Source organism: Rhinolophus hipposideros (assembly GCF_964194185.1).
Source record: "Rhinolophus hipposideros genome assembly, chromosome: 24".
NCBI lineage: Eukaryota > Metazoa > Chordata > Mammalia > Chiroptera > Rhinolophidae > Rhinolophus > Rhinolophus hipposideros.
The window spans coordinates 13,171,648-13,235,713 of NC_138070.1; the positions used below are offsets into that span (position 1 = coordinate 13,171,648).

Sequence of the window (64,066 nt, forward strand, 5' to 3'; positions counted from 1 at the left end):
GCTCTTAATTTCTAGAAAGCTTTAAGTTGTGTTTCTCTTTACCTTTGATCTGAAGTTTTACCGTAACTGCCCAGAGGTGGGAGTGCCCAAAGGCACTCAATGAGCCTTGTCTTTACCTTTCTTTAATTTTGCAACATTCTTGGATATTATTTCTTGAAATATGTTTGCTTTTTTGTGTGTATTTTTTCCTTCCAGACACTATTGTATGGATGTTGACATTCAACTTTTGGCTGCCATATGTCTTACTTTTCTGTTTCCAATCTTTTTGTTTCCCAGTGCCTTCTGGGAGACTTTCTCAACCTGAATCTTCTATTTTACTATTTTTTTCCCCTTCAGTTGTCCTGTTACACTATTTATTCTATCTATTGCGTTATTCCGACTATTGTAGCTTCCCAAATTCTGTTTTTTCACCTCGTTCTTCACTCTAATTGCCATGTGACCACCATCCTTTCTTATTTCTTTGTGGACATTTGTAATGTGTATTTTGAGTTCTTGATGTTTCATTAATACAGGGTCATCCTATATCTCTTGTTCTGCTTGTTGTCTCTCTTTTTTGTGGACCCACTCACATGTCTGGTTATAAAAGCCCATAAACCCATTTTTTTCCAGAGGGTATCAGTGATTGTGAGGAGGGTATATTGCTCCTGCTGGGTTTAAAAAAGAGAGGTTCCCTACAAGGGATAACATGAGCTCAGAGGCAACATAACCTGACTTGAACAGCTTCAGCCACAACAGACAGCTTGTTTCAGAGCAGAGCTTCAGTTTCTGCCTTCCAACCAAGTGACGCTCTCTGTACCTCACGTTAGCAGAAAGATTTCCTCCCTACATCCCCCATCCAAGAGTACCCAACATTAGAGAGGAGAGATTGCTTGTGGGCCAGCAGTCTTTCTACACAGATTCCTCATTTTTCAAAGATTGTGGTAAAATATGCATGACATGAAATTGATCATTTTCACCATTTTTAAGTGTACAGTTCAGTGACATTAAGGACATTCACATGGTTGAGCAACCATACCACTTACCCATCTCCAGAACTTTCTCTTCTTCCCAAACTGAAACTCTCTACCCATTTAACGGGAGCCCCCCATTCCTTCCTCTCCCTAGGTTTTGGAAACCACCACCCTACTTTCGATCTCTATGAACTTGGAAACTTTGGAAACTTCATGTAAGTGAATCTTACAATATTTGTCCTTTTGTGGCTGACTCATTTCACTTAGTATAATAACTATAATAACTTCAAAGTTTATTCATGTTGTTGCATGTGTCAGAACTTCCATTTTTTAGGGCTGAATAATATTTCATTATATGTATACACCACATTTTGTTTATTCAACCATTGATGCGTTTTTGGATTGTTTCTACGTTTTGGCTGTTGTGAATAATGCTGCTATGAACATGGGTGTACAAATATCTGTTTGAATCCCTGCTTTCAATTCTTTTGTATATATACCCAGAAGTGAAATAGTGCAATTGCTGGATCATATAGTAATTCTATTTTTAATATATTTTTTAAAGATTTTGTTGGGGAGGGGGAATAGGACTTTATTGGGGAAGTGAAATAGTGAAATTGCTGGATCATATAGTAATTCTATTTTTAATATATTTTTTAAAGATTTTATTGGGGAGGGGGAATAGGACTTTATTTAGTGTGTACTTCCAGGACTTTTTCCAAGGCAAGTTGTTGTCCCTTCAGTCTTAGTTGTGGAGGGTGCAGTTCAGCTCCAGATCCAGTTGCCCATTGCTAGTTGCAGGGGGCACAGCCCACACCATCCCTTGCGGGCGTTGAACTGGCAGCCTTGTGGTTGAGAGGACGTGCTCCAACCAACTGAGCCATCCGGGAGCTCAGCGGCAGCTCAGCTCAAGGTGCCGTGTTCAATCTTAGTTGCAGGGGGAGCTGCCTACCATCCCTTGCAGGACTCGAGGAATTGAACTGGCAACCTTCTGGTTGAGAGCCCACTGGCCCATGTGGGAATCGAACTGGCAGCCTTCGGGGTTAGGAGCATGGAGCTCTAACTGCCTAAGCCACTGGGCCGGCCCCTATTTTTAATTTTTTAAGGAATCACCATACTATTTTCCATAGTGACCGCACTATTTTACATTCCTACCAGCAATGCTCAAGGGTTGCAATTTTTCTATGTCCTTGCCAACATTTGTTATTTTCTGTTTTTCTTCTTCTTTTAAAATGATAGCCATCTTAATGGGTATGAAGTAGTATCTCGTTGTGGTTTTGATTTGCATTTTCCTTAATGACTAAGAATGTTGAGCATCTTTTCATGTGCTTTTTGGTCATTTGTATCTGTTTGAAGAACTGTCTATTCAAGTTCTTTGCATATTTTTTAATTGGGTTGCTTGGGTTTTGGTTTTTTAATTGAGTTGTAGGAGTTCTTTATATATTCTGGGTATTAATCCCTTATCAGATATGTGATTTGTAAATATTTTCTTGCATTCTGTAGGTTGCCTTTTTGCTCTGTTGATAATGTCCTTTGGTATACAAAAGTTTTAAATTTTGATGAAGTCCAGTTTATCTATATTTTCTTTGGTGGCCTGTGCTTTTGGTGTCATATCCAAGAAATCATTGCCAAATCCATGAAGCTTTCCCCCTATGTTTTCTTAGAAGGACTTTGATCCATATTGAGTTAATTTTTGTATCCAGTGTAAGGTAAGGATCTAATACCACTCTTTTTTTTTTTAAAGATTTTATTGGGGAAGGGGAACAGGACTTTATTGGGGAACAGTGTGTACTTCCAGGACTTTTTTCCAAGTCAAGTTGTTGTCCTTTCAGTCTTAGTTGTGGAGGGCGCAGCTCAGCCCCAGGTCCAGTTGCCGTTTCTAGTTGCAGGGGGCACAGCACACCATCCTCTGCGGGAGTCGAACCGGCAACCTTGTGGTTGAGAGGACGCGCTCCAACCAACTGAGCCATCCAGGAGCTCAGTGGCAGCTCAGCTCAAGGTGCCGTGTTCAATCTTAGTTGCAGGGGGCACTGCCCACCATCCCTGGGACTCGAGGAATTGAACTGGCAACCTTGTGGTTGAGAGCCCACTGGCCCATGTGGGAATTGAACCGGCAGCCTTCAGAGTTAGGAGCATGGAGCTCCAACCGCCTGCGCCACCGGGCCAGCCCCTCTAATACCACTCTTGCCTGTGGATATTTAGTTTTACCAATACCATCTGTTGAGAAGACTGTCCTCTCCCCATTGGGCGGCCTTAGCACCGTTGTTCTACACCTATTCTTATCTAGTCTTCACACAGATGTTCCCTGAGCTTGGTGCTGGGCTGCCCCTTCTGTTTTTCTGTCCTCTAAGCAGCTCATCACCCACCTAGAGCAATATGACAGAGGGATAAGGACAAAGCCCAAGGTATTCCCTTAGTCTGTGTTTCTGCTCCTGGAGCCGTGGTACTTGATGGACCTTGGGACAAGCTCTGAGAACTAAACTCTAGGAATATTCACACTGTTACTGATTAAGGATGTTATTTGGTAGGTCTAGAGCATTGGCGTATGACGTAACAGATTATCTAATGTATAAAGTAAACATTAAGATTTATGATGTGCATCTGGCATTTGTTTGGAGTCCTAAGTTTTCATTACCATGGCTGGTCATGGAGCAGGAATGTGCCTTGTGGACCATGTTCTTATAAAAGTTGTGGGTCCCAAGACCTGAGTGGCTTTCTCTGGGCAGAGACATCTCACATCTCTATGGTTTCCTCTGTAAACCACAGAGAGCCCCTTGGAAAACTGTTCCAAAAAGTGTGATCAGCAGGATGCTGAGGAAGGATGATTGACTCATCTCTCGGGCACAGCCATCTTCCCGTTACCTCCTAACTGGATCGGGCTTTCCCTGGAGGCTGCCGCCGTGGAGAGCTGGCATGTTGAACGGGCCTGCTGTGCTCAGTCTGTCCCAGTGTCGGCATCAGGGCCCTTCCGCCTCTGGCTGCCTTGACCTGCCCTCTTGCCCTCACAGACCCAGAGTGACTGCAGGCGAGGGAAGTAGTAAGGACCCTTCCCCCGCCACTTTCCCTGCTGGGTGGATGCTGTTGTGATTGCAATTTGTATAGTAAAGGGGTTTTATACTAAAGATGTTTGGCTGGTCTAAAAATACAAAGAACTTCATCTAAAAAAGTATTTGTGCAACCCTTGCAGAGATGCTGCTTTTGACCTTTCTGGACGTTGCCTCTGCATATCTTTTTTCCTGCTGCTCCTGTATCGTATGCTTTGCTTAATAAACCTTAGCTGTGATGTAATTTGATATCAGATGGTGTGAGTCTTTCAAGTGAAGCACCAAAGTAGACAATGGTCATCAGACCCCTGATACATCTGCTATGGTTCCCTCCACATTTGGTCACACCGCCTCTCTCCCTACAATTTTCTTACAATCATCACTTTAGTTCTTTAAATCTACATGTTGTTTTTTTACCTCTATAACATTGAAAGTTTGACTGAGGAAGTGAACTAGCAACCTGTGGGAAACCAGAAGTCATCCGTTATTTTTTGAAAAATTATTTGTTGCTGATATGGTTGATATTTTTTATTTCTGTATGTTTATCTGGTTATATTGAAGAACTTTGTTAGTTCTTTCAATAGAGTGTCTACTCAGAAAAGCTAAGACAATCATCACTTCAAATCATTTCTATATTATTCCTCTTCTTTCTTTCTCTTGTCATATTGCATTGGCACTGATAGTAACCACCGTTGCTTTACTGAGAATGCTTCAAAAATTTCTGTTAATTTCTGTTAAAAAATACTGTTAAGTATGGTATTTATTTGTTATATGTTTCTGGCATATACCCTTTAGGAAGTTAAGAAAATTTCTATCTGTTCCTAGTTTATTAAGAAATTTTTCTTTTTATTGAGGAATGAATGGATTGCAAATTTTAAAAATGTGTTTTGAAGGGATGGGTTTTGTCTAATCTGCAAATGTGTGGAATTACATTAATACTTTTCTAATGTTTAGTATTCATGTTATGGGATAAAATTTAATTGGTCGTGGTTTATTATTTAATATAATGTAACATTTAATTTGTTAATATTAGGGTTTTTGCTTATGAATTCTTAAGTAAGATTGGTCTATAAAGTTTTTTTCTTAATTCTGTTCTAGTGTCAGGGTTATGCCAACCTTGAAGAGTTAGGCTATTTCTAACTTTTTCTGCACTCTGGAATAGTTTGTTTAGTAATAAAAGTGGTTGGGTTTTTTTTTTTTTTTAGAACTCTCAATAAAACCATCTGGGCCTGATACTGTATTTTTCCATAAAACAATGAGCTGTAACCAGTAAGGTCTACACATTTGAAGTGTACCGCTTCGTGAATTTTTTCACATGACTATGCTTGGATAACCGTCACCTAGTTAAGGATATAGAACATTTCCAGCACCCCACAAGCTCCCCTTGTGTTTCCTGATCAGTCAGTAGCCCCCAAGCTAACCACTATTCTCATTTCTACCACAAGAGATTAGCTTTTCCTGCATTCAAACTTTATATAATACGATATAATATGAACTCTTTTGAGTCACTTTTTTTACTCAACATGTCTGTGAGATTCATCCATGATTTTGAATTATGGTCAGTAGTTCATTCTTTCTTTATAGCTGTATATTCATATTATGAATATGCCACCATTTATTTTCCCGTTCTCCTGTTGATGGATTTGGGGGCTGTTTCCAGTTTTTGCCTATTACAAATCAACTTGATAGGAACATTGTTGCCCATGTCTTTGGGTGAACATAAGCACTGGATTCTGTTGGCTGTATGCCAGGGGAGGGGATTGCTGGTCACAGGATATACATTTGCTTAATAGCTACTGCCCAACATTTCTCCACAGCGTTTGTACCAATTTACCCTCCCACCCACAGTGAGAGACGAGTTCCAGTTGCTCCACATTCTCACTGACATTTGTTATAAGATGTCTTTTTTAAGGACAGGAGGCAGATAATCGGTTGTAAGGCTATTTTTTTTTTTTTTAGAGTGCTTTTAGATTCATAGTAAAATGGGGAAGAAAACACAGAGCTAGCCCACATACCCCCTGCCTCCAGACAGGCGTAACCGCCTGCATTATCTATTTCTCCCACCAGAGGGTACATTTGTTACAATGGATGAACCTACACTGACACATCTTTGTCACCCAAAGTCCATAATTTACATTAGGGGATCACTCTTGGTGGTGTCCATTCTGTGGGTTTGGACAAATGTGTAATGCCGTGTACACACCTTTATAGTATACAGAGTATTTTCACTCGGCAGATTTTTAACTTCTTTTTCAATTTTTTCTAACTTACTGGTTCATTCCGGTGTTTTTTTTTTTCCCACCTGCCTCCTCTAGGATCAGTATTGTTAATGTATGTTAGCCAGAAAACAGATGATGTATGTAGATTTTAAATTTCATCAGCACAACTATGATAGGTTTTGGTATGTAATGTTTTCATTTTACATTAATTTTTTTCCTTCAAGTACAATGTTCAAAGATTAAATAGTATTTCCAGGCTGTAACAAAACCCTCAGTTTCTTGCCTCACCCTTCTCATTTCCCCAGACTCTTCCAGTATTGACACATTTGTGCTTTTAAAATAATAAATGAATGCTGATGTTTATTTACACTGTTTATTCTATTTCTTGATCTATAATTTTTGGATTTCATATGTTCATGTCCCAGTTATAAAGATTGAAATTGTAGCATTCTTCCCTAATTGACCCTCCCACTTTCCCTCCCTCCACATTCTCCATCTAATTGTGTCTCCATTTGTGGCTCTGTCAATATTCTGCATTGACCTTATCATGACTGTGTCACTATTATCACAGCTGAGCCAAGTAGTGATTTCTTTTTTTTTTCCTTTTTAAAATATTGGTTTTTTTTCTGGAGTTAGTAATTGCCTCATTTTCTGCTTGCTCAGTTCTATGTATCTATCACTAATTTTTCCAATCTTTCCACAAGAGTGAAAAAAAAAAAACCTTCTGATTATATTTTCTACATGTTCACACACATCACATGTCCTGTACGTTCCCCGTTTTTCTTGGTGCCATCCCTTCGTAAGGCTCCCTGTGTTGGTCCAGGACTGTCAAGAAGCAACATCCCAAGATGGGATTAAATGTCCAAGGGTTTTTGCAGGGAAATAACCTGTGTGAGAGAAAATGAGGGAGCTGGTCCAGGCTGGGAGAGCCTTCCACTGAGATATAATTATACCAGTGGAGGAGAGCGGAAGACAACGTTGGCTGGGAGCAACCTAGGTTGCCGTGCTGCCTAAGGAAATCTCTGCAATGCTGTCCGGGTTCCTCCGGGCCGTGCTGGCTGGCAGGAGTCCGGGTCTCCCAGGAAGCAGCTGCCTCGGTGTTCCTGTTGTCCTGTGTCCTTGGCTGGGAGAGGCCCATGGGAGGCATGGCCTCAGCTCAAAACGGAGGGTGGGTTTCCAAGCTCAGCAGCTGGGGCTGTCCGTCAGTTATACAGTTATAGCTGGAGGTCAGTGAGGCACGTTTTCAGTTCTGCTTCTCTGCACACGTTTGGGGAGCAGCAATTCTGTGGTTTCTGTGGGCCTTTCTTAGGGGAAACGCAGAAGGAGGAAGTCTGTGGTGAGGTGAACTATGGCTCCCTTTGCTGCCGTTGACGTTGGGATTGAAAATTGTGCTCATCTACGCGCGCCTTCCCGGTCCGTTCTACATTCATAGTAGCCCCAGCAATCACCTTGCCATGTGTCGGTGGCCTGCCTGGTGGAGTGGCCCAAACCTTCATTTCTGAAGGCTCAGAACATGTACTGAGAGTCAGACCCTTTTCAGCCTGGGCTTGCTGCACACGACCGGTCACAGTTGCAGGGGCGAAGGATACCTGAAGTGTCCAAGTGGATCACCTGGGTCCATACACATTGTTCCGGTCCCCAGTGTGTAAAAACAGCCTCCTCCTGCTGAGCAGTTCCTTCTACCGACACGGCGATTCCCTTCTTCTCCTGCTGGTCCTTGGGCAGAAGGAGCCCACACTGTCCTGGCAGCAGCTGGAACTTGCACTGCAGTAGGAATCTTCCCGGTCACCCCTTTGGTGACCGGGACCTCTAACCCTGTAGAGCCCAGAGCTGGGGCATGGCAAGCACAAAATGGCAAGGGGCGCAACTCCTGTTGCCAGTCGTTGTTTCCGTCAGGAGCCATGTATCCTTCCTATGAGGACTCAGAACTAGACAGAAGTCTCTGATTTAATAGTAACAGCGTCCTGATGGATAGCACCTCTCTTTTGAGAGTCTCCTCAGCTGGAATTTCAGCTGTGCCTTTAGAAGGCCAGTCCAGCTTTCTGGGCGGCTGCTTCCGGTGGCATGGTACCCGCCGCGGCCAGTGGTTCCCACGATGACGGATGCACTTGCACCTCCTCCGCGGCCACATGCTAAGCTGTGCGGGACTCCAGGCCTGGTACCATGCACTCTGTGAGCCCCTGGGAGGGGGTGCTGGTGGAGGCTCTGTCGGCATCTGTCCCCATGAGGAAGACCCACTGGACATTCGAGGGTGGGAAGGGATCCATGCTGGTCTTCTGAGGGGCCAGTGCTAGACTGGGAGCCCAGTAGTGGTCTCCGTTGCTGACCAGTTGGACAGTCAGCGGCAGCTAGATTGGTCCTGATAAGTGGGCATCTGTTCTGTTGGGGCATATGTGTGCTCCGCCACTATGGCCGTTTCGTTCATCTACCTGTTGTGCCAGTTCTAGGGTGGCCGATGTGAATGCTGGCTAGTGTTGACGTGCTGAGTCCATTTGTCTGCTTGTTGTTCAGGGCCTGTGCCTCGGTGGATGGCCTGTGTGTGTGCGTGCGTGTGCGTGTGTGTGTGTGTGTGTGTGTTTCAGAGGTTCCGTTTGGTCTTCCCACCATGATAGCACTTATTCCACACCCAGGGACCCAACGTGGGGGGCACTTCAACTGCCAAGTATATCGACACCGATTACACATGCAGTGACTGGAGCAGTGACCTTTAGGGGACTTCACAGACCCAGTGCACCTACTGTGAGCTGGGCTTCGTGGGGGCTCCGTGTGGTGCCTGAACCTGTGAGCCCCGCTTGAACAAGGGTTACTGTGATGACACAGGAGGCCCCCGGATATCACTGTCAACTCAGACCCTGTATCCTGTGGTCCTTGAAATGTCGGCTTATTTCCCTCTTCCCCAGGGTACAGTCACCCAAGTAACTGGCGAGGCTTCCTCTGGGGAGGGACTGGGGAGAATTCGCGTAGTTTGCATATCTGCCGTGATGTTATACAGGGGCTTCCTCCTGGGGACCCGGCCCCTTTTCCAACCAGTGTGGGTCCCAGGTCTGAAAATTGGCTCAGGTCAGAGTAGTCATCACATAAAAGTCTCTTTGAAGAGATTAAATGTGTGGCTCAGCTCCCTTCAGTCATCTCAGCAGAAGCTAAAAATAGAGACGTGATTATCTAGGAAAGGACTGTCTGTGGATGAGCCGCCTCTCCTGGCTGGCGTCCCTGTGACTTACATGGTGACCCACTGCTAGCTGGACCGAAACGGGCAGAGTACAAAGTGAAGCGAGCACTGGACCCCCTTCCAAAAGTCTGCAGGCAGGAAACAGACGGACAAAATTGCTTAGCCGCAAACTCGCTACAGTTCAGAAAAGGGGAAGGATGACGTGGGGTGTGGAGTGGTGAGCCCGGCGGGTGGAGGCTTATTCCCAGGCCTTGAAACCTAAGGGAATCGGCCCAGCTGGATTTCAGAATTGCTTGGGACCGTGACTCCTTTTCCCTTTCCACTTTCTTCCCTATTGAATGTCTCTACTTGTCATCCTACACCTGTCCTACCATTATATTTTGAGAGAAGATAAACTGTTTTTCTAGTTTCACAGCTCCACCCTTGGAGAGAAATCGTGCCCCAGGACAGAACCTCCTAAGAGCCTGACTCATGTGAATGTTGGAGATGATGAGATTTGGGACTTTTAAGTTGGCCAAGATTTAGTTGCGATTCTGGACTTTGGAGTTGATGCCGTAATGGGTTGAGACCTGTGGGGACCTTCATATGGGTGGATGTATTTTGCATGTGGATGGGCGTGAATCTTTTGGGGCCAGGGGTGATTATGGCAGAGCAGCATAATGGCTCCCCAAAGATGTCCACCTCCTAATTCCTGGAACCCGTGGCTATGTGTGTACCTTACATGGACAAATGGACTTGGCAAGTGTGATTAAGGGTGTGGACCTGGAGAATGGGGGCATGTCCTGGATTACCCGGGTGGACCCAAACTAACCCATAAATCCTTAAAAGTAGAGTGACTTTCCGTGCTGTGGTCAGAGAGAGGGAGATGTGACTTTGGAAGAATGGTCAGAGTTGTAACCTTACTAGCGGTGAGGATGGTGGAAGGGGCCAGTGTGGGCAGCGTCTACGAGTCAGAAAGACAAGAACTAGATTCTCCCTTCGAGCTTCCAGAAAGGAACCCAGCACTGCTGACACCATGCTTTTAGTCCAATGATGCTAGTGTTGCACTCTGACCTCCAGAAATGGAAAATAATAGATTTGTATTGTCTTAAGCTGCTGATTTTATGGTCATTCGTTGTAGCAGAAATAGAAACAAAATGGAGGCATGGTATTCTCTTAGCTGCCTCACAACTCCAAGCTCCCCTGACGCCCTCTCGGACCTGGCTGGTCTTAAGCAACTATGCTGCCCTGGGTCTTGCAGTCGGGTGCCACCCCCAGATGACACGACAGGTAACAAGTCCAGCTCTGGGACCACCTCTCCTTCTGTCAGCCCTGGCCCAGCCCTGGCCTGCAGAGGACAGCCACCACTGAACTTTTTAGCAGTGCTTGTCCTTCTCTTCAGGGCATTCCTGATGACCATGGAGAGTGAGGTGTCCTCTGGGTCCCCCTGGAGCACAGAAGGTTCTGGTGGGTCTTCTGGCCTTACACAAAATAGCCAATTCAGCATGCCTGCTTCACTCAGCCTCTTTATTCTTCTACTCGATCCCTTCTAGTTTTTCCAGGTTCGAAGAACTACTGGAACAATAGGGTTGCCATGTCCTGGGTCCTTTCTTGGTTGTTAAGCCCCATGTCCCCAGAAAGTGCTCCTAAGTCAATGAATTATTGCGTATCTGACCTTACAGCCCAGTCTCCTTGATCCAGAACTTTCAAAGTCCCCTCCAGTGTCCCTCCCCTGGCTCCTGCTGGTACGTGCCAGCTGGTTCTCGTTTTAGGAGGTATAATGCTAAAACGGTCCCCAAGATTCCTGCCCCCGGTGCACATGCTCTGTATAGCCCCCTTGACTGTGGCCAGGACCTATGAATGTGATCAGATAGCGCTTCACAATTAGGTTACAGTATCTGGCAAAGGTAAAGGATTCTGCAGATGTAACTACAGCCCCAAGCCAGTTCATTTTGGATTAATCAGAAGGGAGTTTATCCTGGTTGGCTCTTAACCTAATCAGGTGAGCCCTTTTAAACACGCTCTGGAGTTCTCAGACACTTGTTTTGTGCCTTTGAAGAATTAAGCTGCCAAGCTGTGAGGGGAGAGCTTGTGAAAAGGCGAAATGTCAAGGAGCAGACATTAATCAAATAATAGCCCAAATGGCATAAATACTATGCAGGGAAGGAATGGGGTTCTCTGAGAGCATGGAATAGAGGAATCTGAGCTAAAGCAGTGGGTCACAGAAAGCTTCCCTGACAGGGTGCCAGTTGAGCAGAGTTGGCATTAATGAGACAGAGAGCCTGGAGGTGAATAGTCCAGGTCTAGGAAATACCTTGCGCAAATGCCCTGTGGTGGGAGAAGAGTATGGTTTTTAAAGATTGGAGTAACGTCTGGAGGACAGAGAGAAAGAGATGGTGTGAGACAATCTGGAGAGGCAGGGAGGGCCATGTGGGAATGGCCCTGAGGGTCACATAACGGATTTCTGCCTTATCCGGAGAGCAACAGGAAGCCTTGGTCCCCTCTATTCAGAGGGGGTGGTACAAGAATATTTCTATACCTGTGATGTGCAGAGCAGGTGATGAGAGGTGGAAGGGGAAGGTTGGTTCGAGTGAGTTAGGAGGCTCCTGCAATAATCTAGGGGCGAGCTGGTAGTATCTTTTTTATTTTTTTAAGGAGGGCGCAGCTCACAGTGGCCCATGTGGGGATCGAACAGGCAACCTTGGTGTTAATCAGCACCACGCTCTAACCAACTGCCAGCCCACGATGGTAGTTATCTTGGATCAGGGTGGAGACCGAGGTGATGGAGAGAAATGGATGGATCCTGAGGGTATTTAGGTTAAAAGGACAGGAGCCAGTGATGAAGGTAGCGGGTCTGGTCCACTGGACAGATGGTGGCTTCGTTGCTGCAGAAGAGACTGGTGTTGGGAAAGCGCAAGATCTATGTTGGCCTTTCTCTCTCCACGTGTTTTTTCCTGCTTGCATTGTCAAAGACGGAAAGAGATGATGGAGTTCTGCAACTACATTTTTATTTCTATCAATTCTTGTCTTGAGTTTTTGCTTATATGGTTTGATATGTTTGACAGTAAAGGTTCATAACTTTACTTTGAATTATTGAAATGGTAACTGAAAACACTCGTCAAGCATTCACAATTATGGACAGTCCCTGTGTAGGCCCCCCCACCACGTTCCCCTCTCTAAAAGTAACCCCGATTCACGGCTTGGGTTGGATAATGAAATATTCAGTGTGGATGATGGGATTCACCTTTTTGAAACACTTTTGTTGTGCTTAATGCTTTTTACCAAAATTTGGCTTGGTTGGATGTGAATATCATGCCCCTGCTTTCTCTTCATGCGTATTTTCTTGGTCCATCTTTGTTCGAACTTTACTTTGGAACTTTGTGAGTCACTTACGCGTATAAGTGGTTGTTGGATTTATCTTTTTGGTCAAATATTATTTTTTTTCTTCTAATTAAATTTATTCCACTTACATTAATTCCAGATTCTTTTTTTTTTTTTTAATTCCAGATTCTTGATCTTAACTTTCGCCTTTTTCATATTATCCCCTTTCTTATGCTTCAATCTTGTTTTCTTTGCTTTTCATTTTTTGCTATAATGTCTTCCCCTGGGTAATTTGGAAAATTAAGGCATTTTTAGTTCTTCTAGTTGCAATCTTCAGCTTTAACTAATAGACTTAGGCCTGTATTTCCAGTTTCTTGCCTTCAAAAATGTTATTTTGGATATTGACAGGATATTGACTTCTCCCAGAAGGAAATAACCGTGCATTTCTGCTTCCTCCTTTGCCTTCCACCTCACACGTTTGCTAGTGCAGCCCTGGGTCTTTGCCCCAGTCGATTTTACCACATCATATGTTATCTACTTCAGGAATGATGACAAATGACATTTTTTTACCTTAATTTCCTTCCGCGGAAAAAAGGGGGAGGTAGGTCTGTCTTCACAGGAGTAGGACTGGCCTGAGGCACCTTTGCCCCGAGAGGAGGGTGTCTGGGACGAGTTGGGCAGCCTCGTCCAGCCCCCGGTAAGCACCGGCCAAGAGCCTGGCCTGTGGCCTGGAGTTTGTGGTCAACAGCAGGGCTTTCTTGGGGACATGGACCCCACCTGGTGTATACTCGCTCTTTCCTGCCTCCAGGCCTTGCACTGAATATTCCCACTGCCTGGCAAAATTTTCTTGTAATACAGATTTTTATTACTTGATGCAGGCATGACTTTAAAAACAATGAAAGCGCCCACAGTGAAGTCTGTCTCTTTCCTACCCGCTTCCCCGCTAGCAGTGTCTATTACCCATCCTTATAGCTTCCCCGAGACATCTGAGCAAGGATGAGGCTTCTGTCCGTATCACTTTCAGAAACAGGCCCACAGTGGCCTGCACCTTGCTTTTTCCAGTGAACAATGTATCTTGAAGATCCCCAGATGTTAGCATTTGTTAGATCTGCCTTGTGCTTTGTAGTAGCTTCCTCGTATTCATTTTTATGGATGTACCATGATTTCAGTCTACTGACTTGAGGACATTTTTATCAGTTCTTATATACCACAGCAATGACCGTACAGAGCATTCTTGGCACATGGTGACATTACGTGTTAGCTTTTATCCTCCTTCTCTTCTAATGCTCAGAGCAAGCCTCGGTGGCAGGCGCTGTTATTTCCATCTGGAATTCCTAGTAGCTGCAACCCAGACCTTCACATTCTGTCTTCTCTGTTTCTTAATCTCTTTTCATACTTCCATCTCTGTGCTACAATCTGGATAATTTCCTCAGCTCTCTGTAGGTTTAGTAATTCAGTCTGTTTATTTAGTCCATCCGTTATATTTTGTTGTGGTTACTTTAGAATTTGGACATGTATTTTCATATCTAAAGGATTTTAAGGATACTTACAAGCATAAGCATATACAAGATAAAAAAAATCTGACAATGTCAGTGATAGTTGATTAAAACAATACTTAGGGGGATCATGAGCAAAATTCATCCCTGCACAACCCAAAATATGGATTTCTGAAGAAACATTTTTTTTCTCACCCTCCTATCTTATGCTGATTTCTTTCTTTCAATATTAAGTATGATGTTGGTTTTAAGTCAGTTTTGTAGGTGCCCTTTATCCAATTGAGTTAGTTCTTTTCTATTGCTCATTTGCTGAAGGTTTTTATGATGAATGAATGTCAGATTTTGTTAAATGTTTTTTTTGTTGTTTTTGTTTTCAATTGAAGAATATTGGGGAACAGTGTGTTGTTTCTCCAGGCCTCATCAGCTCCAAGTCGTTGTCCTAGGTTGTGGAGGGCGCAGCTCAGCTCCAAGTCCAGTCGCTGGGTTCAATCTTAGTTGCAGGGGACGCAGCCCATCATCCCATGCGGGAATTGAACCGGCAACCTTGTTGTTAAGAGCTTCGCTCTAACCAACAGAGCCATCTGGCTGCCCCGTTAGATGCTTTTTCTGCATCTTTTTTCCCCCTTTTCAGTCTGTTGATGTGAATGACACTGATTATTCTTTGAAAGCTAAGCCAATCTTGAAATCATGGAATAAATCCCACTTGGTTGTGATATCTTTTTTTTTTAATATGTTGTTGGGTTCAATTTGCTAAAATTTTGTTAAGAATTCTTATGTCTAAGTTCATGAGGGCTACTGGTCTGTAGTTTTCTTATAATGTCTTTCTAGTTTTAGTATCAGAGAAATGCCCCCATAGAGGCAGTATTTTATTCTCTTCATCTTTCTGCCAGAATTTTGTAGAATTAGTAGTATTTCCTTAAATATTTGGTAGAATTCACCATTGAAGACATCTAGGCCTGGAGTTTGCGTTGTGGGAAGATTTTAAACTATAAATTCAATTTAATAGATATAGGGCTATTCAGGTTATCTATTACCTCTTCACTGAGCTTTGTAGTTATTGTCTTTCAAAGCATTTTTCCATTTCAATTAAATTCTCAAATGTATTGGCATATACTTGTTTGTAATATTATACTAATATCCTTTTAATATCTGTAGAATCAGTAGGGATATGCCCACTCTCATTCCTGATATTGATAATTTGTGTCTCTCCCCTTCTAATCAGTATGGTTAAGTGTTTATGGATTTTATTGCTCTTCTCAAAGAATCAGCTTTTGGTGTAATTAACTTTTCTCTATTATATTTCTATATTTGATTTCAGTGATATTGCTCCTTTTATCTTTATTATTTCCTCTTGTGCTTACTTTGAGTTTAATTTGGTCTTCTATTTGTTAAGGTAGAAACTTAGGTAATTTATTTGAGACTTGTCTTCACTTCACATATGAGCATTTAATGTTATAAATTCCCTCCAGGCAGTGCTTTGGCAGTGCCCCACAAGTGTGACACGTCATGTTTTCATTTTCTTTCCATTCAAAATGTTTTTTTCTAGTTTCTCCTGTTATTGTTTTCCCCTTTCTGAATCCATGGGTTATTTAGAAGTGAGTTATGGTGCAGTGAACGTGAGCGTGCAGAGATCTTTTTAAGTTAGTGTTTTTGCTTTGGATAAATACCCATAAGTGGAATTGCTTGATCATATGGTAGTTTTGCTTTGTTTTGAAGGTTTTGAGGAATCTCTGTACTGTTTTCTAGAGTGGCTGCATCAATTTACATTCCCACCTAATGTGCACAAGGTTTCCCTTTTGTCCACATCCTCACCAACACTTGTTATTTCTAGTCTTTTTGGTGATAGCCCTTCTAACCGGTGTAAGGTGATACCTCATTGTAGTTTTGATTTGCGTTTCCCTGTTGAGTAATTATGTAGAGCATCTTTTCATGTACCTGTTGGCCATCTGTTTTGTCTTCTTTGGAAAAATGTGTAATTTAGGTCTTCTGCCTATTTTAAAAATCAGATTGTTTGACTTTTTGCTATTGAGTTGTATGAATTCTTTATATATTTTGATATTCCTTATCAGATATGATTTTGCAAATATTTCTCCCATTGAATAGGTTGCCTTTTCCTTTGATTGGTAGTTTCCTTTGCTGTGCAAAGCTTTTTAGTTTGATGTGGTCCCCCTTGTTTGTTTTTACTTTTGTTGCTTTTGGTGTCACGGTCCAAAATCATTAAGACCTATGTCGAGGAGCCTGTATTTTCTTCTAGGAGTTTTATGGTTTCGGGTCCTACATTTAAGTCTTTAATTTTGAATTAATTTTTCGTGTGTGGTGTAAGATAGTGGTCCAGTTTCATTCTTTTGCATGTGGCTGCCCAGTTTTCCCAACACCATCTATTGAAAAGACTGTCCTTTCCCACATTGTTTATTCTTGGCTCCTTTGTTTTAAGTTGGCTATACATGTATGGGTTTATTTCTGGACTCTCTATTCTTTTCCATAGCTCTATGTGTTTGTTTTTATGCAAATACCATATTGTTTTAATGTAGTGTGAAATCAGGGAGTATGATGCCTCCGGGTTTATTCTTGTTTCTCAAGATTGCTCTGTCTATTTGAGATCTTTTATGGTTCCATACGAATTTTAGGATTGTTTGTTCTATTTCTATGATAAATACCATTGGAATTTTGATAGGGATTGCATGGAATCTGTATAGTGCTTTGGGTACTATGGACATTTTAACAACATTAATTCTTTCCATCTGTGAGCACAGAATATCTTTCCTTCTATTTCTGTCATCTTTCTTTGATTAATGTTACATAGGGTTCAATCTACAGGTCTTTTACCTCCTTGGTTAAATTTTATTCCTATGTATTTTATTCTTTCTGATGTAATTATAAATGGGATTTTCTTAATTTCTCCTGATAGTTCATTATTAGTGTATAGAAATGCAACAGATTTTTCTGTATTGATTTTGTCTTGCAACTTTACTGAATTGATTAGTTCTAACAGTTTTTTTGGAGTTTTTAGGGGTTTTGTATATATATCATGGCATCTGCAAATAGTGAGTTTTACTTCTTTTCCAGTTCAGATGCCTTGAATTTCTTTAGTTTCGTCTGATCGCTGTGGCCAGGACTTCCAATACCATGTTGAATAAAAGTGGCCAGAACGAGCATCCTTGTCTTGTTCCTGATAGCAGAGGGAAAGCTTGCAGCTTTTCACCATTCGGTGTGATGTTAAGCTATGGGCTTGTCATAGATCACCTCCATTATGTTGAGGTACATTCCTTCTATACCTGCTTTGTTGAGTGTTTCTATTACTGTGTTTCCCGGAAAATAAGACCCTAGCTGGACCATCAGCTCTAATGCGACTTTCGGAGCAAAAATTACTGTCAGAGCCGGTCATACAGTGTAAGTAGATGTTGAACTTTGTCAAGTGTTTGTTTTGCATTTACTGCGGGGATTATATGATCCCCCATCCCTTTTATTAATGCGGTGGCGCACACTGACTGATTTGCAGGTGTTGACTCATCCTTGTATCCTTGGAATGAATCCCACTTGATCATGGTGTATGAGCCCTTTAATAATGTATTGTTGAATTCTGTTTGCTAATATTTTGTTGAGGATTTTTCCATCTGTGTTCATCAGGGATAGTAGGCTCTAATTTTCTTGTGGCATCGTCGTCTGATTTCGGTATCAGGGTAGTGCTGACCTTGTAAAATGAGTTTGTTAAGAGTTCCCTCCTGGCTACATATATATATATATATATATATATATATATATATATATATATATATATATATATAATCATCTATTTGATCAACAATTTGATTAAAATGTACCTTAGTGTGGTTTTCCTTATATTTATTATACTTGGAATTCTTTGAACTTCTTGGATTTTGGGGTTTATATTTTTCTCAAAAATTGAAAAACAGTTTTGGAGAAAAATTTGGTCATTATTTCTTTAAATACTTTTTCTATCCCCGCTTTCCTCTGACACTCTAATTACATATGTTAAGCTACTCAATATTGACTTACAGCTCATTGATGCTGTCTTTATTTTTTCCCCGAGTCTCTTTTTCCTCCGTGTTTCATTTTGTATAGTTTCTGTTGCTGTGTCTTCAAGTTCACTGACCTTTTTTTCTGCAATGTCCACTGTGCTGTTCATCCCATTCACTGTATTTTTCATCTCACAGTATTTTTAATTTCTATAATTTTGACTTAGGTATTCTTTATATATCTTCCATTTTTTTCTCTCCTCAATGTGCTCATTTTTAAAACCTTTCTCGACTATATTTGTAATCTTTAAACATTCTTATCTACTAATTCTATCATCTGAATCATTTTGGGAACTGTTTCTATTAATGGATTTTCCTCTCACTTATGGGAGATATTTTCCTGCTTCTTTTCATGCCTGGTAGTTTTTGATTGGATACCAGACATTGTGAATTTTACATTGTTGGATGTTTTATATCACTTATATTGCTTTAAATATTTTTCAGCTTTGCTCTGTGACAGTTACTTGGAAATGGAGTTTTTTTCAAGGATTACTTTTAAGCTTTATTAGATGGCTCCAGAACATCGTTTCATTTATGACTAATTGGCTCCCACCGTTGAAGCCATACCTTTCCGAGAACTCTACTTGTGCCAGGAGGTCTTTTTATTGTGATGTTGGGAGTATGAAATATTCCTGGCCATGTCCGAGCTCGGTGGCTTGTTCAGCCTACTCCTTTCTGCCATTTCTTTCCTTGGCCTTGATGGTTTCTCTCGCACATGCGCTAAAGACAAACTTTTTCAGATCTCTGATGATCTCTCTCTGTCTTTCTCTCTCTCTGAAATTCTCTTTTCTCTTTTATCTTTTCCCATAATTTAGGCATCTTGGCCTCACTGAACTCTGCATTCTCTTTTCCTCAATCCAAAGAAACTTCTGGGTTCTGTGTTGGATTGTCTCCTCTGTTCAATGGGTTGGAAACCCTCTACACATATTAAGTTGGGACAGTTGTAGGGTTTACTTTATTAGCTTCTCTTTTCTGTCCTGTGGTGCCTGCTGTTTGTCTGAAACCTGTTGTTTTACATATTTTGTGTTTTCACTGTTTAAGGTGGAAGGGTAAATATGACCCCTTTTACTCCATTTTGGTCAGAAATGGGTTATCAATCCATTAATATTTAATTATTTATCTGGTTGGATTTACATTGGTTATTTTGCTATGTTTCCTATTTATCCACCTGTGTTTTTGCTTCTCTGTTTCTCTTTTCCTGGCTTCTTTTAATAAAATACTTTTTAGTATTTCATGTAAATTCCTCTATTGGCTTTTTTAGCTATACATTTTGCATTGTATATATTTAAAGTATTTGCCCTAGGGATTAAAATATACATTCTTAACTTTTCACAACCTACTTAGAGTTAACATTTTATTACTTCACAAAAATACAAAAACATTGCAACCGTATGGGTCCATTTGCCCAACAATATATTACGTAGTTGTTGTTATAGGTATTACAGCTTCATACATTATAAACCCCACTGTACAATGTTAAATTATATGTATATTAAAGAAATTAAGAGAAAAATATTTTCTATTTAATCTACATATTTACCATTGCCAGTTGTGTCAGTTATCTATTTCTACATAACAAACTAGCCCATGCATACCTAACTCAGTTTCTTAAAAGACTGATAAACATTTATTACTTTCCACAGTTTCTGTGAGTCAGCAATTGGAATTGTAAGCTTAGCTGGGTGATCCTGGCTTGTGGTTTCTTATGAGATTAAGTCAAAATATTGGCCAGGGTTCCAGTCATTTGAAGGCTTGACCTGGGGGATCTGCTTCCAAGAACTCACATTGCAGCAATTTGATACTGGCTGTTGGCAAGAGACCTATTTCTCACCACGTGGACCTCTCCATACAGCAGCTTGAGTGTCTTCATGACATCTGACTTCTCCCAGTGTGAATGATCCAATAAATTAAGATGGAAATGGCTTTTCTTCTTGTAAATTGAGATATAATTCACATATAAAAATCACCCTTTTAAAGTGTACAGTTCAGTGGTTTTTAGTATATTCACAAATTTGTGGAAACAATACTATGATCTAATCCCAGAATACTTTCATCACCCCCCCTCCAAGGAAATGGTGTACCGTAACTGACATTTTACCCTTCCCATTGCTTCTGGCAACCACTAACCTGTCTCTATGGATCTGCCTGTTTTTGACATTTCATATAAAGGAAATATTTCACATGGTCATTTGTGTCTAGCATCTTATCATGTTTTCAAGGTTCATCCATGTTGCATGTGTCAGTAGTGTATTCCTTTTTATGGCTGAGTAATATTCCATTGATGGACACTCACCATTTTATAATCCCACTAGCAATATGTGAGAGTTCCATTTTCTCCACTTCCTTGCTAATCCTTATTACTGTCTTTTTAAAAAAAATTAGTCATCCTAGTGGGTGTGAAGTAGTATCTCATTGTGGTTTTGATTTGCATTTCCCTGGTGACTAATGGTATTAGTATGTTTTCATGTATTTATGGACCATTTACGTATCTTTGGGAAAATGTCTATTCAAATCTTTTGCCTATTTAATTGAATTATAGTTGAGTTATAAGAGTTCTTTATATATTCTGGATACTAAATCCTTACCAGATATATGATTTATGAGTAATTTCTCCTATTCTTTGGGCTGTCTTTTTACTTTGTTGATTGTATCGTTTAAATCACAAATGGTTTCAATTTTGATGAAGCCTAGTTACCTGTTTTTTTCTGTGGTTGTTTGTGCTTTAGGTGTTACATCTCAGAAACTTTTGCATAGTCCATGGTTATGAAGATTTATACCGATGGCAATGTCTTTTATAACCTAGTCTTGGAAATCACACACTATCACTTCATATTCTGGTGGTCACACAGATCAATGTGGCAGGGGACAATATACAGAACATAAATATCAGGAGGGAACACTGGGGACCACTTTGAAATTACTTGACTGGTTGTCTTATTACTTCCTGTAAGTCTGAATTTCCACCTGGTGTCATTTCCCTTGAGCCTCAAAAACTTGTTTCAGTAATTCTTGTCCTGCAGGTCTGTGGGCAATAATCTTTTAATTATAGTTTATCTGAAAATGTCAATATTTCACCATTTTTGAAGAATGTTTTCACTGGATATAGAATTCTGTCTTGACGTGTTTTACTTTCATAGCTTTAAAGATTTCATTACATTATCTTCTAATCTTTCTTTCTGATGAGAAGTTTGCAGTATTTCATACAATTGTATTTTCATTATCCTATGTCATGTGTCATTTTTATCTTGCTGCTTTCAAGGTTTTCTATTTTCAGTTTCCAGCAGTTTGACTATGAAATTACCGGTGTGGTTTTCTTTGTATTTATTCTGCTTGGGGTCTGCTGTGATTCTTGAACTTTTCCCAAATTTGGCCATTACTTTTTTTTTTTTTTTTAAGTTTTTTTCCCTGCTTAATTCTTTCTCTCTCTTCATTCTGGGATTTCAATTACATATATGTTAGACTGTTTGATGTTGTCTCACATGTTTTCAATCTTTTTTCCCCCCTCTCTATTTTTCAGATTGCATGTCTACTGCTCTATTTTAGGACTTAAAAAACTATGGACAGCCCCAGGTCCAATCTGTTTATCCCCATGAATTTTCTATGGCTGCTTTCACACTGTAATGGCAGAGATGAATTGTAATGGAGACCATAGACCCATAAAGTCTGATCCTTTACAGAAAAGGCTTATAAACCCTGCTTCTTTTTTTTTTTTTTTTTAAAGATTTTATTGGGGAAGGGGAACAGGACTTTATTGGGGAACAGTGTGTACTTCCAGGACTTTTTTTTTTCCAAGTCAAGTTGTTGTCAGTCTTAGTTGTGGAGGGCACAGCTCAGCTCCAGGTCCAGTTGCCATTGCTAGTTGCAGGGGGCGATGCCCACCATCCCTTGTGGGACTCGAGGAATTGAACTGGCAACCTTGTGGTTGAGAGCCCACTGGCCCATGTGGGAATCGAACCGGCAGCCTTCAGAGCCCTAAACCCTGCTTGTTCAAGCTTCATGATTCATCTTCAATGTGCTATTAATCCCATCAACTTAATTTACTTCAGGTGTTATGTACTTTTCAGTTCTAGAATGTTTACTTGGTTCTTTTTGTTACTATTTCTGTGCTGACAATTTTTTTAAAAAATTTTATTGGGGAATATTGGTGAACAGTATGTTTTATCCAGAACCAATCAGCTCCATGTCAAGTTGTTGTTTTCAGTCTAGTTGTGGAGGGTGCGGCTCACTGGCCCATGTGGGAATCGAACTGGCGACGTTGGTTGTTATGAGCACTGTGCTCCAAGCACTAAGCCAACCGGCCACCTGACAATTCTTATTTGTTCATTCATTATAAGCATTTTTCCTTTACATTCTTGGATATGGTTATAATAGTTGCTTTAAAAATCTTGAATTCTGGGCCGGCCCGGTGGCTCAGGCGGTTGGAGCTCTGTGCTCCTAACTCCGAAGGCTGCCGGTTCGATTCCCACATGGGCCAGTGGGCTCTCAACAACAAGGTTGCCAGTTCAACTCCCTCCAAGGGATGGTGGGCTGTGCCCCCTGTAACTAACAATAACAACTGGGCCTGGAGCTGAGCTGTGCCCTCCACATCTAAGATTGAAAGGACAACAACTTGACTTGGAAAAAGTCCTGGAAGTTCACACTGTTCCCCAATAAAGTCCTGTTCCCCTTCCCCAATAAAATATTTAAAAAAAAAAAAAAAATCTTGAATTCTAACATCTGGGTCATTTCAAAGTCTGTTTCCATTAATTGCCTTTTCTTTTGAGTATGGATCACATTTTAGTTTTTATATGTATAGTAACTTTGAAGTATATCCTGGATATTATGAATAATACATTGTGAAAACTCTGAAGAATTTTTTTAAAGCAAGCAGTTAATTTGGCTGAACTCAGACTTAAAACATTGAATTCCCTGTGGTGGGCGGTAGCTGAAATTTTTCAGTTCTTTTAAATGGCTGGAGTCTGCCGTATGAGTGTGTATTCAGGGATCACGGATTTGGGCAGGCTTATACACAGGTGGAGCCCCCCCACCCTCATCTCCTTTCTGGGATTTATTCCTTCACTTTTTCGGTGCTAGGGTCATTCTGAACTCTTTCCTTTGGTTACTGAAGCCACTAAGATTGCAGGTTTCTGTCAGTTTTAAGTATGTCACGTGGTTCCAAATGGGGCCTGTCCTCGGGCAAAAAGCTGTGACTGGGGACACCCAGTGCCATTCCCTTCCATCAGCTCCCCTCGTTTCTCCCCAGTTTGGCTGCTCTTTCAAAATAGTTGTTTTCTGTATTTTGTTGAGAATTTATAGTAGGCATTTGTGGGAGGGTTGGGCGAATAGGAGTTCCTCTACCATTAGCAGAAGAACCCTCTCCACTGCTTTTCAAAAAGCTACTTCATCTATATTTTAAAAAGTTATTTTTAGCAGGAGGATTGGTTTGATTTACAGCCCACCATTACTGGAGCTCAGGACAGCAGGTGACAGTTGTTTTCATGGTTTGTTGTTTTAATGACAGCCGTGGGGGACGTCATCATTTTAATATTGAAAGCTGGTTGCTTTGAATTCCTTGGAGGGATTGTTTGGTCCTGGCTTGCTAGGAGGCATGTGTCCTGGTCCCTCCATCCTGATTAGTGTGAGGCAGTGTCCTGTTAGTGGGAAGTCCACGTTGCTGCAGCATTACTGGGAGGAAAGTCTCTGCACGACCCCTCTGGGCCAGCACAGGGTGCAGGCAGCCAAACTCCAGCTCTTCCCTGCCTCTTAATAGGGTTGGTAACCTCCCACTTCCAAGGACGTTGTTTACACAGTCCGTCCCTGTTGACACAAACTCCCTCACTTTTGTTTAAGCCAAACAAGTCGTGTCTACAAAACCGGGGTGTGATTACCTGGACAATGAGCTCAGGCTCTGGAGGCAGGAAGACTTGAACCAACTTAGCTGACCTTGAAACTGTTTTCTGGTCTGTAAAATGGGGTGATAAATCTGCCCTGCCTATATCATGTCATGAGGTTTTACTAAAAATCTGAAATGATGGACCACCATTTTGGCCCACAAGGTGGAATATACAGCCAGACTGCAGCTATCTTGATTTGCTGTGGGCAGTGGCTGGATTTAAAATGTTCTGGCGCTAGTAGGGATTGATCCATCCTGGAGTGTTTAATGCCTTATCTGTGTTTTCTGACGGTGAGCTCTATCTGCAATTCTGTGATGGGAGGAAGTACAATGGTTAAGGGTTTTGGCCTGTGTTCAGAGCTTATTCTCCCACCTACCTGTTGGTGATCTCAGGGGCTTGTGAGTTCTGTAAAACTGGTGACGGCGTCGCACCTCCCTTGAAGGACTCTTGTGAGGGGTTACTGATGTCTGGCTATCATTTGCTGAGGCCCTGCGTCCAGTTTCCCCATGTTTGATGTGACTCCCTGTCCTAGCCGTCTCAGCTCTCTATGGATCATGGTTCCGTTTCTTCTCCTGGCTTCATGTCCTCCTCCAGTCTGCTAAGCCTGGGGGTTACGTCCTCAGCCACATTATCAAGAGAGGGTCAGGCTGAGGACCCGTCCCAGTTACTGCCAGCCCATTTCCCTGCTCATCGAGACAGGGTCATTCAAGCAGTGACTCAGCTACTTCATCAGTGACACTGCAGCCCTCGTTTCCCCGCCTTGGCCCAGCCGATGGACAATCTCGGAATGCTGTGCTCGTCTGCTCTTGCCCTTTGCCTGGTCTGGCTCCTATCCCTCTCCTGTCTGGGGACTGAGCGGGCCAAGTAGCTTAAACGACACTGCTCTTTATTTAAAAACAGGCTGGGAGTTTGGCCCATCGAGTCTTTTGATCCAAGAGACTGAACAATAAAATAGGCCCTCAAATGACTGACAGGGTAGGCCCTCAAATGACTTCAGCGTCACAGTGTAGTTATCTTTTCCCTCAAAACAAGCAGCAGAGCTCTCAAGTATGCTGAAGTAAAAGAGGGCAGAGGTAGTAACATTTATCATGAAAAAAAAAATCAAAAGTATAGGAAAAAATGTCATCGTTTGCAGAATCGGGTTAGAGGTTGATACTTTGGCATTAAGCAACCAAAATGTTAAGTATCCATTAGGTGGAAGCTATTCCAGTTGAGTAACCTCAAGAGCAAGTTCAGGGCCTCTTGTAGGCCCATGTGCCCTGCACTGGGGACACTTCAAGTTTCTGTTACGAGCATTCTGCTCAGTGTGGGTTGCAAAACCGCCCTAACTGGCCGAAGGTGACCTGTTAAGAATGGCTCCAAGAAGGCCCTAAGGGCTCTGGGAGGTCACCACGGTGAGGCACCCTGGCTGGGTCCTCCCTCAGAGGAACTGTGGCAGTGGAGGGGCTGCCCAGACATCCTCGGACACACAGACGTGGGAACCTCTACATGGACTTCCCCCTCATCCCCCCTTTGTAGCAAGTGCGTCCGCGTGTAGAGGAAAATGTCAGGACACTGGACTGGTCTAGGCTTATGGTAAAGAGCCTGCTCTTGGGGAAGTCACTTGGTATGAGAGCTTAGACTAGGATTAAAATGTCAACACACCTGTCACCCCTCCAAGATGGAAAGCTAACCAGTTTCCTCAGTGATCAAGAGACACTAGGTCGTTTGAATAATGCAAGTGTATATATCTGTTTAAATCGGATTATTTTAATTGTATTCTAACACCATGAAGACTGGTAAATAGTGTATGGAGTACATGAAAACTCAATAGACCAGAATAGTACCTAATATTCATTTAACATTTTATATAAGGCACCTTTATCCCCCTTCCGGATTAAGAAGCAGGCTCAGAGAGGCCCTGTCACTGACCGAAGGTCACATGAGGCTATGTGAGGGGTAAGTGCTGACAGGTACTTTCTCACACACGTGATGGGAGCCATTTTCCTACCTCTCCCTGTTGAGACCTTGTACATTCCCCATGGCTTTAAATACCATTTCTATGCCCAAGACTTCCATTTCGTTTCCTCTTAGTTTTAGCTGCTCTACTGGCTAAGACAGAAGTCTTCTCCTTTCCTATCTTTCTCAGTTTTGGCAATTCATTGTTCTGGTTAAAAGCCGTGGAGTGTCTTCGTCCCCACCCTCTGCATCCAATGTGGCAGCAAGTTCTGTCAATTCTTCCCATGCCCCTGGCCTAGGCCACCTCTCACCTGTAGGACCACATCAGCAAGGGAGAGACCATGGTGAGAGCTGGATGGCAGCAGGGAGACCCACTAAGTGACACCCAGTGGCAGTTGGGGACCAGGGCAGTGGAAGGTGGTGGCGGTGGCAAAGGGTGTTTCTCCCCCCACAGAGCTGCTGGGTGGGCCAGGGCTCCTGGCCCCACCTACTGACAGCCTTGGGGAGGGCATTGTGTTTCTGCCACCTTCACGCTGGCAATGACCATGACTCATCCTGAGAATGCTGGCACCTCAGAGGCCAGGGGTGCACTTCCCTGGACTAGCAAGTCCTCACCTTCTTTTGAAATCAGGTTTCTGCTTCAACTATGAAGGCTGGAACTTAGGTGCACATGGTACACCGCAGGAAATCCAGGGGGCTGAGAGAGCTGTCATTAGAAGGCTGATGGGTAGCTTGCCTGAAGCAAGTCTGTAGGCAAGGCAGAGGAATTGGCACCCAGAGTCTGAGGCTAGAATGCTGGCAAGTGGCCACCTTGCTGCCCTCTCTCCATCGCTTTGTTTTCTGGACACCCACTTCCCATCTTGCATTCCTCACAAGGCAGAAGCCCACGGCCCACAGCTTGGCAGATTTCCCGACTCCCAGTCTCAAGTCTTGCTTCCTTTCCCTAACTGCTTCCCATCCCTTTGTCTTCGTGGGTCAGGGGAAGAATCCCAGGACACGGTGGGGGCTGCAGCAAGCTCTCAGGTGTGTCTGTTTCAGGACCCCTTAGGCCTCCGTCCTCCTGCAGTGGCAACTTTTACAGATTCTACTCAACAGGGGACAGACTTCTTAGAACTTAAGAAACTGACTAGGAAAACTCCAAATGAAAGGAACCATGAACTAAGGCTGAGTGTGCCACACGAGCTTGTAAAACTCGAGTGTCTGAGAGCTCGACAGCACACTGCCATGTGAAGGCCGCTAGAAAGCGCCTGCTAGCTCTGACTTCCCAACCACGTCAGGTCAGTGCGCCTGGGGCTTCTTTCAGTTGTTAGCCATGCATCTGATCAAGTGCTGGCCCGTGTCATTCTGGAGCACCGGGCATCTCCTGTAGCAACGGTCCTGGGAAAAGGAGCCTTTGTGACCCTGCTTTCCAACTTCTCTTAGTTGGACGCACCAGTCAGTCCTGAGAAACTGCTCCCAGCACTGCGACTTACAGCAAGGCCCAGAGTCATACACAGGAAGCTCTGGATGACACTCTCGAGCTCAGTGCTTCGTCGCTGAATAACATGGTGTGTGGGGACAACTGCCACCTGACTCTTCCCACGTCGAGGTGCTGAAGCCCCCCTGCATAAGATCTCTAGAGCAGGGGTCAGGATAGTTGATTTTGTTTCCTGGAGCACCCAGCTCAAGCTGAAACATGACTGACTTAACCTCAAATGGATAGGAAAGGGCTTTGAATTCCACAGGAAAGGTTGAGGAGAAAAATTATGGCCGACACAGTCAAAAAAAATGGGAAATGTGCGGTTCTGGGAGAGGCTCCACACACAAGGAGTCATGCAAATAGAAAGCATCTATAAATTGCATAGAAATGGAAATTTCTAGATTAAAAATGCTCTTACCTGGCATGTCCCTCCCGGAAGAGAGAAAAGGCCCAAGTTCCGTTACCAGACTTGCAGCACTTCAGAAACCTGTGCCAAGGTGTGTTGGGAGCCACTGTCTGGAAGTGAGTTCACTGTTGGAAACTGCCAAAGAAAGGTGACTTTGTGAAGGGACAGGTTGTCCAGGCCAGGATGCGTGGGAAGGCCAGGAAGATGGGCGGGTTTCCTTCAGAGCCTGTACTGTCTGCCCTGCTTCTATGGAGGAGAAATGCAGCTGCCATTCTTGACGAGTGTATTGCATGTATATACAAAAGTGCTACATTCCGAGGCTCTGACGTAAATGTTAGGCTTTACAAAACACAAGTGTCCACATACAACACTGGAGCTGGCTGGCAGTGACCTCAGAGCTGCTATGCAGACACAGCAGATTCTATTTTTAACACTTCACTGGCAAACCACAACTCCCTTCCCTCCACCTGTACAGAGAACCAGTCCTTTTGTTTGTCACGTGGCTAACATAGCTTACCCGTTTAACCAAGGCCTGTGCTGGCAGGCTACAAAGGCAATTCAGATAGTAGCTTCCACTCCCACCCTCCACAAAGGCCCCCAGTTCTAGTTCGGACTGTTCCTACACAGGGAGGTGTGTAGCTGTCTAACCCAGAAAAGGCATCAACTGTAATAATAATAATGGAACATGCTAGGCTTTGGATAAACTTCGCTGTCCTATCTTCATTCGCTCAGATTAGAATGAAGAGTCACTATAACTAAGTGAGCTCCAACACGCAGCATCTGGGGGCAGAACATCAGACCAGTAAGGACGGGGGTCTGCGCTGGAACTTTGGAAACGTGCCTTGCCTAATGCAAAAGAAAAACCCCCCAAACTCGGGATATCCGAGAAACCAGAAAAAATAAGATGAGGACAGTATATCAGGCAGGGGGAGGGGGAGATTATAAGGAGAAAATGAAAGCATGGGCTTTAATTGTAGTCTCTCCCACCCCCAATCAAAACAGCACTACTTCCAGAACGGGAAATTCTAGTGTGTCTGCTGTGGTTAATTTAAAACAAAAGGAGTATTTGCAGTTCCTCCACCAAAGTTTTAAGGGCTTTGAAGGCTAGGAACTGGAATCCAAATTACGTTCAGGAGTCTGGCGGTGGGGGGGATATTTTTCCACCTACTAAATGAGCACAGAAGTGAGGATCACAAAAAACCACATTCCTTCTGTCTGGAGTTTAGTGTTGTTGTTTTTTAATATGAAAAGAAGAATTAAAATGCCCAACTGCCAGGATAATATTTCTAACCATTACTGGCACTTGCCCTTAACCAGAGTCATTCTGGGAGACGCCCCCACCCCCGGATTAGCCATCAGCACCCTGGAGGGCTCAGAAAGCAGAACTGATAAGCAGTGAGTACGGGAATGTATGTTCGGTCTTCACCAAATCCAGAGGCTGTTGTGAGTGCTGTGAACAGAAGCTTCAGTTCTTCCACGCGTCTAGGACTGACCCAGAGCTGGAGATAGACAGGGTCTTGCCATCAGTCTTCTGGAACAGGTAGAGCAGGTGGGTACTAACAACTAAAATTTAAGATGAGGTGACAAAGGCTACAAAGCAGTCATTTATTAAAAAAACAACAAAACAACAAAAAACGAAACAGCCCTCAGCAGGATTCGAAGACACGACAGAGGAATGCACCATCCTGACTGCTTCACGCTCCCAACAACGCGAGGCCAACCGACGTGCCCCGCCTGTGAGCTCTACCCCCTGGGCCTTCGCGCCACGGGAACCACAGCACACCAGTTCATCACACAGGTCAAGGCAGAGGCAGGTCACCTGCAGACGGGAGACACCAGGACACGGCCCGTCTCCAACCCCTGCTGTCAGGAATGCAGGCCAATTCCAGGCTTCTCTCTGCCTCGGAACAATGGGCGAGTTCTTACCAGGCTGGGCTGCTTGGACAAAGGCCAGTGGACACACTCCCACTAGTAACCACCAGAACGCTGGCTCTCCAGCCAAGACCACAACACACGGTCACATTCCAAGGGGACAGTTTGCTCTTTCTACAATTCCTGGAACGTAGGGCGCATCTCAAAGGGGCACGTGACATATGTCCCCAATACCCAGTTGTCACCACAGGTAAACCAAGACTATAATCACAACAGCAAGGACAGAATTGTGTTGTTTTTTCCTTTTTTTTTCTTAAAGGAGTGAGGGCATGGAAAATACAGCACACCAATGAAACAAAATGCCAAAAAAAAAATACAAAACAATAGAAAATAGAAAAATGTATTTACAAGTAGTACATTACTATGATCAGAAAGCACAAAGACACCTGCTGCTATAATACATGCATTGATTCAAGAAGAAAGTACTAAAAGCCCTGCAAGGGAGAAGCCTGTGAAAACAAAAAAAGGGCCAAAAAGGTTTACCTTGTCATCCCTAATTGGCCACACTGATCAGAGCCAAATGTCCTAAAGCCCATGAGTATATCAGTACAAATACTATACTGGTTTTTAACTGCACGTTCAGTTGTGGAGGGAAGGACAGCAGCTTATCCATATACAAGAAAGCCAGAGTCAACGGCTCTGCATGCTAACAATTACAGCAAGGCCCTGTCTGCTACACGGCATGATCTTAGCGGGTTTTAATTTCTGTTTATTCATATAGATCTATGTGCGTGTGTGTATGTATAAAAACCGTGCCCTCATTCACTGCCAACACAACATCTGGGTGGACATGAACAACAATTCTTATGTGTATGTTGTAAGCAGTCACTCAATGTCTGTGGATTGAATAAGTCACTTCACACCACAGAAAATATTTAATAAATCCAAAAAAAGGAAAGAAGGATATAACGACAGAAGAGCTTCTGTCTCAGTTCTCTGAAACTGAGTCCTCCATAGGAAACTGGTCCCAAAGTTCGTGAGGGTTCACTGAAGGAACGTGGATTTGCTACCATTTTTCACCCTTTTAGTGTTCAAAAGGTAGAGAACAACTCCTTGCCGTGGTCAGTTTGAAACAGTCACCTCTCCATCCCCCACAGGTAACAGTCTGGTGCAGATCCGTAAAAACAGGGGAGGAAGGAGCGCTGGGGAGGGCCTGCCACTTCAGGAGGGGCTCCACCTCTACAACGGCAGGAAGAGAAGGAACCAAGCACGGTTCCAGCACCTCGCTCCTGCAAACAAGCTCCCTGCAAATGCAAAATCCAGTCACACGTCAGTTCCTTAAACAGGTACATCTCCGTGTACCAGGCCAACTCTAAGATGAAACAAAACCACTCGTTGACAGAAAAGGACTAAGATGGCCATTCTGGTCACTCTCTGTGATCCATCATACTTCCAGGAATCGGGAGCTGCTGGACTTGGAGTGGAATGGCTCAGACCACATCCGCCGTAGGTCACCCTGGGAAAAAGGAACTTGGCTAAGTTACAACAGGTATCGACAAGTCCTTTCTTATACTTCATCTCAGATTGCTTCGGTGGACAAAGAATATCCAAATGTTACTCACTGAAAAGTAACCCACCATTCTCTGAAGACCTCATTAGGAGAGCTCTTAGGGTCCCCGAGCAGAGCGCTTTTAACATCTCTATCCTGGTGTAAGTTCTATCACTTATGAATCAGATGATCTAGCAAATTAACCTGTCTGTTTCCTTATCTATAAATGGGGACGGTAGGAATCTTGTGAACAAGATAATGCTCTAAGTCTATAGTTTTATCACTTTCTAGTTCTAAACTATTTGTTTCTTATTATTTTTAGATCCCACATTGTCTTTGACTTATTTCACTCAACATAATACCCTCTAGCTCCATGCATATTGGTGCAAACGGCAAGGTTTCTTTTTTTATTGCAGAATAATATCCTGTGTGTGTGTACGACTTGTTTATCCATTCATCTATCGATGGACACCTCGGCTGCTTCCATATCTTGGCTATTACTAGTAAGTCTGCAATGAACACAGGGGTGCATATATATCTTTTAAAATTAGTGTTTCTGTTTTCCTCGGATAAATACCCAGAAGTGGAATTGTTAAATCGTATGGTAGCTCTATTTTTAATTTTTTGAGGAATCTCCATACTGTTTTCCATAGTGGCTGCACTAATTTCCATTCCTACCAACAGTGCAGGAGGGTTCCCTTTTCTCCACATCCTCGCCAGCACTTGTTTGTTGATTTATTAATGATGGCCATTCTGACAGGTGTGAGGTGATACCTCATTGTAGTTTCAATTTGCATTTTTCTGATGATTAGTGACATTGAACATCTTTTCATATGTCTATTGGTCATCTGTATGTCCTCGTTGGAGAAATGTCTATTCATGTCCTCTGCTCATTTTTTAATTGGGTTTTTTTAAAAGTGTTAAGTTGTATGAGTTCTTTATATATTATAGATATTAACCCCTTATCAGATGTATCACTGGTGAATATCTTCTCTCATTCAGTAGGCTGTCTTTTCGTTTTGTTGATGGTTTCCTTTGATGTACAGAAACTTTTTAGTTTGATGTCGTTCCGTTTGTTTTTTTTTCTTTTGTTTCCCTTGCTCGAGGTGATATACCAAAAAAAGATATTGCCAAAGAATTTACTGCTTATGTTTCTCCTAGGTGTCTGTGGTTTCAGGTCTAACATTTAAGTCTTTAATCCATTTTTTTGTTTATTTTTGTGTATGGAGTAAGAAGGTGGTCCACTTTCATTTTTTACATATATATGTCCAGTTTTGCCAACACTACTCATTGAATAGACTGTCTTCACTATATAGTCTTGTTTCCTTTGTTGTAGCTCAACAGACATATAAACAGGGATTGATTTCTAGGCTCTTTATTCCATTGATCTATACATGTTTTTTTATACTACTAGTACCATGCTGTCTTGATTATTGTAGCTTTGTGTAACTGTCTGATATCAGGGAGCATGACACCCCCCACTCCCATTCTTTCTCAAGATTTCTTTGGCTATTTGGGGTCTTTTGTAGTTCCTTATAAATTTTAGGATTAGTTGTTCTAAAGAATGCCTTTGGTATTTTAATAGGGATTGCACTGAATCTGTATATTAGTTTAGGTAGTAAGGACATTTTAACAATTTAATCCTTCTAACCCACCAGCAAGGTATATCTTCTACTTAGTGTAGTTTGTTCAATTTTCTCTTCAGTGTCTTGTAGTTTTCAGAGTACGTCTTTCACCTCTTTGGTTAAACTTATTCCTATCCTAGGTACTTTATACTTTTTGATGCAATTGTAAATGGGATTTTCTTAATTTCTTCTGATCATATGTTATTGGTGTAGAGATACACAACTGATTTCTGTTTATTGATTCTGTATCCAGCAACTTCAGTGAAGTCATTTATTCTAAATTTTTTTTGGTGGAGTCTTTAGGGTTTACTATATATAATATGTCATTTGCAAATAATTAAGAGTTTTATTTCTTCCTTTCCAATTTGGATGCCTTTTATTTCTTTAGTTTTGTCTGACTGCTGTGGCTAGGACTTCCAATACCATACTGAAGAGAACTGGTGACAGTGGGCATCCTTGTTTTGTTCCTGATCTTAGAGGGCTTTCAGCCTTTCACCATTGAGAATATTAACTGTAGGTTAGTCACATATGGCCTTTGTTATGTTGTGATACATTCCGTCTATACCCACTTTGTTTGGAGTTTTTATCATAAAAGGTTGTTGAATTTTGTCAAATACTTTTTCTGCATCTATTGAGATGATCATATGGTTTTTATCCTTTATTTTGTTAATGTGATGTACTGCAGTGATTGATTTATGGATGCTGAACCATCCTTGTATCCCTGAGATGAATCCCACTTGGTCATGGGGTATGATCCTTTTAATGCATTGTTGAATTTGGTTTGCTAATACTTTGTTGCGAATTTTTGTATCTATCTTTATCAAGGACATTGGCCTCTCATTTTATTTTTTTGTAATGTCTTGATTTGATTTTGGTAATGCTGGTTTATAAAGTGAGTTTGGAAGTGTTCCTTCCTCTTCAATTTTCTGAAATAGTTTAAGAATAGGTATTAATTCTTCTTTGAATGTTTGGATAGAACTCACCTGTGAAGTCATCTGGTTCTGGACTTTTATTTATTGTGAGGTTTTTGATTACTGCTTCAATTTCATTGTTAGTAATTGGTCTGTATAGATTTTACATTTATTTCTTCCTGGTTCAGTCTCAGAAGGTTACGTACTTCTAAAAATTTATCCATCTCTTTTAGATTGTTGAATTTGTTCACATGTAGTTCATAGTATTCTTTAATGATTCTTTGTATTTCTGTGGTGTCAGTTGTAACTTCTCTTTCATTTATCATTTTATTTGCGCTTTCTATTTTTCTTGATAAATTTGGCTAAAGTTTCATCTATTTTATTTGTCTTTTCAAAGCAGCAGCTCTTGGTTTTATTGATCTTTTCTATTGTTTTTTTTAAATTTCTATTTCATTTATTTCCACTCTGATCTTAACAATTTCCTGCCTGTTACTTACTTGGGGCTTTGTCTGTTCTTCTTTTTCTGATTCCTTTAGGTGTAGAGTTCAATTATTTGAGATTTTTTTTTTTATTATTTCTTGAGTAGGTCTGTATAGCTATGAATTTCCCTCTTAGAACTCCTTTTGTTGTACCCCATACATTTGAAAAGTTGTTTTGATTTTCATTAGTTTCAAGATTGTTTCTGTAGTTGACTTCTAGTTTCATGCCACTGGTCATAAAAGATACTTGGTATTTCAACCTTCTTGTATTGAGGCCTAATATGTGATCTATCCTGGAGAAACTTACATGTACACTTGAAAAAAATGTGTATTCTGCAGTTTTTGAATGAAATGTGCAATAAATATCTAGTAAATTGATCTTGTGTAATGTGACATTTAAGGCCATTATTTATTAATTTTATATCTGGATGATCTATCCATTGATGCAAGTGAGGTATTAAAATCCCCTATTATTATTGTATTACTATGGACTGCTCCCTTTATATCCATTAATAATTGCTTTATATATTTAGGTGATCCTATGTTGGGTGCACAGATATTTACAACTGTTTTATCCTCTTCTTGGATATAACTTCTTTATAATTATGTAATGTCCTTTTTAAAAAATATTTTTTTGTTTTATTAAAGTATTGCTATTCCAGTTTTTGTTTCTATTTGCATGGAATATTTTTTTCCATCCCTTCACTTCCCGTCTGTATGTGTCTTTCCATTTGAAGTGAGTCTTTTGCAAGCAGCATATAGATGTCACATTTTTTAATCCATTCAGCTACCATGTCTTTTTATTGCAGCATTTAATCCATTTACATTTAAAATAATTAAAATTTAGTAAGTATGTACTTATTGCCATTTTGTTAATTGTTCTTATAACTGTCCTCTGTTCCTTTCTTCTCTTGGTCTCTTCCCTTGTGGTTTGCTGTTTTGTCTTTAGGTTCCTTTCTCTGTGTATCTTTTGTAGGTTTTTGGTTTGTGCTTACCAGGAGGTTTATGTATAGCATTCTCTCTATATAGCAGTCTACTTTTTTTTCCCCCAGTCTGAGCTCAAGCATGTTAACAGTGGGTTTATTAGGTGAATGCTTGAAAGTACTCAACATTGAATTCAATTTACTTCATGTTAACATTTGCAAATACATTATTAGCAACTCTTAAATATTCTAAATCAACCGACTTGAAGTACAGAAGGCTTGCTCTCAAATCATTCTTCTGAGGTGATGTGAAGCCTGCAGGAGCCTGGTTGAGTTGGGTCCCTAGCCCACGATCACTAGGTCATCACTGGTGAACTCAAAGGTGGGAACTTCAACCTGATCCTGCCCGATGCATCATAGTGGGACCCATGGCAAAGGCAGTAATAACCACCAGAATTGCCTCGTAGTCTACTTTTAAGCTGATACCTAAGTTTGAATATATTCAATAAGGACGACATTTTTATTCCCCTCTCCATGCTTATGTTCTTGATGTCATATTTTAATCTTTTTGTGTTGTGCATCTCCTACTTATGTAATTTGAATTAGTTTTTTAACCTTTGTAGTAGCTTTTTAAATGTCTGATTTGCTGTTATTTATTGAATATTTGGCTTTACCTATGAGGTTTTTCCCTTTCTTATGTTTTATTTCTGGTTATGTCCTTTCCTCTTAAAGATCATTTAACATTTCTCTGTAAAGCTGGTTTAATGGTGATGAACGCCTTTATTTTTATTTTTTGCTTGCTTGGGAAATTTTGTTATATCTTCTTCAATTCTAAATGATAACCTTGCTGGGTAAATTATTCTAGGTTGTAGGTTCCTTTCTCTTAGTACTTTAAAGATGTCCTGCCACTCCCTTCTGGCCTGTACAGTTGCTGATGGGAAATCAGCTGATAGCCTTATAGGGTTTATTTTGTATGTGACTTGTTTTTCTCAGCTTCCTTCAAGATTGTCTCTTTAACTTTTGCCATTTTAACTACAAAATGTCTTGGTGTTGGTCTTTGGGTTCATCTTATTTGGAAATCTCTGCTTCCTGGATATGTTTCCTTTCCAGGTTAGGAAGATTTTTAGTCTTTATTTCTTTAAATAAAGTTTCTATTCCTCTCTTCTCCTTCTGAGAGCCTATAAACGCAAATATTTGAGCACTTGATGTTATCCCAGAGGTCCCTTAAACTATCATTTTTCAAAATACTTTTTCTGCTGATTTCTACTAGTCGGTCTCCTTGGTCACTGATCTATTCTTCTGTTAGCTAATCTGCTACTGATGCCTTCTAATATTAGTGTGTTCTGAGTTATTGTATTCTTTAGTTCTGCTTGGTTCTAACTCTGTGTTGAAGTTCTAAGTTCCGCTATTCCACTCTCAAGGTTGGTGAGGATCCCTATGACCATTTCTTTGACTTCTTTATCAGACAAATTACTTATTTCTGTTTCCATAAGTCCTTCCCCCCCGCACCCAGGGATTTTTCTTGTTCCTTCATTTGAAAGATATTCTTCTCTTTTCATTTTGTTTGGCTGCCTATATTTGTTTATATGAATTAGACAAAACATGTTTCTTCAAGTATTGGAGAAGTAGCTTTATGTTGAAGCAGGCTCTGTGGACTGTGTATTCAGGGTGGTTTTGGCAGGCCGGTAGGAGCCGAGGGGGTACTTAAGGCATCCAGGGCACGGGCCTACTGAGCCAGAGCAGCTCCAGGTGTGTGCAGTAATACTGTTGATCCTGCCTGCTCCCTTTGTTCAGGTAGAAATGGGCTCAGGAGATGTGTCTGGGACCTCGCAGGCAGGCCAGAGCCCCCACCCTACGGAGGTGGAGGAGGATGTAAAGCGTGGCGCTCACCAGCCCCTCCCACCCCAGAGAACTCCCGTGGCTCTCCAGTCTTCTCTCTGTATAGTTTCTCTCTGGTTTGTTGCACCCAAAGTGGTCCCATATAGACTTATGTGCAGGCTTATGTGCTGGGCAGTTTTGGGAAGCTGCTTGGAGCCAAGCATTCAAAGAGCTGTTAGGTGGCAACAGGGTGCTGCTTTCAAGAGCAGGGAGTCTCTGCAACTGGGCTCTAAGGATTTCAGTTAATTATCCATGAGCAGGTGGTGTAGTGGTCTAACTCATTAGCACTTGTGCCCATGGCTGGAAGAATCTGGTAGAGGTTGCTAACATCAAGTTAGTAAAACAAAAGAACAAACCCCTACTGTCAAGTTCAAGAGCTCAGGGGCTTAAGCAGAAATACTTCCAGCAAGGAGAATATGTATCCAAGTCTAGGATCAGTGCTAAGTTATTGCTTTCACAGGTTTACAAGTACTTCTCTCACCTTTAAATAGGCCATCGTGAGGAGTGGCAATAAGGTAAATGGCACCAAATAGAGAAGGGCAGGCTGGGCTGCTCGGTGAATGCGAGATGCCACAGTAGCAGTGAGGAGACCTGTGAAAAAGAAGCATCCGTGAGTGACTCCCTGGGGCCAGCCCTGAGCGAGGAGGACCTCTGGTACCTGGGTGCGTCTTGGCAAATTGGAAATTATGCAGATGTAATGTGACATCTTCTACCCAATGGTCAGGGTGTGAAATGCCTAGATCCAACACCACAGCTTAAGAAACCCTAGAATTCCAAGGGCCCGTGACTGGCCCACGTTCCATTCCGTGCTCAGGTTCCAGCCCTTTGTGTGCCTGGTACCCCTCTATTGCCTGTGGTATGTGAGTTAGACTTGCAGGCAAAAGACCTGGGTTCAAGGTCCAACTCTGCTACTTACAAGAGCTGTCGTCTTGGTTGAGGCTTTCACCTCTTCCAGCCTCAGCCTCCTTACCTGTCTGATGGGGATGACATCCTTTGCCTGTCCCTCTCAAAAGAGTTTTTGAACTGAAATGAACTCAAGAACATGGACGTGCTATGGAACTGGTGAAGTGCTGGTGTTAAGTAGGAGGCACGGGTGAGAGAGGTGCTCCTTTCCACTCACTTTTCTGTAGCCATTGCAGGTGCAGATAGGTGACCGCTATTCCTAAACCATTACAACTGTCTCTTCCTGTCTGCCTGTGACTGAGTGGCTAGAGAGAAAACAGCCTAGGGAGAGTCTGAGGTGACAGAAATGGAGGGAAATATGTTTAATGAAGGAGGAAATAAGCCTGACATTCATTAGACTCAAGCTAAAGATTTAATACGCACACAGACTGCCCTCACGATCACTGAGTGGGAGGTGTTCTTGCCTATGAGGCCTAACCTGTTCTTACTACAGTGTTTGTTCTTTAGTCGTATTGGTAGACAAGGAGCTGTGCTGCCCAGTATCCAGAGCATCCATCATCTCAGGGGTTTGTGGGGTTTTTCTTTGTGGTTGTGATAGCCAACCACTTACTGCTCTCCTCCCAGCCAGCGGCTGCAGCTAGAAGACCTGATTTAATTCCAGGGGTGGGCGGCAGCCACGGTGGGTATCACACAGCTCTGTTCTCTTACCTACAAAGTATCCAATGAGGGTGCAGTGGAAGTAGGAGACCTTCTGCATGCGTCCAGAGATGTTGGCGGGTCCAGAGGCACCACAGGAGTCACCATTGGCTTGTTTTTTGTAGTTGTCATAACGAAGGACAAAGCACAACAGGAGTCCGGGCATCACAATATCTCCAATGCCCAACATAGAGAAGTGACTGCCAGTGGAGCTGGAACACAGTGTCACGTGTCAGGGATGCCACACGCTACAGTCCCATTTCTCCTCCTCCCGGGCAAAGCCTGTCAGCCTTTTAGGGAGTCAAAGAACTTTTCTGAATAGTAGATGGAAACGTCTACTGGCTGAACAGCACCGGTTTTTAGGAGTTGAGAGACTGAAGGCCCTAGGAGGACCAGCACTAGAGGTCTTCCACCCAGGCTGACCCCTCGGTGCTTCAGCAGAGCGCCCCACAGCTGACTGCCCATTATCTGCCTAAGCACTGCCGTCTCACTGCTCGCCACACATTCACTGCTGAGACTTCAAATAAGCACCTGACTACCACCAGACACGGGAGATTAAACAGCACATTAATTTTTCCAACATTGTACTAAGAGGAACTGTATAATATTAGCATTAGGACATATTTTTACAAATATCTTAGACATAAAAACATCCCGAATTTCCTGTTAATTCCCTCCAGCTAACTTTAAAATATGATAATAGTAGTAACATATGGTTGGTTGATAACACTGATCAATAAAAAGCAGCACCTGTATCACTTAGTGATAAATCTTTGCAAGTTAAGTCAATATTCTCTTCCTCATTTGTAAGATGGAGATGCTGACTCACAGCCCTTTTGCAGTCTAGGGTTAGAATGCCGATGACAAAACAGATTAATCAGGGAACAGAAGGTAGTGTGTTCACAGTCATAAGACGAGGCCCGCCTTGCTGCCCAGCCTACCTTGGGAAGACCAGCTTTCCAGGCAGAGACAGGCGAGGAACATCACGCCCAACATTGGGCCCCAGGTGGAGTTTCCGGGAAAGAACATCAAGGGGATTGTCAGCCGGCTGCGTGGCCACCTTCACCATGACGTTACTGTTGAAGATGTAGGCAGAAAAAAACACCTGCCAAGTAGAAAGTCACTTTTATCAGATGGAGCTGGAAGCAACCTGATGTCAGCATTGGCCCTCTTTGTTCTTAAGAGCAGAGTCTCAGAATACTGCAACGTCAAGCTTTTCTGACTGCATGCTTTGAGGAGAAAGGGAATCTTTGCTCCCGGGGCAGGGAACCTTATCTGCCTGCTCCGTCTTCTGCCCTAGCAGTCACACACATCCCAGCTACTGTAACACCTCTGAAGAAACAAAGGCTCGGACAGCCAGCCGCCTGCTCACCTTTAATACCTACTGTTCGGACTGGAGGGAGTGGTCTCAGACGGGAGGTACTCCAGCCAGCAGACTTTGGATACTTAGACTCCAATTCAACCCAAAGGACATCAGGGCATTAGGGAAACAGTCGCTTACCCAAAAGACATCGTAGATTAGAAGCCCTGAGAGAAGCAAGCAGGAGACCTTGAGGCTGGGCAGGCGGACGAAGGCGATCATGGCGACACAGAGACCCATGGCCAGAGCTGGGGAGGAGACAGAGGTCAGTACAGGATCATCCTCTACACAGCTATGTAGCCTATAAACCTAACAAAGTTGTGAGTCCCCTCAAACGTCACGCAGCCCTAAGCCCCAGTCTAAGACATTTACAACCCACTTTAACTCATTTTAACCTGCTGGTATTAGGGAAATCCCTTTTCTCACACTATAGACAGTGCTCAACCGTGTAAGATCCAGGAGCTTCTGTGTTCTGATCCAGCTCCAAGCCAGGCTCAGTTGGGGAGCTCCTAGCCTGAGTTCCCTGCCTCCCCCATTACTGCAGATGTATCAGCCTTGATCCTTACTTGAAAGTTAACTCACATCTCACATCCTCTTTCATTTACTCAAGGACACTGTCCCAGCAATTCGTTCTTCTCTATCCCTGCCTTATTTTTTTCTTGCACCTCTCAAAATCTGACACACCATGCGTCTTTTAAAAAAATTCTCTTTTCTCTCAACTAAAATGTCAGGTCCTTCAGAGCGTGGCCCCTGCTGCATTCCTGGAGTCTAGAAGATGAATGGTTTCTCCCTGTCTTTATCTCACCCTCCATTCTTCTGAAAACATCACGTCTGATTAGGCCACGTAGCTGCTCACAAAACTCCCCGTGGGTTCTCGCTGAAGTGGGATGCAAGCGGAACAACTCGGCCAGGCACTGGCAGGGACGTGCCATGTAGGAGGGCGTTCCCATTGTGCAGTCCCTGCCCTCGTGGTGTACTTCCCCCTTCTCTGTTCTGTAACCTGCTCTGTTCTGTAACCACACTGCTCAACACATACTAGGTCCTTTTATGTGCTACACAGAAGGCCCTATCCTGGCCTTCTTCCCCTGGAAAATTCATCCTTACTCTTAAAAATGCCAGGTCTGAAAGCCCTTCTTCAGGGATTCTTTCCTGATCTAACCAGATTACCATATTTTGCTGTGTATTATAATGCGCACCCACATTCTTGGCCCAAATTTTCAGGGAGGAAAAAAAATCTTTCGTTTTAACCTTTTAATTCAAATTTTTATTTGTTTATATTTAGGTACTTGTTTTTTTGTATTATAAAGGAATTTTAGAATTTTTGATTTATTAATACACTTTTAACTCATAAGCATAAATGAAAGAATTAAAAACATTTATATAGATACGGAATTAGTACTCCCCATGTATAATGTGCATCCTTATTTTTCTCTCACAAATTTGGGCCAAAAGGTACACATTATATACGGCAAAATACAGTGTTTTTTCTTTGTGGTGCCACAGAACTTTAAATCTCTCTCAACTCATTCTTCCATTCTATACTGGTGATTATTTATATACAAGTAGTTTATTCCCCAAACTAGGTTCTCCCAGTAGCCAGAAACCATGGCTTATTCTTTCAGTGGATCCCCAGCACTTGACAGAGTGGACATTCAATAAATATTTGCTGAATGAATTAATAAAATTATGCTCTATCAACTTCAAATTTCAAATTATTCTAAGGAAAGTAAGAAAAGCCATATTACAGATGTATGTCATTTTAATGGAACCGATAAACTGTCAATATATGTAACAAAGTGGGCAAATATAGGCATACCTCAGGTTCCAGACCACCGCAATGAAGCGAGTATTGCAATAAACTCAGTCATATTCTTTTTGCTGGTGGAGGGTCTTGCCTTCAATTTGTAAAATAACGCAACATGTGTGAAGCCCAATAAAGTGAAGCGTAATAAAATGAGGTATGCCTGTATAATAGTTTTGCATACACTGGATACATTAATTCAAATAATATTTAATAAGTTCCTACTGTGGGTAAGGTGTTGCATAAACAAAAAAGGAAAAAAATAATTCCCATCCCTACAACAGAGAAGGGTTGGAAAAACTGCGGTGAAACCAGGAAAAAGAACAAACTATCTCTATTCCCCGTCATTTTGTTACCAAGCATTCACTGAGCGCTGCAGTGTGTATTTTGGAGAGAGATGATAAAGACATAATTCCTGACTTTAGACTAATCTAGGATGCTTTGTACTAGGGTGTCCTTTAAATTTTTTTATAAATTTATAAAAGAACCATAGAATATATGCAAATTCATGTCATTTCAAATGAACATAACAAACTGTGTTAACTAGTTAGGGTCAGGTAGGCTCTGCAAAGATGAAAACATTTCAAGGTACAAAGGGATGACTGCAATACGATGTTTAAGGCATTATGAGATGTGCTGAAGGCATGCACACCATGCCCATTTTTAATCACGGGATTTCCCAGTATAATTAGGAAACAAATGTTGGCTGTGTTGTGAATAAATAGGCCACTGGCAGGTATAAGCTCAGCTGGCTCAAGGAGCGACAGAGACTGGCAATTGATGACCAGAGAACAGACAAACACACGTTTGGGTACAAATGCTGGCTGGAGTGATGGAGCAAAGGGTAGCAAGAGGTGATCTGTTCAGGCTCTTACGAGTGAATACGGGGCGTGCAAATCATCAAGGAAACAAAGGAATGAAGGCTTGAGGAGGAGAGAGGCGTGTACAGGCAGTGAGGGTGGGAGGAAGGACTGAGGATAAAGAGAGGTGTGGAAGCCAACTGGACAATCAAACGGGCAGGCTCCCAGGGCTAAATCTATGTGCCTCTGACACATGCGGGGGCCTGGTCCATTCCTGGGCTTTTCCATTCAATTTACCACACAATCACTTGACCCTAAACCAGCAGGAGCCCTCACAGGTCATACGGTCTCAGTATCCACTCATTGCTTTGTCACTCATCTTATGCTAATCCTACCCCACACCTGGGTCAAAACCAAACATAGACAAGGCAGAACCCCTCCGTGACAGAATTTCCTATGACGAGACAATGTCCTTTTATCCCTAATCTTCCCAACAAGAAACTTTGGTTCACTAACAATGTATCAGTCCTTCATCATGTACACTGTCTGCAGCCACTTTGGGTTATTTACTCCTTATTGTTACTGCACACCATGGTCGTGCTTCCCCACAATTCCTAGTGCGATGTGTCCCTTCGCACTTTCTCTCTCCCACTTACTCTTCACTGCCAGTGTAAAAAATCAGTTTACATCATATCCTGCCTTAAGGTCGCTGGGTTCCCCACTCTGTGATGGATCAAACTGTCACAAAGTTGTACACCGTCGGGCACAGCTCGCACTGAACAGTGCTGCCACATGGCCTCAGCCTCAGTCTGTCTCCTTCTGTTCCCATTTCTCACCCTACTCCTCTCCGTCTAAGAGGAGCCAACCAAGTTTCCCCGCTGTACTTCACGTTCTGTGTTTGAAGAGGCAGAATGCATCCCTTTTGATTATGTCAGAGGAGGTTCTTCCTATATTAAGTCTGTTGAATGAATATCACTCCTACCCCTAAATGAATACAGCCACAAGCTAGGTCTTATCCCCGAAACACACTCAACTACTCATTTAGTTTGCCTCTCTTTTTCATCATTCTTTCATTCAAGTAACCCCGAGAAACCTTACCTTCTCCTAAGGGCTTTTTCAAGCCAAAATGAAGAGAGGTGATAACTTTCCCTCACTCCATGCTGCTTGAGAAACTCCCAAGACTCTCCCTAATAGCTTTACCCACACCTTACTTTTTGGTTAAATGTAAATTAAGCAACAGTGTTAAAGAAATAAGTTATTAATCTTAGCCACTTAGCTATTATTACTTTCTATCGCCTTGTCTTCCATACCAGTAAGGCCAGGGACAAAGAATGCACCAAACTGAGCTAAAATGTCCTCGAAAAGGATTAGGTAACCTGTCAGGTCCGAAGCAGCACTAGCAGAGCCATATGTGGACAGAGTCCAGCATTTTAAAAGAGGACAAAAATCAATTGCCAGATTTCTGGCACTGAACATTTTCTAACCATAGCTTCGTAGCAAAGTGCTATAAAATGAGGGGATGGATTAGACGTTTGTCAATACTCTTCTTGTCCCTAAACTCGTCAGGGGATGCAGACTGTGAACTTAGTTCAACGATCCTTGAACACTAGGTGTGTGTACACAAGATTTATTAGCTTTTAGCTAACATACCACACCACCTATTTATTGGTCAAATCCTTTCAAGCTTTCCCAAATTTAAAAGGATAATTTGCTAGATGAAACTGAGCGTAGATAAAAGAAAAAAAAAATCTCTAGATTTCGTTCAAGAAAACTCTGAAGCTCCACCTTAATATTAATAGTTCTTAGTAATCCTGAAAATATACTTCATGCCTAGCCCTAAAACAACTACTTTTATCATTTTGTTTTCATTTGAATTTCAAAGAACAGGCTTTAATTAAGAAACACTCATTTAAAAACTCTACTACCAAATTATCACTCCCTACAAGATGAGTTCTGGAAAGAAAGTCTGGAAAGACAATTTCCACGTAAGGGAAGAACATAAATCAAACACATCAATCATTAGTCTGAGAAAAAAAATTTAAAAGCTCAAAGGCTGTTGTTTTTTTTTTTTTTTTGAGGGAAAACTCTGTACTTGGTCACAAGGGCAGTTTAACCAGTACAAACTAGTAGAAGAGATCCTCAGACAAGTAAGTATTGGGAAATAACAATAATGATAGTTAGGGCCAGTTAGGGTTTATGGGAACTTCACTGAACACTCAAAAAAATTTCAACTATTAGGTCAATTTCTGATAGTAGGTGGGGGAAAAGAGTTTTTTCTTTATGGCCAATTTTCTACTGACTCGACAGTCTAGAGGAAAAGAATTCTGTAGTGGAATGCACCCTTCAGTTATCTTACGGAGGGAGAGCTGCTTATCCCGTTCTTCCTTAAGTGAGTCTCTAATCATATTCTCACCCCCTGCCTGCAAAAGTACAATGGAGAAAGTCCAGCTGGCTTGCTCTAAAATATGTTTCAGGTGGCTGTGTGGATCAGTTTATCTTGAAAAGAATGTCACCCTCCATCATGCCAACCTTTTCATTTTTTAGTGACATACTACTACCGTGTTTCCCCCAAAATAAGACCTAATCGGAAAACAAGCCCTAGCATGATTTTTCAGGATGACATCCCCTGAACATAAGCCCTAATCTTTTGGAGCAAAAATTAATATAAGACCCGGTCTTATTTTTCAGGGAAACATGGTAGTAAAAATAGGTATTTTTCTGTTCTACGCAATGCTTAGGTAGGGTAGAGAAGAGTATAAAGGACACATTGCTTGCTGTTTTGAGAGCTGTCTGATCTTTTTTGGGTTAGCAGTTTAGTAACCTTAAAATCCTTAGCAAAACCTGTGAATAGTATCATGTATGTCTGGACACATGAATAAAGAGTTCCACGAAAGCAGAGCCACCAAAAGTTAGCAGCGGGATTACAGAGAACCTCAGACCACCCAGGAGGCTGAGACACTTCAAGGTACTTTAAGCCTCATTTGTCATGAACTCTGAGGCTGCCAGCTAGCTAGCATCAAGACCCATCAGTCCTGGTTAGGTGATTATTGCTTTATATTTTTTTCTAGTAAAAACAGTAGCACCTGGAGCTTTCATCATCTCATTTCACATAACATTTGTGTAGGTGGAATTACGTATGCTCAATTTATATATGTACTACTTTTGGTTAAATCATTCTTCTGCAAAAATCAAGAGTTGATCTCAGGAAAAGTCAAATGCACACACCTGCTACTTTATCATTCTTAATACCAAGTATATATAAAATACGCATTACCCTTCTACAATAAGCTGGGCAGGCAACTGTACGACTGGCTGTAATGTCTTTTTCTCAACTTACTCATTATCAACCTGCAGAAGCACTGAAATATCAAACACCAAACCATGAGACTACTGGAAGCACTGGTACTCGATTTGGGAAATCTAGCCTTCTGACAATCACTTAAAATAAAAATTCTAAACACTGCATTTCAGAGTGTTTATATACACAGTGGGCACTTGAGAACTGAAGCGAATGATCACAGCAAATGCTTCCGAAGGCAATCTAGGTGCTAAAGCGGGACGACTCAGAAATCAGCAGAGGTGAATGACCACATGGACTGGTGATTGTGACTCTGCTGCTCTTTCTGAGTCAATAAAAATCTAAGTCTAGAGGGAAACGATCTGTAAGCTCAAGAAGCCACTTTTGAGTTTCAGTACTTGATATATGGTAAGCCCTCAAAGAAAGCAATGAATAATAATGATGGCGACAAATATATATAAACAAATGGCGTTATTTATATAATTATAAATAGTATGTTTAACATTTTCAAGGTTATCAAACAGTAAAACTAACACCTGTTCTTTAGATGTGCAGTTCTGTGAATTCTAACACTTGCAGAGTGTTTCAGCCACCATCAAACTTGACATATGGCTGTGTCATCCCAATAAAATCCCGGGGCTATGTTTTTATAGTCACACCCCACCCCCACCCCCCACCCCGCTACATTACCTGCTGGCAACCACTGATCTCTTCTCCATCACTATAATTTTATCTTCTTAAGCAAAAGAAATATTTTTAAAAATAAGTATATTTTGTATGTTCTTTTAAAAGTGCTTTTTCTGTAAATCATCTTTGATTAAAATAACATATGCCATTTAAATATAATTGCACAGAGCTTGCAATTCACTCTATAGTTTGGTTCCCGGATAATATTCTTAACAGTTTTTCACTAATCGTTACGTTGGTGCAAAAGTAATTGAGGTTTAAAAGGTTATAAACAATTGCAAAAACTGCAATTACTTTTGCACCAACCCAATAATTTGGTACATATAATTTTCAAATCCTTGTATTGGGGTTAAAGTAACATGAGGGGAAAAAAGTCCCAAGAAACAGAAGGAAAAGTTTTCAGTTTTCCTTAGCATTTAAAATTTCTTCATTAAGACTGTATTACTGATTCTGGATCACAGGAAAAAATACAGTTTAAAATCTTTTTTGTTGTTGTTAAATTCTATTCCATTTGACCATAAGCAGAACATCTTTGGTTTTGAAATGTCCAGAAAAGGCAAATTCAGAGACAGAAGTAGACTAATGAATGATTAGGCCTTGGTGGGGGGAGTGGGTAAGTGAACTGCTAACACTTGAGTTTGGTATGAGTTTTAGAGGATGGGTGATGAAAAAGCTCTAAAACTGATCATGCTGATGATGATGGTTTCACAACCCTGTGGGTGTACTAAAAACCACTGAATTGTACACTTTGAATAGGTAAATTGTATGGCATGTGAATTATATCTCAAAGCTCTTATTAAAAATTTCCTTTAAAATGTGGGTAAAAATAATGAAACTCAATAATACAGAACACCATCTTTGGATACCTCATATTTATGCTAATCAGACGTAGTATTACTAAAACACAGACAGAGAAGGGAGGACAGACAAATGTCACTCTCTATAAACTATATCAGAATTTCAACTTGTCAGATTACTCACCATCCATGAGAAGCCAATGGCCAGTGAGAACCCAGATGAGGACGAGCATGACAGACAGAGAGAAGGAGAGCAGCTCAGCAGCAGTGAAACGCCCACAGCAACCGAAAGAAATCCTGGAAAACACAAGACATTTACTGGACTAATGGGCAATAAATTTTATTCAATAACCGAATTCTCCTTTGCTTCTTCATGATCAGAGTTCATTAGGGCCAGATTAGAATAACAGGTGATACCCACTGTGTTTCCCTTAAAATAAGACCTAGCCGGACCATCAGCTCTAATGCGTCTTTCGGAGCAAAAATTAATATAAGACTCAGTCTTATATTATGTTAGATCTAAGACCCGGTCTTATTTTACTATTTACTTATTTTACTATTTTACTTATTTTATAAATAAGTAAAATAAGTATATATTTTACTATATTATAGTAAAGTAAGACCGGGTCTCACATTAATTTTTTTTTTTTATTACACTAATTGTTTTTCTATGTTTTTTTTTTTTCTCACATTAATTTTTGCTGCAAAAGACGCATTAGAGCTGATGGTCCGCTAGGTCTTATTTTCAGGGAAACAGGGTAGATACCCGCTTTGACGTAAACTACAGAGAGCTCAGAGAATTATACTTCTGCACCCAATCGATAACGTACTTTTTATCCCAAATAATCAACATGGTTGTTAGTAAGTTTATAGTGACAACATCTATCTTTGGAGATTCTAAGTATAGGGAAAATTCTATTCTTATGAGAAAAACGAAATGAAGAAAGTCAACAATTCAATTCATTTAGCAAAGATGAATAAACACTTATAGTAAATCTATCTAGTTAACACCAACTCTTAGGAAAATCAGCTGCTCCGAGTGACTGGTTTCTTCAGTGCATATAGCACCTCCACAAGCAATAGTTTTGTTTCCCTGGATCAATGGCTTTGGTAGTTAAGGTGTGAACACTGGGCTTAAACCTAAGTGTCTAGTCTATACTCTAGGTCACCAAAGATCAAAGGCAAAGAATGTTTGAGTAACCACTGTTTTCATAGTCTATTAACTCACTAGCAAAGGAATGAAAGCGTTGCTTTAAAAGAAAACTTCTCATCTTTCAATAATCTGAGCAGGAAGCCTATTACAATGACTCTAACTTCCTAAGATTTGTTTTTATTTCCTCTGCCGTGAAAAGGTGCAAAAGTAATATCTTCCAGTTTTAAAGATCAAACATCTCACTTCCCAGTTTTCTGGCATTTGTGTGCTCCAGTCAGTATCAGAAATTTAGCTTCCTAGTAATGCTATCAAGTATGAGAGAAAAACATACACAAGTTTATAATTTAGAGGAAACTGTCCTTACTTGTTCTGAGGTGAACAGGGTCTCGTTAAATACTGGCACATCGGGAGAAGAAGAAAAGCAAAAGCTATTGTTGCAAGAACTACAGAGAGAAAATGTATGGTTAAATTTTATTGTGCGTGTGGTTTTTTTTTTTTTTTTTTTTACATTTTAAGAAAAATGGCATGACTTATGGAAACTTAATCATTTCCCAGAATACTTTTCTTGACAAGTGGATACAATAAAATTAACTAGAGAAGAAAAATATCTTCCTTCAGCATTGCACAGATAACCCCTTAAAAACAAAGTACCTGATTTGAAGTAAGGGGAAACATAGGTAGATTTTCTCATTCTCTTCTATCTCAACAAGAAAATACAAATAGTTGGCCAGGGGATGATCTAACAAGTCTAGCATTTTGTTCATGTATTATACATTTCCATCAGTGCTTAGCTTAAAAACTGATCAGAGAGCTGACAGTCCAACTACCTTGATTAGTTACCAGTGTTTCTACCTGCAGAAGCACTGGTAGGGTTGTCAGGGATCTCTCTGCCAGACTGGGCTTCTGGTAACCTCCCAGACCAGGAGCCAAAGCAATCCTGGCTCTGGTGTCACATAGCTCATATGGTTTCAAACGCCTGGTCTTTTGTTCAGATTATGCTGGCGGCCTGAACTGTCATGGGGTTCAAAGATGGGTCAGGGAGGGGAAAGCCAGACTTATGAAGAAAGACTTGAATGTCATGGTGTACAAATCTTAATTTTTGAATGATGATTTAAAAAAGGTGAAAATTTTTCCCTTTAGGTTAACGTTAAGAACAGACAGAAATTCATTTACCTGCTGTACATATTGTAAAAACTACTTGAACTGAGTCAAAGAAGAAGAACATGACTAGGAGAGAGACAGATGCTCCAATTGGCAGGAACAGGGCCTGGGTGGAGTCAATCGTCTGGATGCCTGCAAGAGAGAAAGGCACATGTTAACGACGTATGTGACGGGTACCATGCCGTGTACTTAGGTATAGTAACGCGTTAAAATGCGCACAGTTCTAGGGATTAGTATGTACCATACAGATTAGGTAGGCCCTGAGTCTTTCCTTCCCAATGAGATTATGAGCTCCTTGCTCTCTTCATACTAGTTTCATCATAGCAGTTGTTCAAAAAAAAAAACTTATTGAGTTAAACTACCACTTGCTGGTGCTAACCACCTGGATGGCAGGGTGCCAAAAAACAAAAACAAAATCACGACCATTCAAAGGTAGTGAAAATTGAGATTAGTCAATTTGAGTACATCTGTGGTGTTGTATATAGGTTTGGTGAATGAGGTGGTTTAAACTGACTGAATAAAATAATTTTTCATCATCTGTGGATTTAATATATTCATGTTCACTCTTCCCCACTGTTAATAATAGTAGGACTGATTTTGGGGGTGAGAGAAAGGGAGAGAACCAAAGATCTGAAAACAGCAAATCAGAAAAATTGTTTTATGGAAACATTTTAAAGAACAAGTAGGATTTAGCAGTGGTTCTCAGTTCTTTGCTGCTCATTAGAATCACCTGGGGAGCTTAAAAAAAATTACAATGTCCAGGCCCAACCCCAGATCAACTACACTGGAGGTTAGTAGGCCCAACTAAAAACTCCCCACAAAATTTTATTTTTCAGCCAGTGTTGATAAACACTAATAGAATATTTGATGGAAAAGTAAAACATGACAAAATCTAATAACCACTGAATGGAAAGAAAAAATTACTAATTTGAGCTTGTGTGTTACTACTTCCAAATTAACCCTGCTGAGACATCATTAAGTATAATACATAAGAGGAACTAAAGAATAAATTTCCACTGGTCTATTTCTTTGCCAGAGCCATACTGTTTTGATAATTATAGCCTTGTAGTATAATTTGAAGTCAGGGAATGTGATACTGCCAGCTTTGTTCTTTTCTCAGGATCGCGTTGGGGTCTTTTGACACACAGACCAATGGAACAGAATTGAGAGCCCAGAAATAAACCCACACATATGTGGCAACTAAATTTCGACAAAGGGACCAAAAATATACAATGGAGAAAGGAAAACTGGAAAGCCAGACGCAAAAGAATGAAATTAGACTACTGTCTGATACTATACACAAAAATTAACTCAAAATGGATTCTAGACTTGATAATAAAACCTGAAACAATAAAATACACAGAAGAAAGCACGGGCACTAATCTTATGGACCCTGGTCTCAGGTTTTTGCGAACTTGACCCCAAAGGCAAGGGAAGTAAAAGCAAAAAATAAATGAATGGAACTACGTTAAACTTAAAAGCTTTGTGCTCGCTTCGGCAGCACATATACTAAAATTGGAACTTAAAAGCTTCTGCATAGCAGAAGAAACTATCAATAAAACAAAAAGGCAACCAACTGAATGAGAAGATATTTGCAAATGATTCCTACAATAAGGGGTTAAAATTCAAAATATATTAAAAAAACTCACACAACTCAGTAACAAAAAACCCCAAACAATCCCATCAAAAAATGGGCAGAGGACCTGAAGAGACAATTTTCCAAGGAAGACATACAGATAGGTATGTGATTAACAGATATGGCCAACAGATACATGGAAAGATGCTCAACGTCACTAGCTATTATATAAGGAAAATGCAAATCAAAAACATACCTCACACCTGTTAGAATGGCTATTATCAATAAGACAAGAGGATGTGAAGAAAAGGGAACCCCTATACTACTGGTAGAAATGCAAACTGGTGCAGCCACTACAGAAAACAGTATGGAGGTTCCTCAAAAAATTAAGAATAGAATTACCATAGGACCCAGCAATCCTGTTCTGGGTATCTACCCGAAAAATTCGGAAACATTTATTCATAAAGATGTATGTAACGCCCTTCCCCCAAAATGAAAACCATAAAAAAGACAAATGTACCCCTATGTTCACTGCAGCATTATCATGGTAGCCAAGACATGGAAACAACCCAAGTGTCTTTCAAAGGATGACTGGATAAAGAAAATGTGGTACCTATATACAATGGAATACTACTCAACCATAAGATGAATTTGTGACAGCATGGATAGATCTTGAGAATATCATGCTAAGTGAAATAAGTGAGATGGAAAAGGACAAGAACCATATGATTTCATTCATATGTGAGATATAAAACAGAAAGCAACAAATGAACACACAAAACTAACAAATAATCTCATAGACACAAACAACAGAATGGTGGTTACCAGAGTTTGAGAAAGGGGGATGGGGTTGGAAAAAGAGGGTAAAGGGGTCAAATATATGGTGGCGGGAAGAGACTAGACTTTGGGTGGTGAGCATACAATGCAATATACAGATGATGTATTATAGAATTGCACCCTTGAAACATATTAACCAATGTTACCTCAATAAATTTAATTAAAATTTTTATATGACCTATGATAAAGAAATATTAGAAGTAAAAATCTCTCTTCATTAAATTAAGGCTATGAATAAAATGTTACACAACCAGAATGAACATAACTAGACACAAAGGACTGCAATCATCAACAGACATTTAAAAATTGCTCTTAGGTATTTAAATTTACCTCAAGAAAGCTATGTAGGGATTTTAGTGAAATATTAAATATTTCTACAAAACAAAATTGCTTCTTATTGGCTAGGTAGATGAGTCAGTAATTCACTTAGGCATAGGACAATTCCATTTAGAAAGAGTGATCTACGTGTCAAGACAAACAGAAATGATCTGGAGATGAGGTCTATCCTGAATTGTAGTCAAACCCATGCAGCTCGGCATGGATCATTTTAGGGGGGTGTATCTTCAAGTGTCTCATGGAAACATTTATAAAACAAAACTATGAAGTGTCTAACTAAATTTCACCTAAATGGTTGTCTTTTTTTAATTTGTGTGCTCTACAATTGTTCAAAGAAGAACTAGAGGAAACTATAGAATTTCAGATGTCTTTTACAACAGAAAATAATATTAAAGTTTCTCAAATAAATGATTATTATACATACGGTAAGAAAAAAATCTTAAAAAAAATAAATCTATAAATGCTAACTCCTCCCCTCCTTTCTTTAAAAGGAAGCATCATATATAGTCTGCAGACTATATATGTAGACTATTAATTATGTTGGTTTAAAATATGAACAGAAAAATTAAATGGCTGGCTACAACAAAGACTATTTAGTAAGGTCAGGCATGAGAAGTGTTTGTTTATAATAAATCTAAATTTTAGAAATTCATTCTGCAATTAAAATGCAAAACTGAATACAAAGAAGTGTTCTAGAATATTAGATAGAATGCACAGAGTTCGTTTTTTGAAAGCACAGATTTTATTTCAACCAGGAGGTATTAGACTTCCACCAGTTTTACAGAAGGATGTCCAAGACAGCTTACCAAACAGAGTCACAGGGCAAGTCAAGCTCCTTTAGTTGCTGACAATATGCTACCTAAAACAATGTGCACCACTTCAATACAGCATTTCCTAAAAGGTCTGGAGAAAATGGTCTTGAAGGGGAAGGGGCTACTTAGAAATTTTAGCCCAAATCTAGTGACTTCAAAACAAAACAGAGCAAAGCAAAACAGAACAGCCATAATTGGAAGGACTTAAGTGCAGATGCATTATCTTTAAAAACAAAACATAAGAAATAGGCATGATGAAGGAATTAAAATTTATTTTTTAGCATTCAATGAACATGGCTACAGGCTAACTACATATCTGGTCATAAAACAGACATTGATAGGCGGCCAGATGGCTCAGTTGTTTAGAGCACAAGCTCTTAACTAGGTTGCTGGTTCGATTCCCACACGGGCCAGTGAGCTGCGCCCTCTACAACTAGATTGAAAACAACAAGTTGGAGCTGAATTGCGCCCTCCACAACAAGGCTGAAAACAATGACTTGACATCCTGGAAAAATATACTGTTCCCTAATATTCTCCAATAAAAACGACGACGACAACAACAAAACCAGACATTGAGCAATACATTAATGTATCACTGATAATTGTTAAGAAAGTTACTCATTTTGTAACTTTTAACCAAATATTCACTGAACACCTATTATACAGTAGGCAATATTCGGGATTAAAAAAAACACACAAAAACAAAATGTCATTTCCAGATCTTACGGAGTTTCAAGTCTAAGTGGGAAGGTTAAGGTGCATATTTCTATTAATGAAGAGAATTCCAACTGTACATCTCCACTGATCTCTGCAGTTCAAATAAATTATATGGGAAACCCAGTAAATGACTTCAAGATGTCAGATAATGGGGTAGGGGTGGGGCTTTAAAAAAAACACAACGAACAGTTAATAATAATTAAATGAAGGACTGAGGTGCAGGGGCTGGGGGGATCTCTATATAGGCTTCTTGGAACAGATGTAACGATGAGACAGGAAATAGAACAAGATTAGGGAAAACCAGACAGGACCTTGCCCCCACTTTCTTTCTAACCTTTTTTATTATAAAGCCTAACACACAGAAAAGTACATTAAACAAAAACGTAGAGTCCAGTGAATCATCACGAAGCGAATACCACCCAGGTCAAAAAACAGAACCGTGCCAAGCTCAGAAATTTGTCGCGTGCCCTCCTGGTCACTAACTACTGTCTCTCTTTCCCCAAAGGGAACGGCTGTCCCTGCTTTTATGATACTTTCTTCTTTGCTTCATTTTACATGGTTTCTACCCAAGCATGCACCTTAAAATACTAATTCGTGTTTATTTTGCCTGGCCTTGGAACTTATATTGAATTGTGCAGTACGTATCTTGCTGTCTGGCTTCTTTCGCTCAACATTATGGGAAACATCCATGCTCTTATGCATAGCTGTAGTTCACTCATTTTCATGTCTTTTCCACAAATTCCTTGATTTTTATTTATTCTGGGAGTGGGCAACTGCAACCTTTAAGAAACCTCTCTCCACTGCTCACTTTCTCCTACAATCAGTTCAAAACACTCTTGCCAAAATCTTAACATTAAATTCATACCCTCCTTTTCTTAGAACTTTTCCCCCAATTCGTCTCCACTGTTGATCACTCAGGACTTCAATCTCTTTAGAACTTACACAACCTCTTATATTTCTCTGTTCATTTTCAGGCTGTTGTTTCTTTGATTTTTGATAAGTGCATTCTATTTTCCACGCCATCCTTTTAATCTGAAATGGTATCACACTCCATAATCAAGTACTGGCCTTCTCTACAATGGCCATTTCTCTCATTACGTTGTTCCTGATTAAGTGGAGGGGACTGCATTCTATCCTAATCTGTGCTTATCACTGTGATGTCCATGGCCCAGACTACACACTGAAGAAATTGTTGAGGATAATTTAACATAACACACAAAGTAGATTTAAGAAAGTGACCATTTAAACAACCATCTATTATTCTTTAGACACTGATCAATAATGAGAAATTAAAAAACTGATGTTACCAGGTAACTTCTTCTACTGTAAGGAATGACTTAACCATTTATTTGTTTGAGGATAAAAATTATACTTAAGATACACAGTATTGATTTTTTAGATTTCTGTGATGCAATGTACACAGATTTATAAAGTTTAAGTACATCATTTGCATATATACTATGTAACAGAATTTTTAAAGGCATTTCAAGAGTATAAAGTGATCTGGCTTAAAATGTTGTTGGATGGTGAATTGCTATGTAATAATTTAACATGAAAATCAGATATTGACACTGGGTTTTACCTGGTTCCCGGTAAGTTACTGGTATGGTATTTTACCTCATACAAGGAGCAGTTTAAGAAAAGACTCATATTTAAATGATTGTACTCACTGTATGTATCGTGCCTACTTTACACCGCTGAGGACAATAATCTCCAATTAAACTTCCAAGGTCCTCTGTGAATATTCTGTATAACTTTATATTAGATCCCTAGTAGTTCCTCCCTATTAGGTGGTGACTTTAACCTGTCCTGTAAATCAGGCTCACTCTCCTCTCTGTGCCTGTTATTAATTATATGCACTTTCCACCTGGAATGATGACTTCTCCACCATTCCAAGTTCACTGTTTTAAGTTTCAAGTCAAACTCACCTTCTCTAGGAAAGAGTCCCCTTACTAACCTTACCCACTGTTGCTAACCCTGACTTGCCTTTCTCTTTACACTCTTTGCACATGTATGTCAACATGTCTTCACCTCTAGTGCTTACTCTCATCTACTGGTAGAAGCTTTTTCTGAAGGATTCTGAGACTATGGCACGGGTCCATGAGAAAACCTACTTGCTCTAGATACAGGATGGAAAGCGGGATTTGCTCTCTCTTTCTTAGCACTTTATTAATACCATGGAAAGTATTTTGGCCACGTTGCCAATGTGACAACTTGGGGACCAGCTCCTGTACTTTTGCATCTTTCAATATATGTAACAGAATGTTGAGTGCATGGTAGGTACCCAATATCAATCTCTTAATATTATCAAACCAACTGTCTTTATTTCTAATTCAATTCTCTTTTTATAATAAGCATCGTCAATTTTCTATGACTCTATTGATAAGTACAATTGATAAAATTTACCCATTTTAAGTGAATAATTCAGTAATTTTGGGGGGAGGTCAATCTATAATAGCAAGTGTGAAACACCCCCCATAATCTAGGTTTAGAACATTCTCATCACCTTGAGCAGATTCCCTCGTGCCAGTTTACACTTAATTCTTCTTCCCATCCCTAGGCCCAGGCAACCACTAGTTTACTTTCGGTCTCTGTGTATTTGCCTTTTGGGAAATTTCACATAAATGGACTCATATAATATGTAGTCTTTCCTGTCTGGCTTTTACTTAACACGATGTTTTGAGGCTCATCCACATTGTAGCATGTGCTTCATTCATTTTAATGCTGAACAGCATTCCACTGTATGTACAGAGCGTATTCTGTTTATCCATTCACTAACTTGTGGATCTTTGAGTTGTTTCTACTTTTTGGCTATTCTGAATAATGCTGCTGAACATTTGCCATAAAGCACACTTCTATTTTTTTTTAAAAACAAGTATTTTTATAAAATCGAAAATATCAAAAGATACTCACCATTGCTTAGTTTTACAAGTACTTCAAGTAGCTATCTTTAAGAGTCAGTTAATTTATAATCAACACCTATAAGATCATCAGCCTCACCGAAGTATTTAAATGACATAAACGGGCAGATACTAATCTGCCTGCTCATCTTTAAGAAGATTAAGATCCTCAGCAGCAGGCTTTTAGACATGAGTTAAGAGCAGGACACAAGAAATCAGTAGTTCAGATTCAAAACTTAAGAATTTAACAAATTATGCCATACAGATTAGATTTTAATATGCCAAACAAATCTTGAACCCAGTGAATTAACTGGGGCTATCGAAAGAATCAAATGAAAACAACTACATGTATGCAAGTTCATTGACATAAAGTTCCTTACTATTATTGGTGCTGTTGCCATTAAAAGACCCAGAAGAACTGTTACTGTCTTTCTCCTTATCTTGATTTTCAAAGTCCATATTAAGGGACCTGTGGGGGGAAAAAATGTACAGTAAGTTTCAGTTTTGCTTAAGAAAGAAGTGAGTTAGAAAAATCAGTAACAAAACAATATTTTTAAATGTTAAGGTATCAGGAAAGAAAGAAAGGTCTCTCTTGAACAACTCTACAAAATAGATTGTGCCACATTTTAAAAAACAATCTACATTCCTTCCAATATGTCAGAGTTCAAGAGTTTTCCTGACTGCAAATAAAAGGTTTCCACTGTGACTGAATCTTCTGGCACATCCTTAATTACTTCCTTATGTGATAAATATCTAGAAGGAGAAATGTTGAGTCAAAGGGCAAGCACAATTTTGAGACTTTTACACAACTGCTTCCAAAATAGACCAATTTACTCTGATCACAGTGTATGAGAGCTCTTGTTTCTCTGTACCTTGTCAGCTTTCATTCAACAACAAATACTTGAGTTTCTGGACTGTTCTAAGTACTGGAGGGGCAATAAATCATGAGGAAAACAGGCTCTTGCGGATTTTACACTGAAAAAGGGGAGTGATAATAAACAAAAAAGTAAGTTAAGTATATGGGATATTAATGGTTAAGAGCTAAAGGGGAAAAAGCAGGAAATGGAGAGGTTAGGTTTGAAATTTAAACAGTGCGGGCAGGGAAGGCCTCCCTGGTGTGACTTCTGAGTTAAGACCTGAAGGAAGTAGTCATTGTCAGTTTGGGGGACTAAAAATGCTCTCCGTTCCAATTTAGAATTCTTTAACTTGGAACAATTTTGTGTACGTGAGCCTGCCCATTTCTTTCTTTGTGAACAACCTGTTCAAGTCTTTAGCTCATTTTCTATGTTCCTTTAAAGAAGCGTATTTGTGTGTATGTGTTTGTAAAAGAAATTTCCTGTGATGGTGGAAGTCTTCCACATCTGCACTGGCCAATGTGGTCGACATTAGCCACACGAGCACCTGAAACGTGGGAATGTGACTGAGGAACTGAATTTGACATGCTACTAAATTTTAATTAATTTAAGTTTAAATAATTTGAGAGCTAAAACTATTAAAACTCTTAGATGAAAACATAGGGGTAAATCTTTGTGACCTTGGATATGGCAGTGGATTCTTATGGGAGAAAATGTTACTCATGTATCTGATAAGGGCCCTGTATTTAGAATACATAATGATATCTTACAATTCAGTAATAAAAAGACAACCCAATTAAAAAATGGGCAAAGGATCGGAACAAAGATATGCAAATAGTCAATAAGCATGTGAAAAGATTCTTAACATCAGAGAAATCCAAATCAAAACCACAACAATAACTCTTCACATTCCCTAGGATGGCTATAATCATAACCAAGAGATACGATAGCAAGGATGTCAAATTAAAACTTTCATACATTGCTGGTGGGAATGTAAATTAGTATAGACACTTTGGACAACAGTCTTGTAATTTTCAATTTTCTGGTCCATATTCAGGGTATCTATTTCTGTGCATGAGCTTTGAGATTGTGTCTTTTGAATTTGTCAATTTCCTCCAAGTCATCAAATTTATTGGCATAAACTTGTTGATAGTAGTCCCTTATTATCTTTTTAATATTTGTAGACTCTGTAGTAATATCACCTCTCATTTCTGTTATTCATTTTGTTTTCTCTCTTTTTATCCTTGATTCGTCTGGCTAGAGGTTTACCAATTTTAGTGGTCTTTAAAAAATCAGCTTTTGCTTGCACTGATTTTTCTCTAACAACAACAAAAAAAAACTACTTCATTTGTTTTAGCTCTGATCTTTATCCTACCTTTTGTTTGCTTGCTTTGGGTTTAATTTGCTGTTTTTCCCCCCTAGTTTATTAAGGTAAAAACTTTGATAGATCAGACACCTTTTAATTCTATTCTAATCTAGGCATCTGAAGCTGTAATTCCTCCCCTAAGTACAGCTTTTGCAACATCCCATAAACTTGGTGTGTCATGTTTCATTTTCTATTAATTGGAAATATTTTCCAATTTCCTTCTTGAGTTTTTGATCCATAGAAGTGTTATTTTTGTTTCCAAATATCTGGGGATTTTCCAGAGATCTTTCTGATACTGATTTCTAACTTGATTCAACTGTGATCTGTTACGGACTGTTTGTATCCCCACATTTGTTGAAGCCGTAACTTGCCAAAGTAATAGTTGGTGATGGGACCTTTGGGGATAATTAGGGTTAGATGAGGTTATGAAGGTAGGGCCCTCATGATGGAATTAGTCCTTTCTAAGGAGAGATACCAGAGAGCTTGCTCTCTCTCCACATACATGCACCCAGCAAAGACCATGTGAGGACACAGAGAGAAGGCGGCCATCTTTGAGCCAGGAAGAGAGTCCTCACCAGAACCTGACCACGCCAGTACTCTGACCTTGGACTTCAAGTCTCTGAAACTGCGAGAAAATAAATTTCCATTGTTTAAGTTATCCAATCTGTGTATTTTGTGATGGCAGTCCGAGCTAATAAAGATTAAAGATCATACTTTGTATGCCTTGAATCCTTTTACTGAAACTTACTTGTATTATGTCCCCAAACATGTCCTATCTTGGTAAATGTTCCACGTTCACTTAAAAGAATGTGTATCTAATTGCTGGATGGAGTATTTTCTAAATGTCAGTCAGGTCAAATTGGTTGAGAATATTGTTAAAGCTATTACATCCTTGTTGATTTTCTGACCACTTACTTGTTCTATCAATTACTGAGAGAGGGGTATTAAAATCTTCAGCTACATTTGGGGTTTACTTTTCCTTGAAGTTCTATCAGTTTTTGCTTCACGTATTTTGAAGATCATTAAAAAAATGCATAAACATTTAGGAATATTATTATATCTTGTTGATTTTATTGACCCCTTTATCATTATGAAATAAACCTTTGTTGTGGTAATATTCCTTGCTCTGAAAGTCGTTTTATCTAATATAGCTTTTTTTGATGAGTATAAGCAAGGCATATCTTTTCCCAGTCTTCCACTTTAAATATTTTTTATGGCTTTATATCTACAGTGTACTTGCAAGCAGTGTATAATTGGATCTTGCTTTTTAAATTCAATCTGACAATTGCTACCTTTTAGTTGGGGTGTTTAGGCCATTTTCATTTGACTTGATTATTGCTATGAATAGGTTTGAGACTATCATGTTGCTATTTATTTTCTATTGCCCCCCCCTTTTTGGTTCCCCTTTACATGCCTTTTTTTGGGGATTAATATAGTGTTTATGATTCTATTTTATCTCCTTTGTTGGCTTATGAGCTATAACTCTTTCTTTTATTTTAGTGTTTGCTGTAAAGTTTATAGTAAACATTGTTAATCAACACAGTCTGTCTTGAAGTTATATTATGCTACTCCATGTACAGTACATAAACCTCACAATAGTTTACATTTATTTTTCCCCTCTCAACCTTTGTACTATTATTGCTGTGCATTTTTTTACATTATACAATAAACGCCACAATATATTATTTTTGATTATACAATTATCTTTTAAATAATAAGACAACAATTTTAAATAATAAGAAAAAAGACCTTTTATATTTATCAACACAATTACCATTGCTGGTGATTTTTATTCCTTCGTGTAGCTCCAGATTTCCAACTGATACCATTTTTAATTTGCTTGAAGTATTAGGATGGTGCAAAAATAATTGTGGTTTAAAAGGTTAAACATAATTGCAAAAACCGCAATTACTTTTGCACCGACCTAACACATCCTTTAATGTTTCTTGTAGTGCAAGTCAGTTGGTGGTGAATTCTCCCAGGTTTTGTGTGTCTGAAAACATCTTTATCTTGTCTTCATTTTTGAAAGATATTTTTGCTATAGAATTCTGCTGACAGCTTTTTCTTTCTGTACTTTCAAACCGAAGTTCCACTCTCTTCTCACTTGTACTGTTTTCTATGAGAAATTGGACGTCCATCCTTATCTTTGTTCCTCTGTACTGAACATGCCTGGCCCCTGCCCCTTCTTTCCCTGGCTGCTTTTTGGATTTTCAATTTTATCACTGGTTTTAATCAATGTGATTATGATGTGCCTTGGTGTAGTTTTCTTCATGCTTCTTATTCCTGGAGATTATAAAGCTTAGATCTGGGGGTCACGGTATTTTTCACCAGTAGAAAAAATTTGGCTATTCTTTTTTCAAGTATTTTTCTGTTCCTTTCTTCTCTCTTTCAGAGACTCCAATTACTCATATATTAGGCCACTGGAGGTTGCTGTTTGATATGCAATGACAACTCAATGATACTCTTTTCATTACATTTTTTTCTCTTTTCTCTATTTCGGATAGTTTCTATTGTTGTGCCTTCCAGTTTATGAATCTTCTTCTGCAATGTCTAATTGCTATGAATTCCATTCAATGTATTTTTGACCTCAGGCATTATTGTTTTCGTCTCCAGAAGTTTGATTTGGGTAGTTTAAAATATCAACTTAACTTTTTGGACATATGCAATGCAATTATACTATCTGTTTTGATGTGCTCCTCTGCTGTAATTCTAACATGTGTCAGCTCTTGGTTGAGTTTGATTATTGTCATCACTGGTTATGTTTTCTTTCTCTTTGCTACCTGGTAATCTTCACTTATATGCCAGACATTGTGAGTTTTACCTTGTCTCAATATTTTTACATTCCCATTAGTTGTTTGATATTTTTATAGTCCTATAAATCTTCTTGAGCTTTTGTTCTGGGATGCTGTTACTTGGAAATAATTTGTTCACGACTTGGTTTTATGATTTATTAGACAGATCTGAAGCAGTGTTCAGTATAGGGTAATTATTCTCTCCCACTGAGGCTGGACCTTTCTGAACACCCTACCCAATGCCACATGAATCAGTTTTTCCAATCTAGCTGGTGGGAACAGGTATTTTTTCCTCTAAACCTTTCCCATTATTCTTTCCTCAGCCTTAGGTAATTTCCTCACATGCATGCATTGATCAACACTCTGATGAATGCTCAAAGGGCCCACCTGCAGATCTCTGGGGTTTTTTCTCTTTGTAAGCTCTTTTCTCTTTTGTATCTAACTTACTAACTCTACCTACCTCAGTCTCTCTGGACCCTCTTCTCCATCTCCTTGACTTTGAGAATCTTTCTTCCTGTACCATGACCTGAAAACTATCCTTAATTTTTGTTTTAAGCTTATTTTTGACAAATGAAAATTGTACACAGATAGTTCCTGACTTTATAGTTTGACTTACAATTTTTCGACTTTATAATGGTGCAAAAGTGATACATTCAGTAGAAACCAGCTATTCTCAAGTCTCATCAGGAGAGAAATTGATGACCCTGTCGCTATTGCATCTCTATCATCCAACAATTAATTTTAGTTCAATGCTCCAAACATTCTTAAGGCCCAGTGTAGTTTCAGTTGTGTATGTTAATGGCAAGTATCCATACAACAATTCAGTTTTCTTTTCAGTATAGTATTCAATAAATTACATGAGATATTCCATGCTATATTATAAAATAGACTGTGTTAAATGATGTTGCACAACTGTAGGCTAATGTAAGTGTTATGAGCATATATGAGATAGGCTAGGTAAGCTATGATGTTCAGTAGGTTAGGTGTATTAAATGCATTTTTGACTTACGGTATTTTCAATTTAATGATGCGTCTGTCAGGACATAATCCCATTTTAAGTCAAGGAACATCCGAGGCCTGACAATTAAGTTCACAAACTTGTCACAATGATGTTGCTAACCTTTTTTTATTATCAGAGGGATTATTCATTGTGAATTTGTACCAACTGGACAGTTAACTAAGTTTGCTATTTGGAAGTGCTGAAAAGGCTGCGTGAAAAAGTTAGACGACCTGAACTTTTTGCCAACAATGCATGGCTCTTGCATCAAGACAATGCACCAGTTCACACAGCACTATCTGTGAGGGAGTTTTTAGCCAGTAAACAAATCACTGTATTGGAACACCCTCCCTACTCACCTGATCTGGCCCCCAATGACTTCTTTCTTTACCCAAAGATAAAGGAAATATTGAAAGGAAGACATTTTGATGACATTCAGGTCATCACGGGTAATACAACGACAGCTCTGATGGCCATTCCAGAAAAAGAGTTCCAGAATTGCTGGAGGTGTGGACTAGGCACTGGCATCGGTGCATAGCTTCCCAAGGGGAGTGCTTCGAAGGTGATCATAGTGATATTCAGCAGTGAGGTATGTAGCACTTTTTCTAGGATGAGTTCGTGAACTTAAATGTCCAACCTCATATTTAAGGTATACAACATGATGTTTTTATATACCGTATTTCCCCGAAAATAAGACCTAACCGGAAAATAAGCCCTAGCATGATTTTTCAGGATGATATACCCTGAACATAAGCCCTATTGTGTCTTTTGGAACAAAAATTAATATAAGACGCAGTCTTATTTTCGGGGAAACACATATGTATACATTGTGAAATGATTACCACAATCAAACTAATTAACATCATCACCTCCCATAGTTGCCTTTTTGTTTGTGGTCAGAACACTTAAGACCTACTATTCCAGTAAATTTGAAGTCCACAACACATTAGTATTAACTATGATAGTCACCATGACGTCCATTCAGAGGATGCTATCCTGGAGAGGTCAGAATTCTTCCTGGAAGTAACTCCACCAAACTACTAGGCTCAGGTCCTACTAATAATGCTCTTTATTTCATAGTTTTCCAACCCCTCT

At 40.3% G+C, this 64,066-nt stretch overlaps 1 protein-coding gene across 1 annotated transcript; it reads right to left on the bottom strand.

Moving 5' to 3' along the window:
- Positions 1-30,050: 30,050 nt before the first annotated feature.
- Positions 30,051-58,060, bottom strand: SPPL3 (signal peptide peptidase like 3). The gene is made up of 9 exons (XM_081036962.1): positions 57,343-58,060; positions 49,797-49,916; positions 48,988-49,066; positions 47,655-47,767; positions 40,229-40,335; positions 39,669-39,832; positions 38,740-38,939; positions 37,610-37,719; positions 30,051-31,279 (listed from the first exon to the last, which is right to left on the bottom strand). The coding sequence occupies exons 1-9, from the start codon at positions 57,419-57,421 to the stop codon at positions 31,208-31,210; spliced, it is 1,044 nt and encodes a 347-aa protein (XP_080893088.1). The 5' UTR covers positions 57,422-58,060; the 3' UTR covers positions 30,051-31,207.
- Between the last annotated feature and the right edge of the window lie 6,006 nt (positions 58,061-64,066).

Excerpts from the sequence above, each read along its gene's own strand:
- SPPL3 (XM_081036962.1), bottom strand. The coding sequence starts at position 57,421 with ATGGACTTTGAAAATCAAGATAAGGAGAAAGACAGTAACAGTTCTTCT. Across the intron at positions 49,067-49,796 it reads TTTTACAATATGTACAGCAG|TTCTTGCAACAATAGCTTTT; the intron begins GTAAATGAATTT and ends TTCTCTCTGTAG. Across the intron at positions 39,833-40,228 it reads TAATCTACGATGTCTTTTGG|GTGTTTTTTTCTGCCTACAT; the intron begins GTAAGCGACTGT and ends TCTACTTGGCAG.